Source organism: Nuphar pumila, chromosome 7 (genome assembly GCF_984573655.1).
Source record: "Nuphar pumila chromosome 7, dmNupPumi1.hap1.1, whole genome shotgun sequence".
Classification (NCBI taxonomy): Eukaryota; Viridiplantae; Streptophyta; class Magnoliopsida; order Nymphaeales; family Nymphaeaceae; genus Nuphar; species Nuphar pumila.
Window position 1 is genome coordinate 22,299,883 of NC_143255.1, and position 72,089 is coordinate 22,371,971.

The following is a 72,089-nucleotide window of genomic DNA, read 5'->3' on the forward strand; positions in this document are numbered from 1 at the left end:
ATTGATCAGCAAATTATATTCATGTAATCAAAACCTGACTAGTCGAATTTTGGAACCACTCGAAGACTTTATCAAATTATTCTTGAAAATCACATCATGTATGTAATCAAAAGCCGACTCATAGAATTTTGGTACTACTCAAGGCTTACATAATTATCTATTCATGGGATTGTTGTCATATACTGAGCTTATTAAGAAGATTTTCTGTTTCTCTTGAGTCCGTTTTTTTTTTCTCAAGAGTAATTTACGCCTTCTAGGTCCTGATTGTCCCTTCAACGTATGGCTGGTGTACTTAAAAATTGTTGGTCGTGCAGGCTTAGATGAGCTTACAATTGTAGTTATTTTTATATGCTAAGTGCCCTATCATTCATATCGAGTATGGGCAACAGTACGTAGAAAAGAATGCCAATAAAAAAAAATTATTTAAAATTCGACATGTTTGAACGATATCACTTCTTAATACTTTTTGGTTTTATGAGCTTGTCTCCTTGCAAAACTTCGTATAATGTTTGCTATATATATATATATATATATATATATATATATATATATATATATATATATATATATATATATATATATATATATATATATATATATATATATAGTATTTGGTGCCATTGAAAGTATGAAAATCATAGGTTCAAGCTTTATCAGACTCAATCCGATCACATAGATGTTTTCAACATAGTTTGTTTGCTAAGGATCGAACCTTGCATCATATTACTTCATTCTAAAAATTATGTTTTTTTGAGTCATAAAAATTTGAGTGCATTGTGGGCCATTGATTTTTGAAACTCTTGAAGCACCTGCTTACATATCACAACCACATGCTTCAAAACTCAATTTTAACTAATTAAACAAACCTTGTAAATGACATCCATATGATCTAATCTACAAACAAAATATAAAAAGAATGTAAAGAAGGTTGTTTATACTCAATAATTCCATGCATTTAATAGCACCAAATATTATACTGAATTTGGATCTAATTAGCAATCCGAGCATGTATAAGTGATCAGGTTGGATTATCTGTTGGACACATGCGTTTCAGATTCGAATCCAAAAACTGCACACTGAATTCAAATCCAATTATTAGTCAGACACAACATGCATTACTGAAATCGGCTCATCGGATTCGGATTCAGTCGAACAACTAACCATGACTGGATCCGTTGACATCCCTAAAGACAATGGCCACGTGGGTCGAAGGACATGTTAGTAAACATGTCTACAAAGTTTTATGCATGTATGTAACTTATCCAAAGATGCCTTTGGACTTGGACTTTAGTTAGGATCGTTTCCCTCCCTCTACAACGGTACAGTATGATCTGCAGGACTCGCTTCTTTACTTGTGAATGTACTTTATTTAATCCATTGTTTAGTTGTTGTCACCAACTCACTATGGCATGATGGTGCACAGCTTCATTGATGCTCAGGAAAAATGTTAGAAAAAACAACCAGTGGATCCAAGTACTTATTAACTGAATGGAAAAACATACAAATTAAATAAAGGACATTAAAAAACTGTAATTTACATACATGCGCCTAGTGTAGGCTGAGTTTCCGTTTAGTTGTCCCATTTTTCAGATATTTAAGATAAATGTTCATCTTTTGGGAAAGTGCTTAGACGATTGCCTCTCTTACTTTCACTCTCTAAAATGACATTTCCCTTCATCTAGCTTGAGGTTGAGATCCAGGCCAATGAAGTAAATCGGCACCTGATTGGCCAAAGAGCTTGAGGGAATCCCTCTAATACATCACATTTTTTAAGATTAATTTTGATTAGGGTGTAAAGCTTGGCTCAGGCAAGGTGCTAGTTCCTATAATTTGTTAGGATAAATCTACATGTTTACAAGGCCTTGTGATTCTTGGATTATGTCAAGATCCTGTGTTTGGAAATCAAATTTAAAACACTTTCTCAAGGTCAGTGAAACATGACAAAATACAAATTGTGATTATGATTGACAACAATAATTATTCTGGCCTTGAATCTTGTGAAAGTTGGTTACAAGATTGATCTTGTGACCAACAATCACAACTTCTACTTTCTCGTGATTGTTCATCCCCATCTGTGATTATAGCAACCCCTCTTCTTTTTCTTCTGACATGATTCAAGCTTAAGTAAAATCGTTTCTAGATTTCACAAAACGACAGAGAGGCTTGTCCTTTAATATCTAATAATGATCTAACTTATCATTTTGGCATTATCACTAAGCCCACATGAATTGATAAAGTTTTTTTGATTCCATTCTATTTGTCACGGGCCTATTTTCTTCAATGGGCCAGCGCGGCGCGACAGTCCTTTCTCACCACCGCAAGCCTACTCGTCAGCTCGTTTGCCGGTCGCGGAAGCTTGTAATCAGAGTGCAAGAGAGCAAGAGAGAATAGAGGGAGAGAAATTGCAATCACAAGAAGCAATCACAACGAGAGTGAACAAAAGAAAGCTCAACGCATTTACTTCATTCACAATTTTGCCTGCAGGCTATTACAGTTCAAGTATACGGGCTGCCCCTTCGGGGTATTGATTCACCTGAACCGGGCAGCTTACATCAGACTCAACAAAAGCAAAACAGACTCTAAGCGCAATTGTACACTGTAAGTCGCAAGGGAACATGCTCTCCCCTTCAAATCATGCGCCGTCCTTAGCACCATCTGTTTCGTGGTAAGCCCTGACTTCAGCCGGGTAGCGGCTGTTCATTCAAAATGCAGGCTCCCACGTTGGTTTCGTTGTTTCCTCCCACTGCACCAAGTATTTCTTCGCTTGTCCCAAGTAGTTGACCTTGTGGTGAAGGATCTGACTGAGGTGCTTCTCGGCCCGTTGTGCTGCCGGGGCCCTCGGCATGATGAGAGCGCGTTGTGGCACACTGCGTTCCGGGTCTCCATCATCTGAATGGAACTGCTTGAGGTTGCACACGTGGAACACCGGGTGCACCTTGAAGTCTGGGGGCAACTCCAGCTTGTATGTCAGCTTGCCCACCTTCTTCGTGATGGTGAAGGGTCCCTCATACTTTCTGAGTAGTCCGTGGTGCCACCCGCGGAAGATGCCTGTGCGACCAGGATATAACTTCACCAACACTTGGTCCCCAACTTGGAACCCTGCGGGCCGACGGTGCTTGTCCGTCCACTTCTTCATTCTCTTTGCCGCTTTGTGTAAGAATCCCTTCGCCAACTCATTTTACTTGTGCCAGTCGCGAACAAACTGATATGTGAATGATGGCCTTCCCTTTTCTTGTGTGGCAAGAGTGTGCAGGGTCAGTGGCTGCTGCCCCGTGGCTATCTCAAACGGACTGTGGCCTGAAGACTCGCTCTTCTGCAGATTATAAAAAAACTGTGCCACATTCAGGAGCTTCACCTAATTTTTCTGATTGGCACTAACAAAGTGTCTAAGGTACTGCTCCAGTATCCCGTTGATACGCTCTGTCTGCCCATCTGTCTGCGGATGGAAGCTTGTTGAAAACAACAACTCAGAGCCAAGTAGCCAAAATACTTCACGCCAGAACTTGCCCGTGAAACGAGTATCACGATCACTCACAATGGTCTTTGGTATGCCTCAATGCTTCACCACATGCTTAACGAACAACTCTGCAGTCTTCTCTGCAGGTCACTCCTTGGAAGCTGGGATGAAGGTGGCATACTTTGAGAAACGATCCACCACAACCAAAATAGAACTGAGGCCCTCTACTTTCGGCAAACTAATAATAAAGTCCATGGAGATGCTATCCCAAGGACGTTCTGGAATTGGTAGAGGCTCAAGGAGACCGGCATCCTTCTGGTTTGTCTCTTATCTTGCTGGCAGATGAGGCATGCCCGCACATACCCCTCAACGTCGTCTCTCATCTGCGGCCAATAGTAGTCGCACTCAAGGAGTGCTAAGGTCCGCTCCTGACCAGGATGGCCGACCCATAGTGTATCATGGCACTCCTTGAGTAGCTCTCGGCGAAGGCTTCCCCACCGTGGTACAAAGATGCATCCCCCTTTTGTTACGAGGAGGCCATCCTGTAGCCAAAATCGCTGAGTCTTCCCTGCCTGCGCTAGAGAAACAAGGTGTTGTGCAGTCAGATCCTATTGCGTACCCTCGCGGATGCGGCTCAACAATGCACCCTCCAAATGCACTTCAGAAGACTCCGCGCGCGCAGCTGCCAGTTCAACCCTACGGCTCAGGGCATTCGCCACAACATTGGTCTTTCCAACCTTGTACTCCAAGGCAAAGTCAAACTCAGCCAAAAACATCTGCCACAAAGCTTGTTTAGGTGTCAACTTCTTTTGTGTCTGAAAATAGCTCGTGGCCACATTGCCCGTCTTGAAGACGAACTTGGCACCCAAAAGGTAGTGCCGCCAGGTCCTGAGGCAATACACAATGGCAGTCATCTCACGTTCGTGCACTATGTAACGCCTCTCTGCATCCTTCAGCTTACGACTCTCATATGCGATCGGATGACCATATTGCATAATAACTCCGCCAATGGCAAAGTCTGAGGCATCAGTGTGGACTTCAAAGAGTCTCGAATAATCAGGCAGTCGCAGCACTCGCTCCCTCACTAAGGCTTTTTTCAAGCCATCGAAGGCATCTTGGCACGCTTCTGTCCAGAGCCATACCCGATTCTTCTTTAACAAATCTGTGAGGGGCGCAACAATGAGGGAATGACCTTTGATGAAACGTCGATAATAGTTTGCCAAACCGAGGAATGATCGCAATTCTGACACTTTGCTTGGCGAACCCATTTATGGATGACCCTTATCTTCTGCCCATCCATACACAGCACACCACGCCCCACAACGTGGCCAAGGAAGCTGATCTCCTCCTGCCCGAAGAGACACTTCTCTCGTTTGACACAAAGGTCATTCTCCTTCAGCACCTGAAACACTATTCGCAAGTGCTCGACATGTTCCTCCATGTTGTTGTTGTAGATCACGATATCATCCAGGTAGACTACCATAAACTTGTCTAAGTAAGAGTAGAAGATCTGGTTCATTAAAGTCGTGAACGTGGCTGGAGCATTTGTCAACCCGAATGGCATTACTAGAAATTCGTAAGCACCATAGCGGGTGACGCAAGTTGTTTTCGGCTCATCACCTTCGACAATCCTCACATGCCAGTAACCCGATCGCAGATCTAGCTTAGAAAAGATACGGACACTGTCTAGCTGATCGAACAAGTCCGCTATCAATGGCAATGGGTACTTGTTCTTCACCGTGACCTTGTTCAAGGCACAGTAATCCACACATAACCGTTTAGAGCCATCATGTTTCATCTGGAAAAGGACCGGGGCACCAAATGGGGCTTTTGATGAACGAACAATGCCACAATGTCTTGCTCACAAATCGCAGCCTGTCGGCGTGTCTGTCGACATCGACTCCGGAGTCCCTTCCCCAACACGAGAATGGGCTCTGATACCACTTGTCATGGGCCTATTTCCTTCAATGGGCCAGCGCGACGCGACGATCCTTCCTCACCGCCGCAAGCCTACTCGTCAGCTCGCTTGTCGGTCGCGGAAGCTTGTAATCAGAGTGCAAGAGAGAATAGAGGGAGAGAAATTGCAATCACAAGAAGCAATCACAATGAGGGTGAACAAAAGAAAGCTCAACGCATTTACTTCATTCACAATTTTGCCCGCAGGCTAATACAGTTCAAGTATACGGGCTGCCCCTTCGGGGTATTGATTCACCTGAACCGGGCAACTTACATCAGACTCAACAAAAGCAAAACAGACTCTAAGCGCAACTGTACACTGTAAGTCGCAAGGGAACACTATTGCCTCCTAATATTAAATTTCAGTATTTTTATGCATTCGAAATGTTAAAATTTTCAACCTTCTATTCATCCTTTAGGTACACACGACAAAACATTTTTTTCAGTGAATATTGGCAAACAAATTTTTGTGATAAATTGAAACTTTTTATTTTTCTCACATTCATCTTTGCAAAAGAGCAAAACAAAAATTTAAAATTAAAACCAATCTTAATTATGTTTACAAAAAAAAATGATAAATCAAAAAATGAGTTTCTGGAATTTGTATAATAAAATATCAATAAGCCAATTTCTCATACTTTTTTGAAAGAAAATGCCAATATTTGTCACTATGGCTAGGTATAAAACTTAAAAATGCCTTGTTTATTATCAGTTTCATACGAAAATAAAAAATAGAGCTTAGATACTTGGTTCAACAAGAGTTATTTATAGATTTAGTTCCCAAAGCCCTTGCTAGAAAAGATTGGGATGTTTACAAATCATAAATTATGTTATTAGTTGTTTGTTAAATAAAAAAGGGAATCCACACATTTTTCATAATTAGAGGCTTTTATGATTCAAAAATAAAAGTATAAAAAATCTATAACCATGAGAAATTAAAAGGCAAGACCAACTCAAGAAAAAAATAAATTGAAACCATTATGGTAACACGACACTATGAAAGAATGACATTTCCTTGGAAAAGACATGCAAAAACATAATAAAATTAAATGATATAAATTAAGGACAAAAGAGTAATTTTCTCTAGCCTACCACTCCCAGGGTTTGGCATATTAGGAAGGGGCCTTGGCTACTAGGCGGATGGTCAGGGTCCCATTCCCATGAGCGCCAACCCCTTGCATATAAGAAAGGGCAAGTGTAGTATGCCCCTTGCTCACGCCCAAGCAACGCAACTCCCAGGGGGAAAGGGGTGCACCATGGGTTTACACTGTAGGGAAGGCGACCGTATGCAAGCATAGCCAGCACGACTAAGTCTTTGATCCTGTGGGTGGTTTCCCGGTAACTCGTAGAAAAAATAATAATAAAGAGCAACAACTGATCCTAATCTATGAGAAGAAATTTCTTCCTCCAATCCGCTCAAACACGATCTTAAAAAAACTGGAAATCAAAATTGGAACTCCTGTTGATAGTTAGGCAGTCATACACTTGCTGGATTCATTAACATCCAAAAACATTGCATTTTTTTATACATAAAGCCCCTATTTGTACTAATAGGCATCTCGTTTCCTAATTATGTTAATACTGTCTTAATTAGGAAGAGATCATGCTACTAACTACAAAGGCAAATACTTAATTAAGTAAATTATATATTAAAAATTTTCTGAGTCCATATCCATATATGTACAGAGCTCAACTATAATTTTGATGACGAGAAACCCTAGCCGAAGCTACACCATGTAAAACTCTTATCGTGTGTGTGTGCTTGATCTTGTGTTTGTGTCATTGATACCTTTACAACCCAAAACAGTTAAAGAGTGGGAAAGTTATGCTGGAATATTACTATTCTTGGTGCACTCAATAATTTGGGTAATGAATTTTGAGTTTGAGTGCTTTCTCTTTTGAAGTCATGAGTTCATGTGATTGCATTATGCTCCAACTATGTAATCATGTTATTTATTTTAGTTATTTAAATTTATTAGCTATTATATTTTGTGTATCAAATATCTTTACAACATCTAAGCTAAAAATGCTTAGTTGCAATTTTATTTATAAGGTCTCTATACTATCCAACCCACAATAGTTCAAGTGTGGCAGCTCTACTAGAATTTCTCCTCGAGGGTGCTGTTGAGAATTTACTATGGAGTCAAGTGATATTGAAAATCACCATCCACTCATCTTGATGGATCATTGGCGGATGGAAAATCTCACATTCAAAAGAATTTTGGGTGATGTTAAAAAAAAATTAATCCAAAACCTGAGAATTTGGGTTAGGGCCTGGTATTAGACACACTTGAGGTGGTGTCCACCACCCAATGGCCTCAACTAGAAGAATTGTTCTACCATGTTGACACCCAAAAATTTTTGGGTTCCCGACCAACATAAATGTTGGCCCCGATACCAACAAAGTCACCTCGATGACTCATCATAAATAGGATAGTTTGTTCATATGCCAAAGACTGTGGATATGAACTTGAAGTATTATCATATGCAAGGAGCAAGATACTTTCTTAAGGGATTCATTTGCATCAGTTTGAAAATAATTTTAGGCACAATTCATCTAAAAATGATTTTAAAACAGAGAGCTCTTTTATAAACCCCACAAAGCATTCAAGCACATTTTAAAAGAATTTGACTAAAATTGATTTAAATTGTATATGTCATCCTCGAAATATTTTCATAAAAAATTAGAAGTTTCAACTTTTCCAACGAAACAAAAACTACTTTAATATGCCATAAGTGTGAAAAGTTATGAGAGAAACAAGTTTTAAAAAATAAATTTGAAAAATAGGGTCCACTTTCAAACCATTTTTGACTAACCAAATAGCCAAATTTTATTTTATTTCAACACGAATTTCATACAAGAGGATGCAAACTTTTCAATGCTTTAAACTACTCATTGTTTCAATACCCAAGCAAAGAGTTACAACCAAAACACCGAAGATAGTTGAGCCTTGACAACATATGTTGACAAGGCTAAGGCCTATCGACATTGTTGTGTCAACAGGTCCGTAATATGTTGACATAGAAATGTTGACAGGAATATAACCTATTGACATAGCCTGTATTGGCAGGGTCTATTTTTGGCCATTTTAAGAGCAAGAAAGCAAGGGGACTCCAACATATAAATAGGAGTCCTCACTCCCTTCCCAAACCATCTTAAGAGTTCTATAGTCTCTTTGGTGTGGTTTCTTGAATTTTTAAAAGGCTTAAAAACACAAGTTTTCTACCAAAAAAAATGTTTTTAGACAAGTATTCAGAAAATAGGATCCGAATTAGAGAAAATTATAGGGTATGTTTTTCAAAGTAAAGAGCATTTCCTCTTCCGATGAGTAGGGATCAACCTAACCAGGAACTCTTCGATCGTTATATCTAGAGTGATGGTTTTGCAGAGATTTATACCTTATTCGTAAATCCTAAAAAAAAAAGTGAGTTAAATGGTGAGAACTACCAAAACTCAAAAATCATACATAATGAATAATATATAAAATGTTAGATTATCAAAACGTAAAAAAATATATTAAATAAACAAAAATCAATATCAAAATAAACTGAATCTCACTTCGGGCTTAGGCAACCCTTTCTATGTTTGATGAGCACAAGAGAGTGCATGCGGCACTTCAGCTACGCACGGGCTCCGAAATACTGATTAGATTAATTAGAGTTATGGGTCCTAGACTAGGCTCAATAGAGGTTAAGACTAGGCTCGTCAGCTAGGCCAAGTGTGCTCGGCTAGGTGACTAGGCTAGATTGAAGCCTGTCGTGGTTTCAGCAAAGTAATGATGCTAGGGGATATGAAGGCCAGATGATGAAATATGAGAGAATGCATCCCCATTTATAGATTTTTAGGCGGATTCAGATATGTTTCCTACGTATTTAAGATTCATTAGGATGAACAACTCCTAAATGGGCTGTTTTGAAATGGAAACATCACTTTCATGCACTGCCAAAATACCGTTTTGCCAAAATGTTCTGAGAAACCCTAGCCCCTACCTCGTGATGATCTGACAGAAAGATGATGGCTTGAGCCTTTAGCAGTGTTGGCTTAGTGGGAAAAGGTGTTTGGCTTAAGCCATTCAAGTGCCTACAAAGGCTCTTACACACCTGGTTAGGTGGTTTGGCTTAAGCCATTCAAGTTGAAGGATGCTCAGAGTGCATGTTCCCAGGTCTCCACTGAGCACCACGTGATGCTCAGTGGGGTGTACGGGTGAGCCGTACATCAGCCTGCAGGATGCACGGCAGTGTACGGCTCCCCCTACACTTCCACTGAGCGCCACGCGGCGCTCAGTGGGGACCCAGGAACACGGACTGTAGCTACAGTGCGTGTTCCTGGAGAACATATAACCTGCCCGCCAATTGGAACTACCTCTGTTGGGCAGGAGGGGGTACTTATGGAGTTTTATTCCATGAAAACTGAAACAGGGTCACGGTCAATATAACACTTTTTGGCTTATAATGGGACGTTCAAACCAAAGCAGTGGTTCTTTTTCCTTCAAGAACAAAAGCAAGCCTAACTTGAACCACATCATAGTTTGGTTAGAAGGGAGGGACTAGTAATTAAAAGGCGAGAAAAAAGGATTTCTCTTTTTATTGACTTGTAATTAAAGCAATTGACAAAAGAGCCACCATTTCCATCAGTATTATAAAGACTACCAACAGCTGCATAGCCGGAACCCTTCATCACTCACATACATACCAACAACCGCTAGTCTTGGTTTTACTGTCTTCAAATAAACATAACCATCCATGGTTGGCAGCGGCTATAAAAGAGTACTTAAAAGAAAAGAAACGAAAACTAAACAAGGACACATAGACAAAGATGATATATAAGCGCAGCTAATAAGATGGAGTCATCTCTGTTCTTGATTAGTTGTAGCCAGGGGGCTTGTAGGCAATGAAACTGATGCACTGCACTTGGCGACGTTGTCGAAGCCGATGATCCGGATGAAGCAGTTGGGGTACTCCTTCTTACACTCATCGAGCTCCCTCAAGACTTGGGCCGCGTCGTTGCAGCCAAACATGGGCAGCTTCCACATGGTCCAGTAGCGACCATCATAGTACCCTGGAACCTTGGAGTTGTCACGGTAGACAAAGCCTTGCTGCAAATTTGGCAACCATGAGGATCCATAAAATAGTTAGTCAAGTGCTTTCTATATAGGCCAATTCCTATATATAAGTTTACCTACTCCTAACATGTTTGAACACCTCCATATAGAGGAAGGTTTTGAGCTTTTAGTGGACAGAAATTCTCAACCTAGTATGGCGATCGACCAAACTTCTGGAAAAGTATCCATGAAACTCAAAAGTTTGCCCGGCTTCATTCCCTATACATACCACATCCCAGGCTGGGTCCCTAAATTTTGCCCGGGAGGGCTCTGCTCATCTGGTTGGGGCGACTAGCGAACGTCACTAAGCTGAAGGGACATCACGAGTTTGAAACCCACGGGTGTGTGTTCCTTGATTTGAAGCTGAATCTGAGTGTGATACTTTATGAGTATGGGGACCAAGTTTTTTTTTACACCAATGAGCTTATGACTGAGCGAGGTAGTTTTCCCGATCATCCCAAAAACAGAATAACACTAAGATACGCCCCTCTTGTTTAATGTGGGTCTATGGACACGCTGTGGGATTGTCTGCCAGGGATCTACTTTGTCTAAAATGTCATTTGTTCCTTGTAAACTACATAAGCTTGTGGTAGGGAGTGTGCTACTTTTGAGTTCCACCTAGCCCCCTGACATTTTATGTAATTCCCCTTAAGAGAGCAATTAAGCTCTTACAATCGTAAGAACGTCTGTTCAGAGAGAGAGAGAGAGAGCTGATCGTTAGTGGTATTCATGGCATAACATCTCCGGTGGGCCCCACGGTCCTAATCTAAATGATGTCTTTTGTGGCATTCACGTCCTATGAAATGCATTCAGTATTACGTGATCAATTCCTTGCATCTATTCACTGAGGTAATTTTTCCCATGTTTTTTGGACACATACTTTGGCTTGTTTTTTTTTTTGTGGTAGGAAGCCTTGGGCAAAAGGAGTGTTTGTTTCCACTCTTTCTTGATCATTGCTTCTTCAGTGCCTCTTTATCCTTGTTTTTGGCTGTGTTTGGGATAGTGAAGAGGCGCCCTCAAAGTGGACAGTGCCTCAATTTGCATGATTCAACTATTGATTGCACGATGCAGCTAGGGCTGGGAAACTAGACCCCTGAGCCGCTCATGGATTGGTTTATGTTTAGCTCGCACAGAGCTCATTTGAACTCATGAGATAGGCTTGACAAGGCGGACACAAAAACCGAGTGTTCAGGTGGGTTAGCTAAAACTAAATATGTTTTATAACATATATTTTATATTATGAAATGGAGATAGTTGAAGTGTTTCGCTAAGAGTCCAAATCGTATTGCTTACAGATTTCTTTCTTTTTTAATTAGGGTTACATGAATTTGATGGTCACAGTTATTTAGTAAATGAACCGGTTTGAAATTCTCCCAATTGGTTTAGAGTCCCAATTCAATTATTTTCAATCTTGATTGATTGATATATATTGTTAAAATGATAATCAGTAAAATTAGGACGCAGAAACAGATGAAACCTCAGTGAGAGAATTCTATATTCACGTATTGAATTTTACAATGCTTTATACAAGAGGAAACACACTTTGTGCTTATGGAAAATTCCAAAATTTTAGGGATAGCTAACAACTAACATTTTGACACTTTTCTTTTACAACAAATAAATCTGGCTGCCAGTTACGAATCTGGTTTAGATTGAAATCTTAGCCAATTCAAAATGACAACCATGTTGTCGCTGATTTGGTGAGATCTTGATAAGATCATCCAGTTCATTTGATATGAGCGTTCCTGATTTGCTTTATCTCCAATATGCACCCCCTCAAGTTGGAGCATGGGGATTAATGGCGCCCAACTTGCTCTTAAGCTGAAGGAATTAATCTTGTCCCAAAGACTTGGTAAACATAGATGCACACTGTAGGTTTGTAGGAGCAAACTAAGTTTTGATTGAGCCACTCTATTTTTTTTCCTTATGATGTGACAATCAATCTCTATGTGCTTAGTATGCTCGTGGAACACCGCATTTGCTGCAATATGTAATGTTGCCTGATTATCACATAACATTAACATAGGTTGAGGATGCTTGCTTCCTAAGTCAGTTAACAAATATTTCAACCACATTAACTCATAACCATTGATCTGTATTTTGCCTAAGCTGCCGACCTTGACATGATTGTCTATTTCTTTATTTTTCAAGATATTGGACTCTTTCCCAACATAGTGCAATAACCTGAGGTAGATCTTCGAGTTTCTAAGCATAATGCTAATCTGAATCACAATAAATAAATAATTGTTACTCATTGTTGGATGACAACATGATATCTTGGCCAGGTGTGGACTTGAGATATCGCAGAAGTTGTTGTGCAACATCAAGATGTGATATCCTTGGTCTATGCATAAATTGTCTTAAGATATTGACACAATAGACTATATCAGGCCGTGTTATAGTAAGATATATCAGCCGACCCACTAGTCATCGATAATGGCTCAGATCAGTCAATAGCTCTTCAACCTCTGAATTGAGTTTCATATGTTGCTTCATGGAAAAATCCGACCGCTTGGCCCCTAAATAGCTACGATTTTTAATTATGTCCAATGTGTATTTATGTTGTGATAACAAAATGTCCTTGCTAGATCTTGCGACTTTGATTTCCAAGAAATATTTGAGTACTCCTAGATCCTTGATATGAAATGCATTATTTAGAAGGACCTTTAATTGATTGATTTTATAGTGCCATCATCAGCAATGATAATATCATCAATATATGTGAGAGAAAATTTACATCCATGCTTTGTGAGAAAGAAAATAATGAATAGTCAACTTTAGACGGAGAAAAACCAATCCCTTTAAGAAAACTAAAAAATTTTGCCAACCAATTTCGAGATGACTGTTTGAGGATATAAAGGGATTTGTTGAGATGACAAATTCACTGCTCCTCTGTTGGCCAAAACTTGGAGAAAAGTTCATGTAGATTTCTTCATCAAGGTCTTCGTGCAAAAATGCATTATTGACATCAAATTGATAAAGAACTTAATTCTTGATGGTAAGCACCGAGCAATGACTAGTTTAGCCATGGGAGCAAACATTTTATGGTAGTCAAGGCCCTCTATTTGTGTATATCTTTTTGCAACAAGGTGTGCTTTATAATGATCAATGGTTCTGTCAGATTTATATCTAACTTTGTAAACCCATTTGCAATCGATAGGATGTTTACCTAGTGGGAGGCGTGTAACCATCCAAGTTTTATTGTCTTCGAGAGCTTGAATTTCGACTGCCATTATTTCTCACCAATGAGCACATCCCATAGCTTGGGCAAAAGTCTAAGGATTGGTGTTTTTGTTAATGGCTATAAGGAAGGAATAGTGAGATGGAGAAAAATTTTCATATATGAGGTAATAAGTAAGAGGATACCTTGTACTTTTTTTGTCAACACTCTGAACTTCTGATGTGGGTAAGTAAAATGCAGCGTAGCATTTATAATCTTTGAAATGAGCAGGTTGAGTTGTCTCTCTAGAGGATCATATGATTAGAGCGGAAACAAGTGGTTCTGAATGGGTCAAACCAGAAGGAGTTGGATCGATTGATGGGGTAGGAATTGATTCAAGTGAATTGGGACCAACCTGTAGACTTGACATACTTTGATTTGAAGGATCTGATGTAATGTTGTTCTGAGTGGCAGTATCAGTTTCTTGGGTTGAAAGTGAATCATATAGTGTGGAATCAAGAATGATAATGGGTAGGACAACAACTCCATCATTGGGTAGTGCATATGTAGCAGATTGGAACGAAAATGCATGTTTATGAAAAAACATGTCTCTGCTGGTGAAGGTAACATGAGACTCAAGGTCATATAAATAATATGCAGCTTGGCCATACACATATCCAATGAAAATGCACTTCCTTATTTTACTATTAAATTTGTGAGAGTGTTTTATATTATGAGCATAACATAAACACCTAAAGACCTTGAGGTGTTTATAATTAGGACTTTTAGGAAACAAGAGATCGTGAGGAGTTCATCCATTGAGGGATTTACTAGAGACACAATTTATGAGATATGCGACAGTCATAATACATTCTCCTCAAAATTTTGATAGGAAGGTTTGCTTGAAAACGCAAGTCCCGAGCCATATTGAGAAGATCTCGGTGCTTGCATTTCATCACTTCATTTTTGTTGGGGTGTATATACACAACTATGTTGATGAACCCTTGCTATCAATATAAGCCTGCATTTCATTGGAAAAGAATTCACTCTCATTTATCACTCCTAACCTTTTGGATTTGGATTTTAAATTGGGTTTTGACTATAGCAAAAAATCTTGGATCAAGGAAAAAGTTTCGGACTTATAACGTATTGGGTAAACCCAAGTTGAGTGAGAATACTCATCTACAATTGTTAGAAAGTAATATGCACTAGATAATGATGGAGTTTGATATCCTCCTCATAAATCAATGTAAATGAGTATAAAAATTGACGTAGAGTTAATGCCACTATTTGGAAATAGAATGAACATATTCCGTCAAACTTGCAGGAATTCTTTTTATTAGAATCAACACGATACTGAAAAAGATAATGAGAAATATGTTCAAGATGATAATGCCAAAGATGAGCAAAACTGAAAATAGAGAGAGTGACTCCACTCTTGATTTCAAACACATAAAGGCCATTTTGCAGTTTACCCACTCCAATCGTCTGCTTTGAGTGATGGTCTTGAAAAATACAAGAGTTATTGGTGAAAACAATGTCACATTGTAAATCCTTTGTTAATTTACTAATGGATATCAAATTGTATTTGAAGTTGGAGATACAAGACATGGGTGATTGGAGCAGACAATCAGATGGGTAATCCTACTAGTGGGCAAGTAATGAGTCGTGAAGAATGTAACAAGTCTAAGCTAGAAACTATGTAGTTGGTGGCCCCCGATATCTATTATCCAACAAGAAAAGCAAGAGGAAAGGGCTAAAGTTTTACCTACTAGGTTGACTTGCGATTTTGGTTTACCTTGTGACATAAGGGGTATAAAATGTTTATACTTTTAGGTGTGATCTAAGGTATGACAACCTCTTCACTTGATCTAGTCGCATTCACCTTTGCACTTGTATTACCATTATTGGTTGGATTTAGATAACCATGAAGTTGATAACATCGAGCCTTGATGTCACCCAATTTGATGCAATGATCACATTTGGGTCTTGGACGGTTTGGACATGATCTAGGTTGAAAGTCTCTTGGATTCATTCATTTGTTGTCCTTATACTCAACTATGGCAACCAATATGCCATGTTCGTTGGATGATAGAGGAAGTACTCACATCTCTTTCTTCTCTTCTTGAATGACGAACGCATATGCCTTCGAGACAGTTGAAATCAGGTCCATTAGGAGAATCTAGCTCCGAATAGAGCTATAGCTATCATTAAGCCCCATAAAAATTACATCAATCAATCTCTTTGCAGCATGTCTTGAACCACCTTCATTGCTCCACAAGAGCAAGTCAGATATGAGACATATGAAGCTAACTTATCCTACATTCCTTTGAGTTTTGTAAAGTAAATAATAATGAATGATTGATGCTGCTTGTGGTTAATTATATCAATCTAATTTTGATAGATGCGAAATGCATTAGCTTGAGAGAACCACTTGTGAAGTTCATTCCAAACATCAAATGTAGTTTCCGAATATATGACACTAGAAGATAAATCCTTATGGATTGAATTCAAAATCCATGAAAGTACCATATCATTGCATCTTGGTCATGCCACAAATGAATCAAAGAAATATCCGGCCATAGAACCGATCCATCCACAAAAACGAGTTTGTTTTTTGTGCTTAGAGCCATGCACATCACTCGTTTTCATGTCGAATAATTATCCTCATTTAAAGCCTCAGATACCAACACCGTAAGAAAATATGAAGTAACGGCTGACTCCATTCACGAATCTCCTTCGATGTTGGTTGATTTCATAATTTTCATAGCCATTCTCCTTTGCATAGTTTGCATCAAATACACTGCACAGTTGATGTTATCACGAACAGCAGCTTACGAACGATACTCGATACTAATGCAGTCAAGAACGTCACACGCAACAGTTGAATCGACTGCAGTCAGGAGCAGTGGCTTGATGACGGTGGGCAGATGACCAAAGAGTATAAGAAAAATCTACTGCAAGAAATAGAAATAACAGCAAGGTATCGCAGTAATCTTGGAACTTGAAAAAAAAAAACACAGCAGAGAAACGTGCACAGCAGCAATAAGAATCTAGATCAGATCTTCTCCTCCGATACAATGTTAAAATGGTACTTAGTAAAATTAGGATGTAGAAAGAGATGAAACCTCAGTGAGAGAATTCTATATTCACGTATTGAATTTCATAATGCTTTATACGAGCGGAAACACATTTTGTGCTTATGAAAAATCCCAAAATTTTAGGGATACCTAACAACTACCAATTTTACATTCCTTTTACAACAAATAAATTTGGCTGCCAGTTACGAATCTGGTTTATATTGGAATCTTAGCCAATTCAAAACGGCAACCACGTTGTCGCTGATTTGGTGAGATCTTGATAAGATCGTCCTGTTCATTTGTTCATTTGATATGAGCCTTCCTGATTTGCTTTATCTCCAACATATATATATATATATATATATATATATATATATATATATATATATATATATATATATATATATATATATATATATGTGTGTGTGTGTGTGTGTGTGTGTGTTTTCCTGCTTGTAAAGAAACCAGATCAAGCTTGGCTCATTTGACTGGGTTCCACATGAGCTCCAACTTTGCTCAGCTCACCACAAGAATGTGCTTGAACACCCTCTGTTCTGTTCGTTCAGCTTGTTTACCAGCCTTATTTGCGGCATCCCAGATGATCTTGCTTTCCTACCAAAAAACCAGAAAACTTCCATGAGAGTTCTACACTGTTGGAAAGAACGTTATCAGCACGTTCCAACTAACGGTCGTTTCTTTCTTTATGATGTTTTTTTTAATGATCATCTTTGTTTCTGTACAAACAAATTTCAAGTCTGCTTCAGTTCGACACTAACTTTTAAACAAGTTGCAGCTTTTCTCCACAGGGACATCAGGTCTTTGGAAACAGACAGAGTTATGGGTAGGATGCACCGTCTGAGGCAGATAGTGGTATTTACCTTCCAGTGAAGGCCAATCAACTTCCTTGGCCTTATTCTGTATGCATTGAAATGTATACAGCAGAGATGAGAATAACTGCTGCAAAAGAGGCTGTTAATTCTGTGGCATTTCTTGGCAATATTCTCTAAAGCTAGTAGCATCACAAAAATTTGGAATTTGGCTCAACTTGACTAGCCGAACTTGAGTAATGCCACATATCCTAATATCTAATTGTGGTAAATACTAGCTTCACCTAACCTGTTTCATGTCTCGCAGACACTTCCCATGTACAAAAGTTGGGATTTTGCATGAGAGACAAAGAGAGAGGTTTAATGGTATGTAATATTTGCCAGTCAAAAAACTCGTTATCGAGATTTTCTTGGTAAAGGAAAATCTTAGGATAGATTGTTCGGCTGCTCCTTTCAAAAAACAAGATTCAGAATCACTTTCTAATTTGCTTGAGATTCAGAATCACATGGAGTCTCATGTGATTTTGAATCTCAAGTAAATTAGAAAGTGACCCTCATTTGCAAAGGCAAATGAGATTCACTTTCTCATATCTTAACTTTTTATGTTTGTCTGCGATTCACTTTCTCATCCCTAACCTAATCCCAGCCTGCCTTTAAAAAAAAAAGAACTAGTTGGACTGCACAATGATATGTATTGGACCCACCTGTTAAGGCTTTAAGTACGCTCCTGGACCCTGTCGTAGTTATAGACTCCCAAGATCTGCATTTTTTGCAAATATACGAAGTATTATTAAGGGTCTTCACTTGTATTATGGCTAGTGAGTGCATGATGTTTGGATTTTGGGGAGAAAAAAAAAGGGAACAAGATATTGGTATAACAGGGTTTTGCCATAAAACAATGAATGCTTCGTCGGCCCCATATTCGTATCGTCCGGACATAGGGAACACTTGGTCCAGATCCACATAAAAATTTTGGGTCCAGATATTTTTTGTGGGCCTGTGGGTTCCCAACAGTCCATTAATTCACTCTCTAATGCACTTAGCCCAACACACAAAACCAGACCTGGCCTGACTAAGATGGAACTGAATCCAATGGAAGCCCTGCATTTTCCATATGAGCCAGGAATCTTGTTGTAGCTAAGCAAAAAATGGGGACTTATTTTAAAAAAAGAAGTATCTATTTAGGGACTTAAATTATTGTATTATTTTCATATCAGTCCACATATAACCTTCACCATACTCGACAACAGTAAGGGATGCACACTCATGGGTCCTGATTTGGTAAATACCAGTAACAAATATCGGCCTTTTTTTTAGAATCTCTTGATTTTATTCCCATGTTTAAAAACAATATAATCCCCAAGAAAAACACGATACCTTGAGAAATATTGTCTATTTTGTAAATATTGTGCCTTTATCATGATATATAATATCACATTATTAATGTAATATTTATATTTTATAAAAATTTTGTATTTTAATGTTTTATGTTTTTGGATAATCCTAGGAAAAAAAAAACCATCACCGACCCACGTACCTTGGCTGGCCTCCCGTTGGTAAAACCCTTAAAGTCCCCGCCCACTGGTGAGTACACCCAGCTTTGACCTTGCAGCAACGGATGCCACCCGTGGGTTTCGAACTTTTGACGTCCCATCAACTTGGTGACATTCACAAGTCGCCCCTACCAGATGAGCGGAGCCCTTGTGGGCTCTCAACTCATCTGATTACAACAGCGTTTTCCAGAAGCTTGAAAATCAACGACCCAAAATATTCATAAAATTCAAGCCTAAAAAACCACAGTTATTTTATAAAAAAAAAACACAATACAAGTTTCAATTCTTAGCAAATGGTTCACGCCCAACACATCTGTGGGATCAGATTTGTAAGAAAAGTGCCAGAAATGCCCAATTCGTATGCAGGCAACATAGTATGTATATTCTCATTAGCCTATATATATATACATAGCTTCTGAAAAACTCAGAAACGTGAAAGAGTACATCTTTTTTGTGCTTCTACAACTTTAAAAGAAGCTCACTTTCCCAACATAAAATTTGTTGACGTTGAAAGTGCAGTCTTCATGTTAAAAGTTTATAATTTTTTATAAATTAATATTTTATTACAAAATGTACATATGATGAGTATTTTTGTGTACTTCCTGCTTGCTTATGTTATTGTCTTTTTACCTATACACCCATGTGCTTTACAGGGTTTGATGCTTCACGTATCAAGGTCACACACACACACAATATATATATATATATATATATATGGCCTAAACAATCCAACTGATTCATGATCAGGTGCTTGTGTAGCCAAATCAGCCTTGCACTGGAGATAGTTTGGATCTGGTCAGATCCATTTGCAACTTGCCACAGGTGATCTAGATCGTGTGTCACATCTTTTTCTGACATGGAAAGTGGTGGCAGCAGTGCTGTTCTGATATCCGGAGCAAAGGTTTTATTATGCATCAAAAAAATTATGTCATGGAGCCGATCATTTATTTGGCGGATCCATTTCATTTTCTGATCCAAAGGCCTGGCTACCTTTGCCAGATCAAAAAATTTTGCTACCTACTTTATCTATAACTTGAAAAAGGTAGCTTTAGTGGTGTTAACAGCTTAGATTTGGATCAGATATCTGACTGAATAAAACCCATCTATCAAAATTATAAAAGCAAACAACATCCGATTAATCACCGGATTCGATGCTCGAACAGAAGTAGCTGATTACTTTCATGTAGGGGTGGACTATAAAAGCAAAAAAAATAACCAGAACACTCACTTGTCATTTAAGAAAATGTTGTAGGACGTGGGCACTCCTATAAAAGCAAAAAAATAAATAAATAGTAAATTACATTCAACACAAACCACTCTCCTTTGTCATTTCTAAAATATTAATGGAGAATATTCTCTTTTACCATTTTGGCCTTTTATTTGGAGAGCCATTTGTTTTTACTAAATTTTGTAAGTCAATCATAGCTTGGCTTTGATCAGGAACCATTGATGATTTCCCTTTCTCAATATTCCTTTGAGGAGATTCTTCCTTCTTCTTTTTCATCTTTTTGGGAGATTCTTCTCTTTCATGATGTACTTGTCTCACTTTGAATTGGATTCAGAATTGCTTTCATACACATCCACTTTCTTTCCCTTGGATTTGTCCTTTCCCAAATCCCTCTGCACTTAGGACTTTCTTCGTCATGGTCCCTAATTTTGATGGATCTTGGGATGCAGGACTTCACTTTCCTAGAATTCTGAATCCTTTCTTCTTCTTCGGATAAAAAGTCTTAGTAGATTCTTGAGGACTTGATTTTTTTTCCTTCGTGTTCCTTTCATAGGCTTCCTCATGAGTTTTGGGAAGAGATTTTACTTTTCTAGGGACATGTTCCTCGTTTGAGGATTGTTCCTCTTCATAAACTCTAATAGGTTTCTTCTTTTTCATTCTGGGTTCTTCCTTCTTATGGTGCTTGAGATAAGTAGTTTTCTTGGAAACAAGTTTATCATCTTCCATATAAAATTATAGGCTTTCAGGGTTTTCTTCATTTTTCCTTCATTTTTTCTTTTTTTTTTCATGTCTCTTTTCTTTTCCAAGGTCTTATCTTTCTTTGACATGGGCCTTTCCTTATCATTGGATTCTTCCTCTTCATAATGTTTCATCATTTTCCTGAACTTTTCAAAGAGTTTCATGTCTTTTGGTCTCAATTTCTCATGGACCCTCTCTTCTTTCTCACATATGAACTCCTTTTCCTAAGAGTCTCAACCCTTCTTTCTTTAGGGCTTCCTACTTTCTAGGTTTCCTAGGATTTCCTTTCCCTGGGTACCTCATCTTGTTCACTTTCCTCACTTTCTTCTCTTTTTTCACTTCTCTCTTCTTTTTCTTTCTCGTTATCGGAGTCCTCCCTTTCTTGAGGGATCTTGGGTTTCAAACCTTTAGATTATAGCCCTCTAGGCCCTTGTGACTACCCTTGAAGGATCTAGATATAATTAACCCTCATTCTTATGATCCTTGGACCGAAAATTGACATCACTAGCTTACTCCACCATCATACCCCTCCTAGATCTGCCCATGGCTTAGGACGACAAACAAGATAACACCTTGAAAGCAACTTTTAAAAACCGAGTTTCCTAGAAAAAGGGTTTTTCATGCAGGCTCACTTCAAGGTTCTAATAGGAAATGGCTCCCTTCCGACAATCCACTATATACCCAAGCTAATGCTTCAGGTACATGTAGAACAAAAACCAGCTCCTTGAACCATTGCCAATATAACCAAGCTATTGCTTTTGGTATGAGCGGGGAGATCTTGTGATCCAAATAAATGGGACAAGGGAGTTGGAAAACAAGCATTCAAGAAAACGGAGTGGCTCTAATCTTGAGAAAAAGTAGGATAAAGCAAAGAGATAAGCAAGCACGATGCATACATTATTTACACAGATTTTTAAAAACCTATTGGGGGTTGGAAAGTGTTTCCCTATGATCGAGATGTCATGAAATGCCTCAATAGTGTGTGGATACTGAAAAGAAGAACTTGAGAAAGTCAATTCTCAAGAAATCTTAGTAGAGGAATAGCGAGTCTCAGTGAGCATGCCAAAAAGAATTGTATGACCCAAATCCTTCTTTTGAAAAACCTTTATTTTGAAAAGATTTTAGAAAAATATTTCTTTTAAAACAAACTTCTTTTCAAATGATGTGGGATCCTTGTTGGTACGAGGTCAAAACCGTTCCTCCCCAAGTAGCGAGGGATAATTCGACCAAGGCTGAGAGTTTCCTAGGAAAATTGACATTCAGAAGTCTCATCTAAGTACTGAAAAAAGATGAGCAAATCACACACATGCAGGCTTCACTCCTCTCTCTCTGATCACACAAGAAACTCATGGTTCGGTCTATGAAAGAGACCTACATTCACAGGCTTGTGCAAGCCAGGTTAATTATTTTTCTACCTTGTCATGGTTAGGCTTACATGCTGATTTATGTAGAGTTGCAGATGATAGAAGGAGATCTTGATTCTGATTTTGTGGATCTATTTTCATCTTGACATTATCTGCAGATTCTCGACATTTTGTGACTTTATTTTCAAAAGAAAGTTTGTTACCGTCTTTATCAGATGGACGATTAGTAGCTTGCCTAATATCCCCTCGCAAGCTCAATGGGCGGGGAAGAACATTGAGCTGGATCCACAACCAATTAAATCGATTAGCGGCCAAAGCTTTGGTGAAAATGTTAGCCCATTGAATTTCAGTTGGAATATATCGAACCACCAACTGCTGGGAAGCAATCTTGTCCCGAACAAAGTGGACATCTATCTCTACATGTTTTGACCATTTATGTATCACTGGATTGGCAGCCATATACGTAGCACCCAGATTATCACACCAAAGTACAGGGGTAGTGGGGAGGTGAAGACCAAGTTCTTGCAAGAGAAATTTAACCTATGTAATTTTAACAACACCTTCAGTAAGAGCTTGATACTCCGCTTCAGTGCTAGAACGAGCAACTGTGGTATGCTTCCAAGAACTCTAAGATATTTGATTATTGCCAAGAAACATAGCATAGGTGCCAATAGACTTCCGATCATTCGAGTTTCTAGCCCAGTCCGCATCAGAGTAGGCAAAGAGACCAAGAGTTTGAGAGGGCGAGAAATGAAGGTTGTGAGTAACAATAGCCTAGACATACCGAAGTATATGTTTAACTACATGCCAGTGACTATCTTTGGGTTGATGCATGTACTGATAGACCCGATTGATAGCAAACGAGAGATCAGGATGTGTCAAGGTCAAATACTGAAGTGCTCCCATGATGCTTCTATACATAGTTGGGTTGTTCATATTTTGGCCGTCGAGAGCCCGTAACTGCGTGGAGGTGCTAAGTGGAGTAGAGATAGGCTTACATGCAGCCATGGATACGTAGAGAAGGAGATCGACACTGTATTTTCTTTGAGATAAAAACAATCCAGTGAAAGTGCGTTGTGCTTCAATACCAAGGAAGTAGTAGAGATTTCCAAGATCTTTTATAGAAAACTCATGACCCAAGTGCCAAATAAGTTGCTGAAGACGAGGCAGGCTGTTACCAGTTATCAAAATATCATCAACATAGACCAAAACATAGAACACATGTGAGGTAGCGACGAGAGTAAACAATGATGTATCTGTGTGCGATGCTTTAAATCCAAGATGAAGTAGATAGGAGCTCAAACGGGAGTACCATGCCTGTGGGACTTGTTTAAGGCCATATAATGCTTGCTGCAATTTACACACATGATGTGGTCAGTGAGGATCAGTAAACCCAGGAGGTTGGCTCATATAAATAGTCTCAGTGAGTTGGCTGTAAAGAAAGACATTGTTCACATCAAGCTGCCGAACTGGCTAGTGAAAAGACACAGTAATATTGAGGACAGTGTGGATCTTGGTGGGTTTAACCACAGGGCTAAATGTGTCAAAGAAATCTATTCCTTTCTGTTGAGAGAATCCTTTAGCAATAAGGCAAGTTTTATAGCGTTAAAGAGATCCATCAGCCCGCCGTTTGACTTTGTATATCCATTTTCTCCCAATAATGATCATGTTGGGGACCGGAGGAACTAAAGTCCATGTATTATTGCGGGACAAAGCAGCAAGTTAATCATGCATGGCAAAGCACCATCGAGGATCTTAGAGAGTGTGCTTTAGAGTCATGGGTTCAAGGTCATCTGGACAAGAGGATAAGAAGGCCATGGGTAAGGGATACTTGGTAGAGAAGACACAGAGCCGAATGGTGTCGTCTTGGGTTCGGGTGACCATAGAGTGAGTTCGGGGATGTGGAGGGAGAGAAGGCAAAGGTGAATCTCTAAGATCTACAATAAGATTTATTCCCAAACTAGAGTCATTGACGGGCGTAGATAATCTCATGAACTGGTATGGAATAGAAGGTGTAGAAGAACGCTCAAGGGGCAACTGCAATAAATTCGGTGCAACAGATTGCAGGGTGGATTGAGGAACATAAATAAATGGCGTGCTAGAAATTGGAACAACAGGGACAAGAGAAGAACTCTCATAGGATAAACTTGTATTTTTGTCAAGCAAGAGAAACACATTTTCATGAAACACAACATCTCTTGAAATAAATATCTTCCTTGTCTCAAGTGAAAGACAACAATACCCTTTTCTCTTATCCGCATACCCCAGAAAAATGCAGTGTTGGGATTTGTGGGCAAGTTTATGAGGTCTGTATGCTTGAAGACAAGGATAACACGAGCACCCATATACACGCAAAAAATTATGGAACCTGCTGAAATAACATTTCAAACAGACTTTTACCTTCTAGTGTTCTAGTGGGTAACCTGTTGATCAAATAAGTGGCAGTATTCCCAATGTTTATTTGGTACACCTGCATGAGCCATCATTGTTGAACCTGTCTCGACTATATGCCGATGCATTTGCTCAGCTGTTTTATTCTACTCTAGAGTATAAGGGCAAGATATTCGATGCCCAATTTCTGCAAGATTCAATAAAAATCTTCATGCCAAGATATTTTCCCCCTCCATCACTATAAAATATTTAATCTTGGTATTTAAAATATTTTCAACATGCAACTTAATTTTTTTGAACGCATTCAATACATCTGACTTATGCTTAAGCCAATAAATCCAAGAGAAACATGAATATGCATCAATAAATGTCACATAATATTTAAAACCATTTGTACTCATGATTAGGGCAGACCCCCACACATAAAAAAAAACCAGTTCAAGAGGAGTACCAATGTCATGCAGACTCTTTTCAAAAGAAAGTTTATGACTTTTTCCTTTATGTCAAGCATCACAAACATAAAAGTTTTCAGCAAGGAATGGTAGTTCATTCTTATTCAAAATATTTTGAACTACTTTAAGAGTTAGATGTCCCAGTCGTTAATGTCAGGTCTCTATGGAAAGTCTTTCTCCAATATTGACTTCTTTTCCTTCAAAAATTGGTAAACAGGGCAACTTGTACAACCCATCTTCAGTCGATCCTTGAAAAAACACTTTACCCGTTAATGGATCCTTAACACAACAATGAAAGGGTGAGAACTCAAAGTTAACTTTGTTATCCTTAACAAATCGTTGAACTGATAACAATTTTTTTGTCATTTTTGGAACATGTAAAATATGCTTCAAAGAAAATCGACGATTGTCATGTTTCAACATAGAGGAACCAATATGAGCAATGGGTAAAGAGGAATTGTTACCTATGTGAAGCCCATTATTACCTTGATATGGAGTATGGATTGAAAGATTATTCAAGCCGTTGGTAACATGATGTGATGCACCCGAGTTCGGGTACCAGTTCTCTTCAGTTGAGCTTATTGTGGTAGCAGAGAAAACCTTAGGGCCTGATTCTCGATCTTGAAGTAGGTGAGCAATCTGTCTACACTGCTTGCCGAATGGCCTGTTTTATCACATATTTGACAGACTACTTTGTTACCTTAAAAGAACTAGTTCCAATAATTTTTCTTATTTTTTTCTTGGTATCCTCCATTGAAATTATTTTCTTTGTTGAAATTCTGATAATATGCAGTCTTATAGGGCTGACTTTGAACAATGTTAGCAGTGGGGAGAAGATTTTCTTCAACTTTTTTCTGAAGTAAGTTCCAACTGAGACTCTTGGACCAACAGAAGTCCGTATAATTCATTTAATGTCACGGGTTCCACGTGAGTACTTATGGCAATTCTAAAGGCAAGTTACTCATTCAGAAGCTCACATAGAATATGCATAACTAAGTCTTCTTCTTTTATGGGTTTTGCTGCCACAAATAGTTGGTATGAAATGTATTTTACATGTTGAAAATATTCTGCCATGCTCCTATCTCCTTTCTTTAGTTCCTAGAGTTGAGTCTTTAATTGAAGAATTTTTTATCTAGATTGATCCACATGGGTCTCTTTCAACACCTTTCATACCTCATGAGAGGTTCTTATGCCAATAACTTGGCTATGGACAGACTCTGTCAAGGATGACATGATCCAACTTAGAAGTAGTTGGTCTTGCCATGTCCAAATTGAGAATTCATGATTAATATTATTCTTATTGATATATTTTGCAGGGTAAGGTTTTGATCCATCTGTGAAACCCATAAGATCATTCGAATATAGTATAGGGAGAAATTGGGACTCCCACAACAAATAGTTTTCCGATGTAAGTTTGATTGCAAGAAAATATTGCAGATTTGAAGGAACATGAAAGCCTAAAGTAGAAAAGAGAGCACCTGACTCGGCGATGACTTTGAAGTGTCTGCCATGGCAACGATGCAGTTCTAGAACTAGTGTAGAAGAAAGGACAAAAAATTTGCAGATTTGATCCGAGTATTAACTTTCTGCAACTTAATCACACGATGGATCTGCTCCTGGATGGTGACTTGAAACAAAGACTCTTTAGTGACAATACGATCTACCTCACTCGGATACCATGAAAAAAGATGAGCAGATCACATACATGCAAGCTTCACTCTTCTCTCTCTCTGATCACACAAGAAACTTAACGTGATTCGGTCTATGAAAGCGACCGACACCCACGGGCCTGTGCAAGCCGGGTTAATTATTTTTCTACCTTATCATGGTTAGGCTTACAGGGCAATTTATGTAGAGTTGCAGATGATAGATGGAGATCTCGATCCTGATTTTGTGGATCCATTTCCATCTTGACATTATCTGCAGATTCTTGACATTTTGTGACTTTATTTTGTCACTCTTCTCTCTCTCTCTCTCTGATCACACAAGAAAGTTTGTTACCATCTTTATCAGGTTTGTTAACGTCTTTATGAGGTGGACGGTTAGTAGCTTGCCTAATAAGCACATGTGCAATAAGCCTAGGACGGTGGACCCACCAAAGGCTTAAAAAAACATAAACAATGTGTGCAGGTTAGTGCAAGTAGGTAGGAAAGCAAATTCTCAGGAAAATAATTAGAGAAAAGGTGAGAGAATGCTTACTCGGGTTTTGTGAAACCCTAGCCCTTGCTCGATGAACTGACAAAGTCTCTCTATTCGACCACAAGCTCTGAATCTGGCAATCTCCCCCTATAGAAAAAATTCCTATGCAGGAAGGGCATTCCCTATAGAAAAACTACTTTACTATCTTGAAAGGAGAAAGCTAAGCTAGAGTAGTACTTAGAATTTTTCCACGAGCTATGTAGGAAAATGCCAAGAAAAGCAAGAATCAAACTATCATAAGTAGACACCTACCTTTTTTCTAGTTTGGGAGCTACCCAAGTAGGAATCTTGACATACTGATGGTATATGGACGAGACTGCCTTTAAGTCATGAATCCATGACCATCCTAAGAGCAAGTTGTAGGAGGTCAGGATATCCACCACATGGAACAGAGTCTTGTGGGAAATAGGACTCATTCTCATATCCAAGACCCATCGTATCCACTATTTTGAATCCAATGGTGTCAAAACTTTGACTTGGTGATGTTGAGCTTCTGGGTGATTGTGTAGGGACTAATATTTAGGCTCCCAACCATCGTCTACCAAGCAGTTGGGAATTGAGAACCCCTTTATCTAGACTATGATACGTAGGTCCTTGGTGTGAGAAAACAATGTCTTTGGCAAAACATGCTATCAAAATGTGTTCAACATCCTGGTCATAACTTGAGATACCAATGTTGCTAAGATATCTGGTTGAGTAGCATGAGGGACTCTTTAAATTCATATATCCACGGATGATGTGGCAAGATCTGATTAGATGTTCTTTAGAAGGTTTCTTTCCTATTGGTTAGAGGTTTCTTAGCATAGGAGCTAAGCTTCTGGGATAAGAAGATAGACTTGAGAGCTTTTTGGGATTTCAGAATACAATCTAGGCTCCATGAACACAATTCTTGAGCTTTTAAGATAGAGATAGGAAGTTTCTGGAGGTTTATCCCTACTCTGTGTGAACTTGGACCAAATAGACCAAAAGGCTCGCTAGTGACAAATGCTGATCACACATCGTGCTATGCGATTGACACATGATGCTAACAACATGCACATAGTCTAATGCTAACAACAATTCCAATTTTGGACTATTTTTTAACAATAATTCATGAGTTCTAGCCATACTCTATATATAGTCTGAGTCTGCTAACGACAATTGAAAGTTCCTAACGAAACTCCTGTTGTGTTGTTGGCAGACTTGTTTTGGTCATTAACTTCCTATTTAAATGTCAAATATATAATTGAGAAAAAAGTGCATACCTAACCTTCAAAAGAATTCCAAATTTCAAAGAAAGCTTTTCATAATTGTGCGGGCGCAACTCTAGGAGGAACAAAATTGGGATCATTAATTCCTTCAATCTCTGGTATTCATCATCACCAACATTAGGCTTGAAGTATTTGTATTAACATTTTGGAATATGTTTAAGTCTTGGTCAACCTGTGAAAATAGATAATAAATAATAAATCCCCAAAGAAAGACATCATAAATAAAAAAACTATGTTCACATTTCCTCCTTCCATTCATTTTAGGTCTAAATATCAAGGTTATAACCAAAGTGGCTATCGCAACAGCCCTTAGACCTGAATATTTCCCCATCTCATATAAGTTTTAATAAATGGCAGCTTCAGTAACCAAATATCATTGTCCTATTCTAACAGCCTAAATATATGCTATGACAATGAACATTTAAGCTAATGCAGTAACTCACAAAAACAATGGTTGCTCTACCAATAAATATTTCAAACTTCGAGATACAATAATTCTAGAGCAAACTAATACATCAAGGAAAGCACGTCACACTAGAGATCCATTTGATCCACATCATTGTTGAAGTCCCTAATCAATAGATAGAAAACTAATATTTCCATCTTGTCACAATAGAATGTGAAGCACAAACATGCTCAAATCTGGCTAAGTTCCCCTTTTAAGCCAGACACAAACTTAAAGCAAAACCCCGCTCTTAAACCAAAAAGAAACATTTCATCAGAAATTGACATGCCCAATATCTTCCGAGCTCCACCACTTGAACCAAGGTTTTCCCACGTTAAAAATAGAAAAGAAATCACCTTCTTTTAGTAATGAAAATCTAATTAAATGCTTCTCCAAGGAATACATATTAGAAGAACAAGCCATCTCATGGAATGGTATTGTTGGCCGTTTCAAATCATATAAAGAATCATGTCCCATGTTCTTAAATAACAAGCAAAATATGCCACTGGCAAAATTGACAGTATTGTCTAATATTTGCAATAGTATTTGATGAGGTAAGTGAATGATGAAATTAGAATGCTAAACTGCTAATGTTCCAAAAATACAGCTAAGGGGAGAGCCCACCGTCCAAGCTGTACAACAGTATCAAGCAGACTTGTGTCATGCATTCCATACTAATTGGTTAATTTATTGATATTACCCCCCCCCCCCCTTTCCCTGAAATCTCATGTCAGGTAACCTACTTTTTTTGACAATAGATGAACAAAGTCCTTGGGTTAACCTCTATGACACGGAACATTGGGAAAGACTTTAAACCTATGTCACAATGACACTGGAGGATACAAATATGAGATTCGGATTCACTACTCGGATTCATGAAGAAATTTAAAAATAGGACACGAGAACGTGTGTGTGTGTGCGTATATATAGGGATAATATTTGGTGCCATTGAAGGCACAAAATTATACGCAACTATTGAGCTGAAAATCAAAGGTTTTAGAATTCTTTTGTAAATTAAATCTTATGGTTGTGACACATAAGTGGGTTTGTTAAGGGCTTCAAAAATTAATGGTACACAATGCATTAAAATTTCATGACTAAAAAAAAGTATACATTTTTATTGAAATAACACGATCCAAGATTTGATCCTTAGCAAACAGACCTTCCTCAACACATCAAGTTGATATGATTTTCTGCTCAATAGTTCTATATAATCTGTTACCTTCAGTAGCACCAAATATTAACCCATATATACCAAAAAAGTTTTGCAAAACAATGCAAATTTTTAACCAAATTTTTTTGCACACTGTAAATTTTCCCCCCTTGCTGCTCATACAAAAATTTCACAATTGCAGCCCCCAATCAAGCACTCAGTCACTCAATCACTGACAAAAATTAAATTATAACCACGCAATAAAGCAATTGATGAAGCAAAAAAAGTAATTAACCAATAATGAATAAAGCAACAGAAATTTACAAACACAAAATTCACTAATATTGGGAAAGCCCCATCATGCCATCCTAAAATCAGAACCCTAAACAAATCTATGCCCCCTTTTCTCTCGTTTTTACTCCTTTTTTGTTTCATTTTTTTAAGAATAATAAAAAGGTCAAAATTCACCTTGGATAACATGCAGTTGACTGAGTCCGATGGAGTTAACGGCGTGTCATCAGTGTCTCGTGCCCAAAACAGTGTCTCATCTCGTGTCGGATCGTGTCATTCATGACAGGGGACCAATCTGAACTCTCCCAGACACGTATCTTTAAACTGTTCTAAAATTCCTACTTTACCCTTAAAGTGCCCAAACGGATTCACCTATATTTCAGTTTTACATAAGATTTGGCCAATGTGGGTCAGTCCACGATAAATATGTTTAGTGTAACGCGACCCTTTTTCCATAAGAAAATCAATAGGTATAATAACTTTTTCTTAGTGGATCCTATACTATAGTTTCATTTTCTAACAGAATTCAAAACTTTGTTGTGAGACCTGAGCAAGATATAGGTCTAAACAAGAAACAAAGATATAAAAACAAAATCTAAAACTGGATCTAACTCATATGTGCCTTAGATGGTTAACCAATATATTTGGGTGTCTACAAGTTAGATAGGTTCAGATGGACCCAGGTCCAGACCGAACAATAGCATCACAAAGTCAAATACTGGTCTAGACCCACATGGATCCAGTGACGGTCACACCTGTTGACAACTCTAGTTAGATCCATAATGAATGAAAAAAGATAAGGGTATAAGGATAGTTTCGGCATCTTAAAAGATCTACCTTAAGTTAATTGGGTGAAGGTAAGGGTAGGTTAGACCAGGTTTTTATTTAACCAATGTCAGGGATATCAGAAAGGGTGATACTTGACAGGAATTTCAGGTACAAGGTGGGACTATCAAGAAATTACCTTATTAAATATCAAATAGTGTGTGTACGTTGGGAGAACCGACAGATATAACGATAGCAAGGAACTCGTGATTCGCCATGCGATGGAAATGACAAGCATGCACAAAAACAATAGTAATGGCAGTTCCAGTTGATCGTTTATTATTCTTGGTAACAGGTTTCTTGGTCTCATGGGGGTTTGGGAATTGAGAACCACGGATCAGAAGCCATCGGGTCCAGTTTACTTTGGATATTCAATTGGTTGATTACCAATTTACCGTTTAGTCGGATCCAGGATCGCATCATGATTCAATTAGTTAAAAGGGTTGGATCAGGTTGAAACCATCCCACTCCAAACTGGAGTTTATCTGGAACGGGTAAGCCCATCCTAATCTGATATCGTGTCAAATAAGGGTTTTGAGTTTTCCCCAGTTAAAACTTTTACCTACGAGCGAGTTAAAAGCTGAAATAAAAAGAATGAGCTTAATTAAAATAACTTGGAGCTCATTAATTAAGTTTAAAGAGGATGAACTAGAATAAATTGGTATGAGAGCTTGGATTCCTGTAACCTAAGTCATAAAGAACTAGTTGGGTTCTCGGGTCGGATAGCATCACTTATCCACCTATTTGTCACCCACACAGTCCACAGAGCATGAGATTGATGACAAATTCGTAATAAAGAGCAAAAACGAGGGTAATAACTCAACTTGACAGCGTTTCGAAAAAGTGCCGCACATTTGGCTCGACTGCTGTTCTTCTTCACCCTGCTCAGAGAGAGAGAGAGAGAGAGAGAGAGAGAGAGAGAGAGAGTAAAAACAACAAAGCAAAAGTGGGGTCATCGGTCAACCTGCTTTTGCTTCACTTGTTGCTCTTTCCTTTTCCCACTCTGATCATATCAAGAAGCAAGCAAGAAAAGAAGAAGAAGAGGTCTGAGAGACAGAGAGAGAGAGGAAGAAGAAGGAGAGGGAGATGGGTGAAGGGAAAGCGTCGAGCCTGGTGGTGATCCTCGTCGTCATACTCAGCCTCGTTGCTTTCGGCTTCGCCATCGCAGCCGAGAGAAGACGGAGCGTCGTGAGTACTCCTTTTCCCGCCCCCTCTCTCTCATATGCACAGCGCTGCACGCTTGATTTGCTTTCATTTTATGTGCATCTTTTCCTGCTTTTCCGGGGTTTTGTCAGATAGTGGTCTGTGTTGGTTCCTTCTAAGGTTTCTTTGGTGTCTCTCTACGTTTCTCAGTCTTTTGGTTTTCTCGATCGATATTAAAAGCGAGAGTGGAAATGTGTAGGCCAAGATCAGTTTTTCCGCATCTAGTTTGCTTGAGTCTTGAAAAGTTCTAGCACTAGATCTTACTTGGATCGAACGGCTTGCCTGCGTTTCTTCTCCGTGAGTGTGAGATGGATCGCGTTTTCTGATGAGGGGTCTCAAATGTTGCTGCAGAGCATCAAGTTCCTCTTGATCTGTACGCTATTTTAAGATGTTTGTGTCCACAACTGGATGGTGTGAACCGGAGTTTCAATTTAAAATCGTGGATTATGGGCTTGAAGTGGTTTAGCATTAATTTCCTATTTGGAGAAAACTGCAGTGAAGGCCTTGTGAATGGTTTAGGGAAGCTGGCCTATCCACCACTCTGTTTCATCTATAAGGTGGATGTGGGAATATTCAAGCTTTAACCCTTCATTGTTAGTTTGTCTATATGGGGTACATTAAGCACCAGCATGGATAGGGTTCAAGTAATTTACGCGATTGGCTTTCATAGTTCTTTCTAGTTTCTAGTGGGCTAGAGAAATTTTTGCAGGACTACCTTTTTTTTTGCTATGTTGCTATGATGTTGGGGGATACTGTTTTAAGGTAGCCTGAGGCTCTGTTTTGGAACTGGTAGCTGCGATGGGAGCTTATGCATATGGGAAATATCCTGTAAAACCACCTTGGTCGAGGATGTTTGGCAACTGGTAGCTAGCATGAAATTATACATTTAGGAAAGGAAGTGAGACTGTCTCCACTTTGTATTTGCACCAAATCCTGGATTTGGTAACTACCACCTCCTAAAGGTGGTAGCTGCCAAATCCAGGATTTGGCATCTGCCACTTTTCTAAATGCATAAACTCCCTCCAACTACCAGCTTCCAAAAATAATACAGAAGAACAATTGTAGGCTGTAACAATGAAACACGCTTCGGAAGAGCGATACTCCTAGCTTCCGAAACTTGATGAGAATCTCGATTCTCCCACGCCTCTCCTATGCTTTCCATATGCTTCATCTATTCTTCTTATATGTTCTCTCACTCTACTTTTCATGTGTTTCCTCATGCTTCTCACTCACTTCCATGTGCTTTCTCTAAATTGACAGTCATCATTTTTAGATTTTGTAAAAAAATTAATTCTTACACTAAAAAATCATGAAATTTAAGATTAGTCCTATGTCACACAGACTCTTCTAACAGGGCACCGCACCTGCACCCAGGCAGGTGCGACACTTGGACACAACATCTTTTATGTTAGGTGAAGTCAACCACACTGAGGTCCATTTCTATCCAAAAGTAGATTCAGTTAACCCTAATCAAGTCTATTTTTATTTATATTATTATATAAATGCATAAATGCACACAAATACACATAGGGTTAACTTAAAACTGTTAATATATATATCCTCCTCGCAGCCCCGCACCCAAGTTTTTTTAAAGTGCCGCGTCGCCGCATCCGCACCCACACCTATGTCACATAGGATTAGTCACTTTTATTTTAGTTTTTATTTGTGTTCCATTTCGATTTTGTTGACCATTAGACTCTTAAATGAGTTAGTCGTTATCGGACCGTTGGACACTTAATTGTCTTGGCCGTTATCTAACAGTTAGCCACTAGCCATTGGAATATGATTGTTAAACATTTATTTGTGATTGTTGAACATTTATTAATAACCATTAGACATTTATTTGTGGCCGTTAGACATTTATGCACCTAAGCCTATATGTACTAGGAATCCTTTGTGATCTGTATCCTTTCATTCTCTTGGGTTTTATTGCCACTTTTCCTATCTAAAGCTTCTCAAAGGTGATCATGTTGTGTTAGGGGGGCTCCATAATGTAAGATAGGGTTGTGTTTAATGCGAGAAGGCATGACTTAGTTGTATCCTCGATGCAAAGTTGCAGTCAACCCTATTGCACCGAGGAATTGATCCTAGAGGGGCAACTGTTGCTTTAAAGAGTGCTTATGTGCATGCCTCCAAGCATTTCCCTATTTGATTAAGTATATGTTTCAGCTAATTTTCAACGATGATGAGAGGCATCAGTAATGGAATTCTATTAACATTCGATGCCGTAAAGGGTATTGATAGATAATGATCAAAATAACACTAAGTTACAACACATACCACATGGGATGTCCCATTATAACTGTATTAATGTACAGAATTTATGATATCACCATTCATCATTGTTTTTCTAGCTAGAGTGACCAAAGTGGTCCTGATATCAAATCTATGTTCTCCATAATGTACCCCCTCAAATTGTAGATTGTGTTTAAATATGAGCTTGTCTTTTAGATGTTGATGCTTTCCCTTGATAAGCCTTTTGTGAACATGCCTGCAAACTGAAGTTCTAAAACCAATAAAATTTGCTTCAGCTTCCTGGGGCTTGAATTCTTTCTCTCATGAAGTAACATTTTATCTGAAAATGCTTAGACCTGTCAGAGCTGATGCTAGTTCAGCTTGATTAAACCGTATATTTATATATCTTTGCTTATGATACATGGTGGTCTGTTTAGTTGTAAGAGGAACTGCACAATTATAAATTGTATCATATTATTTAATATGTTAATGCCTGTGCCAACATGGATATGAAATGCTTTATTTTGGGAGGAAAACGATGGTTGTGTAGATTGATCATTTTAGTGATGGTTTTCTTGGGAACATTTGGGGGTGTCATGTAATGTAAGTGTTTGTGTATAATCATAGGATATTTGTGCAAAAAACCATCTCTGAGAATTATGTGATACATCTTTTGGCCTCTACTGTCAGCTCCTTAACCAAGATACCCAAATTTTATTGTATAAATTCCTAGTACGCAACATCTATCTCTTCTGAATACTTAGAAAATTTTACTTCTGCCCTTCAACTTTTAGTGCATGACTTAAATGGTGTTTTTATGGTTGATTATTCACTGTTCTTTTTCACAGCATAAAGTCTGTCCTGTAGCTAAGAAATTTTTAACTCAGAAAATGGCATGTGAAGTTTCTTGACCATGGAAACAAGTGTTTAAACCGACAAAATAATGGCTGCCAAATTCTCATAAGAAACTGAATTTTTTTCATATTTCTCACATATTTATTCACGAGAAAAAAAATTAAAGAGGAAAATAAAAAACAAAAGTACCTTCATGAAAATAGCCATAAAATGTTTCTACTGTAATAACATTCATGATATTTACATTTTAATGAAAATGTCACAATATTTTGAAAAGATCATGATATTTGAAAATGTCACAATACTTTGTTGTTTAAAATGCTGACCTAAAATATTACATTTTTTTCCTGCCGATATTTTTATTAGGCGTTAACACTTTGATGGACAATATTGGTTCATATTGTTTACTTTCATTGGTTTGTGTTTTGAAGCAACCTTTTTCCTTTACAAGAGTTCAATTATGTAGATTTAGGCTATAATAGAAAATTGCATCCTGATAAAATGCTTCCCTGTATTCTTTACAATTAATTAATCAAAGAAAGTTGGAGGCTTTGTTCCTGGCTTGATTTAATGGGAAAAAATGTTCCAGTAAAATATGCATTGCCAACAGTTCGTGCGACTATGCAAACCCCGAAGGAGGAGGACAAAACAGGCTTCTGATGGGGACATTTGTTGGCTTTAGGCTCCCATCATTTTTCCAGTACAATCAGAGACAACAAAGATTGCTAAAGTGCAAGAGTCAAAATCACACGGAAAATTAATCTGTGGTTAAGATTGTATGTTTAATGCATAACTCTCTCTCTCTCTCTCTTGGAAATCCCTGGCATTTTGTTCACTGCATTGTCAGGATTTTGATCTCTTTCACAATCATATGCAGGGTCACATTGTGAAAGATGAATACAACTCTACGTACTGTGTTTACAACTCAGATATTGCAACTGGCTATGGAGTGGGCTCTTTCTTGTTTCTTCTCTCGAGTGAATCAGTGCTTATGGGCATCACAAAGTGCATGTGTTTTGGAAGTCCACTAACTCCGGGAGGAAGTCGTGCTTTTGCTATCATATATTTTATATCTTCTTGGTAAGGCTTTTGCTTTGGTCAAATGTGAAGATGCTAGTATGAAATCAATGATTCATTGACATTTCCTTGATGTAGTGAAATGCTTGAGCCTGTGTAGATTGATCCATGTCCTTTGCAGGTTGACTTTCTTGATTGCAGAGGCTTGTCTAATTGCTGGTGCAACACAAAATGCTTACCATACTAAATACAGACATGTGATTTATGCTGATGGCTGGCCTTGTGAATCTCTGCGCAAGGGAGTGTTTGCTGCTGGTGCTGCATTTGTTGTATTCACGATGATTCTCAATGTTTTTTACTACATGAACTTCAGCAAGGCTGTTCGTCAAACCAATCATGCCAAACCTTCCGTAGGAATGACTGGTGGCTATGCATGAGGAGACCAAGTTATGTGCCAAAGATTTTTGTATGACAAGTTTTCCTTCTCTAGAAGGTTTGCAGAAGTTGGAAGTAGGTGAAAATTTGGGATTTTGAGAAGCCTGAGAACATGAGGTAGGTACTATTATATAGAATTTTGCTATACACTGAATTGTTATCATACTATCCTTCTTATCAAGCATGAAAATGGGAAAAAAAATCAGGTGGTGTGTATTTCCTCTAAAACTTTAAGCAGATGGGTATGTGCAGCGTACTTATTTTAAGAAAAGGAATTTTCTGTCCCCTAATCCGTCTAAACACTGTCTAATTGCATGAATGAGTACTCTGGTGGGACAAATTTTCTGTTGATTTTGCGTTCTTGTGGTTCCAAATTCCAATGCATTTATGTAGTTTATGAATTACCTGACATCTTATTTATAGTTGAACTGAATCTTGGAAGACATCCATGGTTACTTGTCATTGCTTTGCACTTCAAACATATAAACTGGTAATAATTTGGAGAACATGACATTTACTTTTGTACTGCATCTTAGTAGCTTACAAAAGCAATTGTCATCTTCTAGAATACCTCCGATCCTGTTGGGCTCTTGCATGGAATGATATGGCACTATACTTATTGGAGAAAGGTTTTGGAGTTCAGAGTTACAGTACAAATCCGTGATATATGATTTTGCTGAACTGCTTATGCATGCTAGGTCTGACCATATAATGTGGGGAACTAGTTAAAGTAATTTCTTTTGATGGTTTAACCTGCAAGGCTCACATTTCCCACATGGTTACCAAGTTGTGAATCGTGCTAGATGTGTACATCATTTATCTGATCAAGCGAAATATAATTGTACCTGCGCCATCGTGCACCTGGCAATTGCCTGTTCTGATGACCATCCGCAACACTTGGAGCATTTCTGCATGAAATTAGAAAGATGACAAGAAACGAGATATAATGCCATTATTAGAAATAATGGCGTGTGGTCATCTGAAGGCCCAATAAGCAACATTATGATTTTTTGTGATTTTACATGGAAAAAGATTTATTATACCTGCCAGCCTGAAATAAAATAGTTGATTTTTTTGGGTAACCAGTACAGTATAGTTGAAGTTACCTTTTCCCCAGGTCAACTCTACTTTTTGGTTAGTTCCTTGATTGCGTACTGTACGTGAATGACAGAACCACAATATGTTCTACTTGGCCTTCACACAATTTCTGGCTCTCTCTACACGACCTTTGCATTTTCATCCTTTGTTTTATTTGGAATGCTCTATAATTTGGTGTTCAAGGAAATGAGGTAGTTACACGGTACTGCTTGAAGTGTCTTGTGATATGGTATATTCAATCAAACAGTGGACTTGAGGCTTGTTATTGACTAAATTGTCTTCAATCTAGACCAATCTGAATAACAGTACAGCTTTCTATCTTGAACGTTTATAAGGCCGTAGTGGATGCTGGTTTATAGAGTCTGGTCTGCATTCTCCACATTCAAAAGAAAGCTTTAAATGTGCTATTGTTTAGCTTCATCGGGATTTGCTAACCTCATTCTTTATTGCTGTTGGACACTCGTTCAGAATCTTGAGATCATGTCTTCGAATGTGTGCCTACGTTCTTAAAAGAGTAAAAAAGGCAGCAATCAGCACGCCTCAGTGGGGAAGTCGATGATACTTTTGTTAATTGCATGTCCTAGAGAAATAAGAACAATTTACCAGCACACGCTCAAGTTTTGGCATATTTACGGATCCATGATTAATATCTAAAATACATCACTGTAAAACCACCCCGGATGAGTGGTGTGTGTGTGTGTGTGTTGGGGGGGGATAATTTTAAAAAAATAAGAAGATAAGGTTATTCTCACCCACCGTGAGGGCTATGATGAGCCTTCCATCCACCGATCAAGCAACGAGCGACTGAGGGAGAGAAGCGTGAGGAAAAAAGAAGAAAAAATCGATAAGAGTAGCAAATTAGCTTATCGGATTTTTGACAGCCGGTGACAGGTAAGCCTCACTTTCTTCCTTTTGTTTTCCAAGCTGATTTGAGGGCCGACAGCCATTGCTGCCGACGGGTTGTAGAGAACCCTCAAACAACAAGCTGGCAGCCATTGCTGTTGAGAGAGATAGAGAGATGGCCAGCCCCTATGCCACAAAAAGAAAAAAATAGAGGGTCGGCTCAGGGGCCGGCCCCTCTACACCAGAGAAGACGGAACACTTTCAATTTTTTTTTCTTTATAGGGGACAGACCGGGTCAGTCTAGGTGCAACCCAGATCAAACCGGGTCAGTCTGGGTGCAACCCAGACTGAACCAAGTAAGTTTATATATATATATATATATATATATATATATATATATATATATATATATATATATATATATATATATATATATATATATATATATATCCGGGTCTAACTAGTTCAACTTGAGTTGGCTCAGACTGAACAGGTTTGGACCAAACTGGTCCAAACTGAACTAATTCAGACAGATCGAACCAGTCTGGTTCACAGTTCGAGTCTGACTCAATCTCAGTTCTTAGTTTGGATCCAGTCTGATCCAGTCAGTCAGGATCGTTCCAAATATAACTGAATCCATATAGATCTAGGTTTGGATCCTGTTTGACTGATCCAGATCTAAATCAGAACTAGATCTAGTTCAGATTAGTACTAGATCCAGATCAAAACTAGATCGGGATCCAACTAAATGGATCAATTCTAAATCCAGATCAGAACTAGGTCTGGATCTAGTTCGGCAGTTCTGGATTCAGATCAGAGCTGAATCAGGATCAAACTCATTGCTGGATGGACCAGTTCTGGATCCAGATAATAAATGAATCTAGATCTAGTTTGTGATTAAATTTTGAATTTTGAGTATAATTATCAAAATGACCAAAGTACCCTTGTGTGTACCCAAGATCCATTTTGGTAAAATGGGCATAACTTTGCACTCCAAACTCAGAATTGAATAAGGTTTGGTGCATTGAACTCGTAACATAGAGAAGAATCTTTGTGACTTTTGGTTTTGGTCAAATCAATGGCACAAAAATTAAGGTTTGAGGAGTCAAGTCGAGAGGGGTACTTTGTTAATTTTATTAAAATATAAGAGGTTATGTGTATTAATACGAATATGCTTATGTAATAATCAAATTCTACTATTAAAGCATCTTGAGACTTGATTTCAATTAGAGCTTAACATTCATATTTGAGGTAAGGGATATTATAAGTCATTTTAGTTATGAATAAACCTTTTTGTGTTGCATGTTATTGTTGATGTTGTAAATAAACATGATTAGAAAGATAGATATTGAGTGTGAGCATGATATACATAAAATGACTATGCATGAAAGTATTTCAATGAAATAGTTACATACACATGTTAGTCGTGATATGTTATGCGTAACAGAAAGAGATTATTTTTGCGATAGCATATATGTATTATAATTTGCAAATAACATGCATAATGATGTGATTGTAATTAAACTTGAGTCACTTTATTCTATTCATATCATGTGAATATTTATATTGAGATTGACATGCATAACCCCTTAAATCTCGAAAGTGGTGATCTGTAGTAAGGGCTACTTAGTTCGCTGCTAGAGTGAAACCACTATGGAGAGTAGGCCGTCAGTGATTTAAGATGAGATAAGTGTAAATCTTAATATCATTCTGAGATTGAAGAGTGGGATTTGTCATGATCATTTCACGATATCATTCATGAGAGAACCAGTGAAATATGAGCTTGAGAATATAGTTCAATGTAATGAACTTAATATATGACTTAGGGTTATACTCACACAGTGTTAAAGGCTTTAGACGACCATGGATGGTTAAATATCATCATGGTTTGGATGTAGTATGAACCATACCAAGATTAAAATTGAGCATGACCTCCTAGCTAGCTATTGGTGGGGCCCCCTTTTTGTTTCACTGCAGTGCCTAGTGGTCCGAGGATCACTGACAATGTATGGTTCATTATCTGGCCAACATGTAGAATTTGAGTGTTTTACGCGGGTTGCTATGCCCATAGACGACTATAACTGGTATAGCCAACTTAGTATTAGTTTAGTGTGGCAGAGTGTTTGAGAGAGTTAAAGAGAGATAATTAAAACATATAAAATTATGTGGTGTGTCGAAAACTAAACTCAGACTAGGGGCTTAGAGCCCACTACAGTAGTAAGTTAAAGTTTTATTTGTTATAATTATTTCTTACTGAGTTGTAGACTCACCCCCTTTATAATTACAACTGTAGGTTTCAAGTACACTATGTCAGGCAAGACGTGATTGACCACTTCTTTTTTAGCAGAGCATTTGGTAGTTTTAATTTTTTTGTCATTGAACATTTATGTATTTGCTATTTCTTATGTTATGAATGATGATCTGTATAAAAGAAAGTGAGTTATTGGAAAAAGAATGAAAAAAAATGTTAGCCATGTTTTTTCTGTGTGAACTCTTTATGCTTTCCTTCTATGAAGTAATACCAACCGGACTCGGACTCACAAGGTCCCAAATCGAGGTGTTACAAAATGATATCAGAGTTAAATTCACACACAAATGTTTATCATTCATAAAAAGTTTAATGACATAGAATCTGATATAAGTCTCTGCTCAATAATGACACGTTAGTGATTAGGTTGTTTTGTAATTAAGAATGGCTAGCGAGCGTAATAATCATTAAGACTCTAGAGCGCAAGACCCTTCTGAGCCACCGATCATAATAAGAGAAGAGTTAATCATTGTAAAAATGATGGCTATTAGAGTCATGGCGAACATGTCTCAAATAGTGAGAGAGTTGACACCACGACCCCCACAGATTTATATCATAGCCGGGGAGAGAGATGCGTACCTACATGACGACCCTGACACTACTCAAGAGCAACGATTAAAGCTTTATGGGCGACAACTACAACTTTATGGGTGAGGGACTCACTTATTTCACTGTCAGAGAGCTTGATCAGTGCAAGGGCGAACGACGAAGGATTGAAAGGTGGCTCAGGAAGGAGTCGCAAGAAGAACATCCCCTAGCATAAACTTTACGTCTTAGGGAGGGTCTCGAATGACCAGTGCATGTGAACGTCATATGTCCCAAGCTAGCTATGTAGCTGCTATGAGTGCAACCAATCAAGAAGTTTCGTATTCGGTCGAAGAGTTTCTTTCTGAAGAAACCAGGAGAGCAGCAATTCAGGCCGCAGAAGCAGCATGACACACTGCAGAAGTGAATGAAAGTGGTCCAGGACCAACATAGGGATGAATGACATCAAAAAGTTCATAAGAAGGAGGCAAGGATGAAGATCCCATTGTTGATCTTGCCTCACCTACCTAAACTCTTGCTTCGCCCTCATACAATATGGGCACTCGTTCAGTGCCTGAAGATCCCACTGTTGATCTTGCTTCACCTACTTACACTCCTGCTTCTCTCCAATACAACTTGAATGCTTCTCCTATAACTCACCATCAACAGTCGTGAAGGAGTTTAAGGAAAGAACCAAGCTTCAGATGGATTGAAGAGTGATATGACGTCGCATTTAGAAATGCCTAGCTTTATTTAGTCTAGTTCATTTATTTTTTATTTTGCATTGTTTTCTTCTTGCTTGCCTAGTAATATTTATGTACTAGGATGATTAATAAAATAAACTATTTTTGACTAAAAAAGTGTTGTAATTGCTTACAAATGATGGAATTATATGCAAATATAATCTAACTGAACCAAATAATGATAAAATCAATTACATGATAATATTAATGTAGCACATAGGTTGTTTGACTCTGAAGCTACACATAGTTTCGCCACCTTAACTTTTTGGGAAGCGGTTGCCAGTTACACCTTCATGGTTGAATATTTCTTACTTGATAGAAACACCTATAGGTGAGTCTACTGTAGTGAACACTATGTAGAATAATTGTATAGTAAAAGTAGAAAACCATGAGTTGCCTTTGAATTTATTGCAACTCGATTTCAAAGATATAGACGTTGTCTTAGGTATGGACTGTTTGTCGAACCACCATGCTATCATTGTTTGGAGAAAGAAGTATGTTAATTTTCAAAACCCCCAGATTTCAACTTTCATATATTGGGGTGTTAGGAACTACTCAGGCCAACGATCATATCATGCCTAAAGGCCAATAAATACATTTAAGAAGGATACATTGGATTTCTTGCCTACATAAAGACCGAAGAGAGAGATGACCTCACCATATCAGATGTGGACATAGTTCAAAAATATGCTGATATTTTTTTAGAGGAACTACCAGGTCTCCCTCCTGATCGAGAGATTAACTTTCAAATTGATCTTGTTCTATAAATAACACTCATTTTGAAGGCTCCTTATCGGATGAGACTGACAAAACTTAAGGAACTCAAAGAACAATTGCAAGAATTATTGGAGAAAGGTTTTATCCGATCGTCAGTATCTCCTTGAGGTGCTTCAATTATGTTCGTTAAGAAGAAAGATGGATCACTGTGAATGTGTATAGATTATCGACAATTGAATGCAGTGACCATTAAGAATAAATATTCATTACTACAGATTGATGACTTGTTCGATCAACTTCAAGGAGCTGCATGTCTCTTAAAGTTGTATCTGAGATCAGGTTATCATCAACTGAAGATTAAGATGTGGCTAATACAACTTTCAAATCAAGATACGACCATTATGAGTTTTTGGTTATGCCTTTTGGTCTAACTAATGCATAAACAACCTTCATGGATATGATAAACAAAGGTTTCAAACCATATTTTGATAAGTTTATGGTAGTATTTGTCGATGATATCCTTATTTATTCAGCTATGAAGGAGGAACACGAGGAACACATGAGGATTGTTCTACAAACACTCAGAGAACATCAGCTCTATGCCAAATTTTCAAAGTATGCATTTTGGTTGAAGCAGGTGTCATTTGTCATATTGTATATAAAGAGCCTTCAAAATGGGTGTTATTTATAGATTCGTAGTGATCTTGTCCTATAAATAACACCCATTTTTTTATATATTCTGCTCCACCAATTAATGAAATTTTCATTAATTGGGATAGACCCAAGAATCTTATAAAGATTCGTAGTTTCTTGGGATTAGCTGAGTACTAAAGGCAATTCGTGAAAGGATTTTCTATATTGGCAGCTCCAATGACAAAGCTCACCAAGAAAGACATAAAGTTCAAGTGAAATGACAAGTGTGAGCAAAGTTTTAAGGAGATAAAGAAGTGTTTGACCACTGCTCCGTTGTTGGTCTTGCCTTTTGAATCTAGAGCTTTCACTATTTACAATGATGCTTCTCATAAGGGATTGGGTTGCATTCTGATGCAGCATGATAAGGTGATAGCTTATGCATCTCGCCAACTCAAAACACATGAAGTCAATTATTCGACGCATGACTTGGAGCTAGCAACAGTGATATTCACCCTTAAGATGTGGAGATACTACCTATACGACAAACAATTTGAAGTTTTTACTGACCATTAAAGCCTTAAATACTTATTTTCGCAGAGAGACTTGAATTTGAGGCAGAGAAGATGGTTAGAATTTTTAAAAGATTATAACTTCGAGCTGAAATATCACACAGAAAAGGCGAATGTAGTAACTAACGCTCTTAACAGAAAGTCAAGAGCATTAGCCAGACTCGTAGATTGAGATTTATTTTCTTCAATCGCGCATCAGAAAGCAAAAGCTCGATGATTACCAGGTTGTTATTATTTATGCAAACCACATTGAGGTCAGAATTGTGTGAGCAAATTAAGGAAAAAGCAATACTTGGATCCAGAGTTAACCCAAATTAGAAAGAAAATTTTGAAAAGTGAGGAGTCAGACTTCAAAGTTGATGACCAGGGACTCTTTAGATTTTGTTATAGAGTGTGCATTCTTAAGGATGATCAACTTAGAAATCAGTTATTCAACGAGGCACACCACTCTTGATATGCCATCTACCCTGAAAATACCAAAATATATCAAAATCTGAAAGATATGTTTTGGTGGAGCAGAATGAAGAGAGATATTGTTGAGTTTGTAAGCAAGTGTTTGGTATGCTAACAAGTAAAGATTGAGAAACAACGACTCGAAGAATTGCTACAACCACTTCTTATACCTGAATAAAAATGAGTAGATGTCACTATGAACTTTGTCTCAGGACTTCCAAAGATGAATAGTGAAATATATTTAATATGAGTGATAGTAGATAGGCTAAGTAGGTCAGCTTATTTCTTGACCTGTAAGACAACTTACTCTTGTGACCAGTTGGCCCAACTTTTTATCGGAGAGATAGTCAGACTTCATAGAGTACCCGATTCGATTGTTTCAGATAGAGACTCTAAGTTTACGTCACGATTCTGGCAGAATTTTTAAGAGGCAATGGGGACGTAGTTAAAAATGAGCACGCCATTTCACCCTCAGACAAACAGACAATCATAGTGAACCATCCAAACCCTGGAAGATATGTTACGAGCATATACTGAGTATAGTGACCCGTGGAATGACATCCTACCTCTGATGGAGTTTTCCTTCAACATTAGCTTTTAAGCAAGTACAAGCATGACTCCATTTGAGACACTGTACGATCGACAGTGTCGAACACCTTTGTGTTGGGATGAGGTCTGAGAAAGAAGATTGTTAGGGCCTGATTTGGTGCAACGTATAATAGATCAAGTGAGATTTATTCAAGAGCATCTTCTGGCAGCGCAAAGTTGACAAAAAAGTTATGCGAACCAAAGATGTTGCAAGTTAGAATTTGAGCAAGGTGATCATGTATTTTTGAAGATATCTCCCTTTGAGGGAGTGATGCGCTTTGGTCTGAGAGAAAAATTGAGTCCAAGTATATTGGACCATTTGAGATATTCTTGAGGGTTGGTCAGACAGTGTACCAATTGACTTTACCACCTTCCTTATCCCTAATTCATAATGTATTTTATGTCTCTATGTTGTGAAAGTATGTGCATGATCCCTCTCACATATTGGATATAGTCGAGATAGTTTTGAAAATCCAGAATGATCTGAGCATGAGTGAGAAACAAAGAGATATATCTGGTATTAGTTAGATGGGGACATCACAACAAAAATGAGGTACATGAGAACGTGAATCAAACATCCATGCATAATTTCTACAATTATTTTCAGGTAAGATTAAGGACAAATCTTCTTTTAAGAGGGGTAGAATTGTAAAACCACCCCAACAATTTCGTCAGGGGAGATAATTTAAAAAAAAAAAGATAAGGGCGACAATTATCCATTTGAAGGAACTGCCTCCCCTGTAACCATCAGGGAGGATGAGGATAAACATCACCCCCCACGATCGATGAGGGGGTAAGCCTCTCCTTCTTCCTCTTATTTTCTAGGTCAGTCCGAGGGTCGACAACCATTGCTATCAGCCGGTTGCAAAGAAACCCTGGACAACAAGCCAACAACCATGGTTGTCGGCCTTGCTGTCGAGAGAGAGGGTTGGCCCCTCTGTACCTGAGAAGACGGAAGGGGCAGAGCCCCTTCCTCTTTCAATTTTTTGTTTCTTCATACAGGACAGACCGGGTCCATCTGGGTGCAGCATAGACCGAACCAAGTGACTTTAAATATATATATATATATATATATATATATATATATATATATATATATATATATATATATATATATATATATATATATATATATATATATATCCAGGTCTAACCGGTTCAAACCAAACTAGTTCAGCTCGAGTTGGCTTAGACCGATCCGGTCCAAACTGACTTAGAGAGATCGAACCGGTCTGGTACATAGTTCGGGTCTGACTGAGTCTGGTTCTCAATTTTGATTCGATCTGATCTGGATTAGATTGAATCTAGATCTAGTCTGATCCATTCAGTCTAAATCGATCCAAATGGAACCGAATCTAGATAAATCTAGGTCTGGATCCTGTTTGACCGATTTGGATCCATAATAGAATTGGATTTGGTTCGGATCAGTATTGGATCTAGATTAGAACTGGATCTGGATCTATCTGAATGGATTAATTATGAATCCATATCAGAACTACGTCAGTATCCAGTCCGATAGTTCTGGATTCAGATCAGAGCTAGATCAGGATCCAACTCATTATTGGATGTACCAGTTCTAGATCTAGATAAAAAATGAGTCTAGATCCAATCAGACAGTTTAGGATCTAGATAAAAATTAATCTGGATTTAGTTTGTGATTAAATTTTGAATTTTGAGAATAATTATTAAAATGACTAAAGTACCCTTATAGGTATCCAAGATCTGTTTTGGTAAAATAGGCATATCTTTATACTTTGAACTCGAAATTGAGTGAGGTTTGGTGCATTTAACTTGTATCATAGAAGGAAATCTTTGTGTTCTTTGGTTTTAGTCAAATCAATGGCATAAAAATTAAGGTTTAATGGGTCAAGTTAGGAGGGGTATTTTAGTAATTTTATTAAAATATAAGAAGTTATGTGTATTAATATGAATATGCTTGTGTAATGATTAGATCTTACTATTAGAGCATCTTGAGACTGAATTTCGATCAGAACCCAACATTCGTATTCGAAGTAAGGGACATTATAAGTAATTTTAGTTGTGAATAAATTTTTTTTGCGTTGTATGTTATTGTTGATGTTATGAATGAGCATGATTAAAAAGATAAATATTGAGTGTGAGCATGATATGTATAAAATGACTATGCATGAAAGTATTGCAATGAAATGATTACATAAACATGTTAGTTGTGATATATCATGCATAATTGAAAGAGATTATTTCCGTGATAGTATATATGTGTTATAATTTATAAATAACATGCATCATGATAAGATTATGATTAGACTTCAGTCATTTTATTTTATTCATATCATATGAATATTTATATTGAGATTAGCATGCATAACTCCTTATATCCCGGAAGTGGCAACCTATGATAAGGGCTACCTGGTTCGCAGCTAGAGTGCAGCCACCATGGAGAGTGGGCTATCGGTGATTTAACGATGTGGAGACTCTACATCGTTGGGTACTTAGTATGAGATAAGTGTGAACCCTAATGTCATTCTGAGATTAAAGAGTGAGATCTGTTATGATCATTTTACGATATCACTCATAAGAGAATGATTGAAATACAAGCTTGAGAATGTGGTTCAATGTGATGAACTTAATATATGACTTAGGGTTATACTCACACAATGTTTGAGACTCTAGACGACCAAGGATGGTTGAACACCATAATGGTTAGGATGTAGCATGAACCATGCCGAGATTGAGATTGAGCCTAACCTCTCAGCTAGCTATCAGTGGGGTTTTCTTTTTGTTTCACTGCAGTTCCTGGTGGTCCGAGAATCACTGAGAGCGTATGGTTTATTGTTTGGCCAACCCATAGAGGGCTATGACCGGTATAGGCGACCTAGTGTTAGTTTGGTGTGATAGAGTATTTAAAAGAGTTAAAGGGGGATAATTAAAACATACAAACTTGTATGGTGTGTCGAAAATTAAACTCATACTAGGGTTTTAAAGCCTATTACAGTTGTAAATTAAAGTTTTATTTGCTTGTAATTATTCTTTACTGGGTTGTAGACTCACTTCATGTATAATTATAAATATAGATTTCAGGCACACTAGCACAGAAAAGACGTGATTGGCCACTTCTTCTTCAGCAAAGCACTTGGTATTTTAATTTTCTTGTCATTGAACATTTATATATTTGTTATTTCTTATGTTATGAATGATTAACTGTTTAAAAGAAAGTAAGTTATTGAAAAAAGAATGAAAAAAAATCTAGGCATGTTTTCTCTATGTGAACTCTGTATGCTTTTCCTCTGGAAAGTAATACCAACCAGACTCAGACTCACGAGGTCTCAGATCAGAGTGTTACAATCACGGATCATATCAGAAACCTTGACCTTTTGAATCCGCTACCTATAAGTCACCAAGATCTCATCCTAAGCAACTTGAACAAGGGAAAAGAGATCACCCCAAGGATGAAACTAGAAATTTACATCATTATCGTCCCCTATTTTCCACTTTGCTCTAAAAAATCCTTGTACTTTGTAGAACACTCTTCTAACACCAAGATCCCCCTTCCATTTCGAACGAACCAAATTGACTGAAGCCATTGGTATTTGACAAGCACCAATCTAACCCACAAACCTTTCTCTTTAGCCACCAACTTTCATGCCATTTTTGCAAGAAGCGCGAGGTTCATATCCTAGATATAGGGATGTTAACGGGTCTAGTTGATTCGAACCCAGGTAGAACCAAATGCATACCTAATTTGAGATTATGGTACTAGGTCGGGACCCAAGTCTAATCGGACTCACCATAAGAGAAACCATACCTGGATCTTATAAGGATTCTGAGAACCATACTCGATAAAATAATATTTTTTTATCTTTTTTACATTGAAAATTTATGGATCTTAGTCAAAACTTGGGTCGAGCTCGGATATGGTATGAAATTTCACAAACCATACCCGGATCCATATATTAATCGGACACTTGATTCTAATCGAACCTTCTTGTTTATTACTAAACCCTGGCCCTATAAGGTATGGTACAGGTCAATCTGGGTCAAACCCAACCCATTGACACCCCTACATGGATACTCAAACCTCCTTCATTAAATGGTTTATACACTACATCCCACGATAATAGGTGATTTTGGACCGGATTCCCACCTCCATTCCAAAGAAATCTCTGCATCATGTGTGATCAATTTTGTCAATGTAAATGAAGGCACATCATCCAATTATTTAGATATGATGTAATAACCAGTTTAATAAAACACCCTTTGCTTTGTATACAAAGAACTCTTGGGTTTTCCATGCTTGCCGTAATATAAAATGTAAAAAAGATAATAATTCAATGCCTTTACTAAATTGAAAATGAATTTCCGGTTGACAAGTTGAAAATGAGAAGGCTGCCATGAATTGGGTTACCTTGGCAGGAACCTCTTAATAAAAGTAGCTAAGCAAAAGTTTTGTTATTCTATGATACCCCCTCATTGAACACATGGCAAAGGCAGAATGTGTGCTTTGACTTTCTCACATTTTGTGGAATCAATGTATCACTACTTTGCACACTTAATCATTTTCGATAAGATCTATAATATATATAGTCACTAGAATATGAGATTCAACATTTTTTTTGAATTTTCAACCATGTGGATGAGGTTGGCATGGTAAATTTGCTAGGAATCAACCATTGAATTATGTATTTTTCATAAAAAATATGATTTTTGAATGCTTGAATATTTATGAAGATTATGAGCCATTGATCTTAAAGCATTAAAAAATCTTATTTATGTATCAAAATCTGTTGATTCAAGAGCGGGTTCTTATAAAACCAATCCTGCAGATCACATGTATATGGTTAGATTCAAGAGAAAAAAAGCAAAAAATTCATGAAAATCATAGTTTTCACATTAGTTCTCATATTCTAGTGATTATATATATAGGGTTTATCTAATATTAAACTAATTATATTTAACATATGAATTCAACCTTATTAAAAAAATTAAAATATTCTTAATAAAATGATAATTTTTAAAATTACTTTTTGAGGTTAAAAAAGTAACTTTGATAAATTCATAAAGTTACTTTTTTTAAAGAACCATAAAGTTACTTTTTTGAAAAAGGTGTTTGACTTTTTATTTTTCTCGAAGTTCAAAAGAGTTATACTACTAAAAAAATAAACATGCATTTTTAAAAATAACAATCTGAACTAACAAATGATTTTGACAGGGTCATTATTAAATGTAAGCTGGTCGTGTGCAATTCTACAGGCCAAAACTTAGTTTTTTCTGAAATTGTTTTTAGGTGTCGGGTTTTGAGTTTTTCAATTGATCACTTAGGCCTTAAAATTGTGCAAGGTCATTCTCATATGCAAATCTGGAATTACGATTTGGAAGAGGCATTTTTTATCGAAACCTATGAGGGCAATTCTTACTAGGCATGTACTTAATTGTATATCTTTATATCAGCTAGTTCTGTTTCATGTGCGCCAAAGAATGTTGAAAAGAAAAGAAAATAAAAAATTTAGATCCTTTCTTTTGGAAGGCCATGCTCATTCAAAATCATTAGTAAATTGGAAATTAGGTATATCCCTGGTGGACAAAGGTGGGTTGGGCCATCCGAAGGTTATTGTCTCTAAATATTACTTTGTTATGTAAATGGGTGGTGGCGTCTTGCCACTGAAGAGATGCTTTGTCCAATTTCTTAAAAGAAAAATACAGATTAGTGGGGCCACCTTCAGCTTGGTCTTCGAATTCGGCATGGAAGAAATGATCACAAGTGTGGAAAGCGATAGTTAAAGCTTTCGAAACTTTCAACAAAGGATTGGGCAATCGTTTGGCCAAGTTAAATGGGCATTCAACAAAGATGGTTGTTTTTCTATTGCTTCCTGCTATATGGCATATAACGAAGATGGTATGCTGATAAAAATTAGATGTGATTAAAGAGGAGGGAAAAGAAGACAGAATATAACGTGGTGCGGCATTGAGCCTACGTCCACAGAAAAAACATGGTAAATATTATTCCTGTGTTGATACAATATCAGGGGACATCACACGCATATATAGGTATGAGGAGGTAATGATGGCCTATATCCTTGATAAGGATAATCAGCAGGCTCATAACAATAGGCGACAAAGGTGGAGATCAACTGATTGTCTGCATTTGAATGTACCATGATGTCTAGTACCAATATCAGTTTTTTTTTGTATATTTTTGGATTTTTTGCAGATAATATGATCTACATTATTTGTTTAACCAAAAACATGCCTGGCATTGTTTAATTATGTTGCATAAGTAGATTTCTTAGGAGCTTTACAAAATCAATGGCAAAGAATGCACTAAACTGTGTTTTTTTAAAGACAAGCTGGGGTTAAGCAGACGACGAGTCACCGACTAATGAAACATCATCACAAATGATAGTGCTCAATGTTATATAGATTGAGCATCCCCCAAGACACCATTGACATACCAAAGACCCTATTTGCTGGTGTCCCAGCCACAAGAGATCTGGAATTAGGCCAAATTGAATAAACAACAAGATGGACATGGCAGGTTTCTTCTTTCGTCTAAAAATTCTGTTGTTTCTTTCCTCTCAAACTCTCCACCAATCTGATATATGAACCACCATCTCGAGACTTTCTTCTAATTGCATGAGAACCTAATACACGTAGGCCTAGTTATCAATTGCTTGAAGTAGGAGATCTGATTTGTTTCCATTTTAACATCTGGCCACATAAGAAAGAAAATTTCTTGAAAATAGGGCCAGAACCATTGCAAATCCTCAGCAGTTTTAATGTTTTTTTTTTCACATAGACAACATATCTTAGATAAATAAACTCCAATCTTCTGCAAGGGGTCTTGAGTGTTTATCTTCCCAAATAGTAATACCCAATCAAGAAACGACGCTCTACGTGACGGTCCTATCCACCAAATAGTATTATTCAGGTGCCAAGACATATGTTAAAGATAACCCTACTATCACAACGTGATCACGCCATGTGATCACATCGTGATCCCTTGGGTTCGGATGGTGCCCATTCCACGTATGTCACCAGATTCGTTGCTTACTTTTCCACATTTGTCGTGATAGCCTCCTCATTTGTTGCATTGCAACCGAATCACCTTATTCGTTTTTCTCCACCTTTGTCTCGCCTGTTGTTACGAGCTTGGTGATTATCCTTATCAAGGATATAGGCCATCCTTACCTCCTCGTACCTATATATGCTTGTGATGTCCCCTGATACTGTATCAACGCAGGAATAATATTTACCATGTTTTTCCCGTGGACATAGGCTCAATGCTGAACCACATTATATTTTTTCTTCCTTTTCTTCCTCTTTAATCACATATTGTTTTTATCATGGTATCATAGTGGTTTTGGATGACCTCATAACTACCACAACGCACATCTCAGCATTCGCCTATCTCCCTCTAGCGATCTTGTTGATGGTGGAAAGAGAGGACAAGTTGAGTCACATCCGTCCTCCAACGCACATCACGTTGAAGATGGTCATGCAAGAGCAAAATCCCACACTCAAGATCACCACCGTGCCGCTGAATCAATCCAACTACCTGGCATGGTAAAAAACCACCACTCTTTTCCTTAGCGAAAAGTCCAAACTAAGCTTTGTCAATGGTAAGATTGTTCCTCCAAAACCCGAAGATCCGACATACGATGAGTGAGAGTCAAGAAACTACCTCGTCATGTCCTGATTGTTGAAATCCATGGATCTCAATATTGTCGAGGGATTTCTATTCATCGACACCGTCAAAGACATATGAGACTCATCTATGGTGAGTAGAATAACCTTGTAAGAGTTTACCAACTTGAGCAAGATATTGCTCATCTAACCAAAGTCGATAAACCGTTCAACTCATATCTTAGCTCCCTACATGCTATGTGGGACGAAATGAGTCTATATCGCCTGCTCACTAACAACATAGACACCATCAAATGTGCCAAGAAAGACAAGGTGTTTAAGACCCTTGTCGGCCTCGGACATGACTATGACAACATGAGGACCCAGGTCCTCATGTCCAGGGAGTTACCTTGCTTTAATAAAGCCTGCTCCATCATCCAATGTGAGGAGACTCACTGGAAAGTCATGAAAGCCGATTCCGAGCCCTCTATCGAAAACCATGAAAAAACTATTTTTTCTAGCCATTCCAAGGAGAGTTCGACCAACCCCATACTCAAACACAGAGAGAATGAGCACCCACGAGGCTGAGTGAGACCTCGTTGCAGTCACTTTAAAAAACTTGGTCACGTAAAGGATGTGTTGGGACCTTCACGGATGCCCCGAATAGCAAAAGCCACACACCAATGGCAAGAGTCCAAAAGGGGGAACTACCATCGATGACCTCGCACAACTTCTACAACAAATCAACAAATCCAACCAGACAGCAATTCTCGAAGATCAAAAAAAGAAAGCTACAGGTAACATGTTCGCGCTAAGTTCCAAACTCATCAATTCCAGGTGGGTTATTGACACCGGAACCACTGACCACATGACGAGCAAGGCCAATCTATTGACAAATCTCTGATCCCCATTAGCATCTCTAATGGATCTCAAATCTCCGTCCAAAACATTGGTGATGTCTCTCTCCTAAAAGGCTCAGGCCTCTCAGAAGCTCTATATATCCCCTTTTTTTTCTTCTAGCCATATGTCTGTTAGCAAGATATCCGAAAGTCATAATTGTATTGCATTTTTTTCTCTAAGCATGTGGTTTTTCAGGACCTGAACACGAGGAAGGTGATTAGTAGAGGACACGCAACGAATGGGCTCTACTTTCTTAACAAAGAAAGCCAAGCACATATTGCTCGCAAAATGACTGACATGGATAGGAAGTGGTACTCCAAACTCGGACATCCTTCTCACAGCATCTTAAAAAGGATATTCTCCAACATCCCATTATCTCAAAAGTTGTGTGATGCATGTTAATATTCCAAACAAACCATGATTCCTTTTTCTTTGTCTGAAACAAAAAGGGATGAAAACTTTTCCCTTATTCATTCTAATGTATGAGAACCAGCCCCATTGAATCGTATTCCGGTTTTAGATACTTTATAACCTTCACTGATGATCGCTCATATGCCATCTGGGTATATTTGCTCAAACATAAGGATGAAGTCTTTAACACTTATAGGAAATTCGAGAATATGATTAAGACCCAATTCAGGGACAAGACTAAAATCTTTTGTTCGGATAATGGGATAAAGTACGTCAACACCAAGTTTACTGAATACCTCACTAGCTGTGGCATCACCCACCAAACCAGTTGCATCGGCATGCCCCAATAAAATAATGTTGTTGAGCGCAAAAATAGAACTTTTATGAACATAGTCTGGGCCTTCATGTTCCACATGAATGTCCTCAAGAGCTTCTGGGCAAACACTATATCGATTGCCTGCTACGTATCCAACTGTCTACCTAGCCAAGCCATCAACTACATGACTCTCATGAAAATGACTAGGGGAAAGATTCTATCCCTGTCACACTTATAGGTTTTTAAGTGTAAGTGCTTTGTTTACTTACAAGAGCGGCATAGGGACAAGCTAGAAAGAAGGGCGACTAAGTGCATATTTCAAGATACTTTAATTTCCATAAAGAAGGGATATAAGTGCTATGACCCTCAGAGCAATAGACTTTTTTTCTCCCACGATGTCGAGTTCTTTGAAGAAGAGCCCTACTACCAAAACAATGACTTACTTTTATTTGATGATGAACTCTTGGGGGAGCGCCCATCACATGTTAACTCCTCGGCCCTACCTGCCATAGACGTTAGAGATGACTCCCTTATCAAGACCGTTGACAACACCTCGTCCAAACATTTTAATGCCACTGAATCCTCAACCAGTGTGAGCGCAGATGCTCGCCAAGAGTCCCGTTGAGTAAGTTATCATGCCACGAAAATATGACAGAACCACAAAATGTCCCAGCAAATTGAGAGATTTCTATACCTACTTTGCCTCCGACTCCACCGATCACCCAATTGAGAAGCATGTATCGTTCGACGACTTCTCAAATGCCTACCTCTCATATATCTACAACGTGTACTCCAACACTGAATCATCCACATTCAACAAAGCCAATGCCCAAGAAGTGTTGAGAGTGGCCATGGATGAAGAACTTACAACTTTAAAAAAAAATAAGATATGGGAAGTCATCCTCCTTCCTCTAGGCAAAAGACCAGTGGGATGCCGATGAACCTACAAAATCAAGTATCGCAGCAACTGGACGATTGAACAATACAAGGCGAGACTTATCGCAAAATGGTACACCCAGGTGGAAGGGATCGACTATCATGAAACATTTGCCCCAGTTGCTAAAATGAATTCTATCAGGATTCTTTTATCGGTCGCTGCCAATCAAAGATGGCATCTATATCAACTAAATGTCAAGAGCACTTTTCTACATGGAGACCTCTAGGAAGAAGAATACATGGAACTATATTCAGGATACCCCAATATGAGCAATAAGAGCCTCGCCTGTCGACTAAAGAAAGCCCTATATGGTTTTAAACAGTCGTCCCGTGCATGGTTCGCCAAACTTAATAATGTCCTCACACAGTTTGATTTTCATAGAAGTTCATCTGAGTACTCCATGTTTAGCAAAAGGAGCACCATAGGCACAATCATTATCCTCATCTACGTGGACGATATCATCATAACAAGGGACTATTCCAAGTTAATCAACGACGTAAAGGATCACCTACATAAAAAAATTGAAATCAAAGACCTTAAAAAACTCCGCTACTTCCTTGATATAGAGGTCACACAATCTGATAAGAGAATATTCTTATGTCAAAGGAAATATGTCATGGATTTACTCAAAGAAGCCGGCATGCTGGGAACAAAGATCATCAATATGCCAATCAACCAAAACCACAAGGTGACCAAGAATGAGGGAGAACCTGTACATGGCATCGACTATTTTCAAAAACTCATGAAATGCCTAATCTAGCTCATAGTCACGAGATTCGACATTACGTACGTGGTCAACCTCATCAACCAGTTCATGCATGAACCAATGATCCCTCACTTGCTCATCGCCTACAAGGTCCTAAGATACATCAAGTCCTCCCCAGGCAAAGGAATCCTCATGCACAAGTATGGTCATATCAAAATTACAAGATATTCGGATGCTGACTGGGCAAGAGATTTGAATGACAGGAGGTCCACATCAGGGTATTGCACGTTTGTGGGAGGAAATTTGGTTACATGGAGAAGCAAAAAACAAAACATTGTGGCCAAATCTAGTGCGGAAGCTGAGTACAAGGCAATGACCTCTGCATCCTACGAGCTGATATAGATTAAAGTGCGACATCATGCGACATGGGTTTTTCGAACACCGAGCCTATGTAATTAAAGTGCGACAATCAAGCGGTCATCAATATCAGGGCAAATCTAGTTTTCCATGAACGAACAAAGCACATAGAAGTCGACTGTCATTTTGTGAGGAAGAAGATTCACACAGGGATCATATCCACCCCACATGTCAAGAGCGCTCATCAGTTGGCTGACATTCTCACTAAAGTCATCGATAGTGATAAGCTTCAAGACATTGGAATCAAGTTGGGACTGGTCAACATCTAGTCCCAACTTGAGGGAGAGTGTTGAAGATAACCCTGCGATCATGACGTGATCACGCCATGTGATCACATTGTGATCCCTTGGGTTTGGATGGTGCCCATTCCACATACGTCGCCAGATTCGTTGCTTACTTTTTCACATTTGTCGTGATAGCCTCCTCATTTGTTGCATTGCAACCGAATCACCAATATTTTCCCTAAGAATAATCTAACAAAGGTGGGACGAGCCGAGAGTGCAGTCCAACAAGCAAGTGCCCAAGAAAGGACACCACTTCCCCCTGTAAGTTTCTGGAATTAGGGAGGAAGAAACCAAATGCCTCTGCCCACTAAAACCGTGAGCAGGCTTAACTTTATCTTCTGTACCCCACTGTTCTATTGTGGTCCGCCCAGAGAGGCACTCCCATCCTGCAGAGAGCAGAACCAGGAGCTAGCGGCCTATATTCTTGTGACATTTTCATGGTACCACTCTAAAGTAGGCCACTCGTGACTCTTTTTCTGCCAAAGTCTCCCAACGGGCTTCTCTTTAATGTGATTGTCTATTCTGGATTTAGCTCCTGATTGTGTGTTGTTTTTTCCTTTTCATTTCTGGTGCTGGGGACCAATTCATTTACGCCAGCCCTCTGTTTACGGTAATCCCACCAAATCGTTTGTTTTTTTACTTGTTACAAGATAAAAAATAAGGAGCATTAAGCGCTCTACTGTTCCAAAGTTCCAAGCAGAATATCATCCACGCTCTCCCACGGGACTTTAGCAAGAAAAATTAACATCTATTCATACTACTTTTCTTGGGATGGTGGGGATGGTAGAAGCAGCACGCAGCTGACATGGTCCCCCATACTAACACAACCCTTTTTTTGGATGGTACTAGTGTGAGTTTTGGATTCATCAAAAACGTGCTCCCTGGAATTCAACCAAGCTCTGTTTACAGTTTAAAAATGGTGCCGGCAGCAGGGTCGATCTGCCTCTAAGCTTTCATATTCGAATTTTAATCTGAGTCCATTTCTCAAGTATTTAGGCTCTGTTTGGGAGCCTTGCATTGGAACGGAAACTAAAATATGGTTTTGATAAAATGTGTTGTAGCCAAAATATGGTCTTGCCAAAATCTGGTTGAGTTGCCAAAAACATCTTGTAAACGGTCTTGAAATGTGATGGGCCAACTCCTTCCCCAGACTCCAACAGAGTGTTTTGGTAACACTTCTCCGTAATCAATAAGGTGTTGGGGAAAGGTGCAACACACTGCTCCCAAAGAGCAGAGGATTTCCGAGACGCTCGTCCAATTCAAGGCTCCCAAACAGAGCCTTAACTTCCTCGGGTTCCCCTGCAACTAATTTGGTGTAATTTTAATCAAGTACCTTGGTAGGTGCCTGTTGTGCTACTGCTTCCACAAAAGGAGAATTTGGATTCTGCCAACTCACCTATTAATTCCTTACAACTCATCTTCCAATTAAATCATTTTCACCAAAAAGGGAAAAGGAATCAAGTGCGGCGTTGAACACAAAAGAGGAGGTTTGCGAGGACGTTTGTGTTGGGGTGAGGCCCATACCTTAAACCCTCCAATGCAAAATATGAGAGACTTGAGGAGTTAGAAGGAAAAGTATGTGTCCATGAGACTCTTACATAACATTGAACTATTCACTACTTTAACAACCTATAATAACTCAATTATGAAATACAAAATACCAAAACTCCCAACCCAATTAAGATTCAAACTAAGACGAAAATAAATCTGGTCAAAAATCATACTAAACTTCAACACCCCCGTTAATGTTAACTCTAAACTCACAATGCCGAGTTTACCATTCAACTTCTCAAACTGAGTCACCGCCAATGGCTTTGTCAATATATCAACAACCTGGTTAGCTGAAGAAACTCTGTAACCAAATCAACCTCTTATGCAACTACCTTTTCTATGATGAAATGATGCTCAATCTCAATGTGTTTCATCTTGGCATAAAACACAGGGTTATATGCAAGCTAAATAGCACTCTTATGATCACATCAAAGTAAGATGGGATAATTTGTTTTATGTCCAACATCACCAAGAAGACGCATAAGCCATGTCAAATCATGCACCACCATAGTCACTATTCTATATTCAACTTCGGTAGAAGAAAGTGCAACTATAGGTTGCTTATTACCGTACCATGAGACAACAACTAAACAAAGACTAAAACAAAAACCTGAAGTAGATATGTGGGTATCAACATCACCTGCCCAATCTGCATCTGTGAAGCCTGCTAACTTGGGAGAGGAAACATCAGTATATGTAATACCATGATCACGAGTGCTGGAGATATACCTGATAATCCTACCCAAATGAGGTCTCTATGGATTCTACATAAACTAACTCATAATCCCAACTGTATATGATATGTTGGGACGAGTAATAATCAAGTATATTAACTTTTCTATTATCTACATATACATAGTAGGGTCTTCTAGTAGCTTCGCTTAATCTTTACTTAGCTTCAAGTTAGATTCCATGGGTGTTTTCATAACCGTGCATACATTCATACCATACTTAGCAATAAAATCACATGCATATTTCTTTTGGCCAACAAAATAGTTATTCTTGACTTTAGTCACTTCCATGCCACAAAAATATTTTAATTCACCCAAATCCTTCATCTCAAAACAAATAGTCAATGGATCACAAATCAACTGAATCTCATGTGCATTATCACCATCACAATAAGAAGAACCGTAGTAGTACCATCAAGAGTCTTTTTCACAATCAGGCTAGAGTCAACAAAAGAAATAATATAACTACTAAATAATAAGTATTTTTATCATTTTTTCATACCATGCTCTAGGTGTTTGCTTAAGACCATAGAGTCATTTCCTAAGTTTGCACACATACTTAGGATTAAAAAAATCAATAAAACCTGTTAGTTGCTCCATATAAATATCTTTATCATGATCATCATATAAGAAAGCATTCTTAACATTCATCTGTCATAGGAACCAACCACAACTATCAGCCAAAGATATAAGCACTTTAACAGAAGTCAATCAACATAACTAAAAGTCTCATCAAAATCTATACTATTTTTTTTAGAAAATCCTCTAGCAACTAATCTTGCCTTACACCAATCACTAGAGCCATCACTAGTGTTCTTTACCTTATGCACCCATCACCCACTTGCATGAGATGGGTTCAACTCTATTGGACAAAGGTACTAGATCCCAAGTTTCATTCTTCTTAAGTACTTTCATCTCTTCTAACATAGTATATTCCTAAACATCAATGCCATTAGCCTCCTCATATGAATCAGGTTTTGAATTTTCTACAGTAAAGAACATGTAATAATAAACTACAGAAAATTAGAATAATCTCAATCTCTATACATGTCAGCTGGTGCTTTGGCCCTTAATAACCTCTTTAGTAATGAGTGTCTAAGCATCAATTATATCATTATGCATTTGCTCAACTGTTGCTCTTTCCTTAGCTTTTTATTTAGCTCTTGAATCATGCATACCAAACTTTTATCATTCTTAGGAGAAAAACTAGGAGATACCTAAGGACTCATGTTTGATGTGTTGGACTGCTTCATTTGCTTTATTGAAGGTGGTGAAGGAGAATCATTTGAATCTGATATATCATTTGTGCTGCACACATCATTTGTGCTGCACACATCTGCAAAGACCACTTAAATCTCACAAAGAAGACTATTGATCAAAGACTACATATCTTGACACAAAGGCACATTGAGTAATAGGATCAATATATCTTCAACCATTCTTTTCTTCATCATAGCCAACAAATATGTACTTGACAACCATCTTATCTAACTTATGTCTCTTAATATCTGAAACATGAACGAAGCATACACAAAAGTAAAAAACATCCTGTGATCATACAATTTCTCATATGGAGAGATATTACCAATGGGTTTAAGAGGTGTCTTGTTGATTATAGAGATTGCAATGTGCATGCATTCAACCCAATATTCATGTTTCACATTCTTTGTATGTACCATGTTATGAAAAATCTCACACAGGTATCTATTCTTGCATTGAACCACACCATTTTACTTTGGTGTATCAGTACAAGAAAACTGCTTGTGATTCTCATTCTTTTTCAAGAAAGTGTCAAACTTGTAAGATTTATATTCACCACAAGAATCTAATCTTAAGCTACCACGGAACAAAATTCATTATTAACAAATTCTTTGAGTTCATAAAACTTTTTAAACACCTCAGATTTTTCATTAAGAAAATGTGCCCAAGTATATCTACTAAAATCATTAATAAATATCCCCATATACTACAATCTTGTGTGCAAGGGTGTAAGTACCTTTCCAAACACATCGGTGTACACCAATTTAAGTGGCCGAGAAGTCCTCATGCTACTCTTATTAAAAAAAAATTGTGTAACTTTTCATATTGAAAACTAGCATAAACTGTGTCTGATTTGACTTCCAACAATTGCAAATGGTGTACCAAATCATGTTGTTGTATATATCTAAGTCTACCATAACTCAAATGACTAAGTCTACAATGTCATCAGTCAATAATCTTATGCTTTAAAGTATGATACACATAAGAGTTACAAACAAACATAACATATAATTTATCAATATTTTTATCAGATCACCAGGCATTAATATTGTCATATACTTTCATATCATTAGGGCTAAATACAACATAAAAACCACGACCTGTAATATGAGGAGCTAAGATAAGATTTGTTTTCATACTTAGCAGATAGTATATGTCATTCACTGATCGAGAAATACCTGAAGAAGTAGTCAAAACCAAGTTGCCCACATTGTCAACTGGATAGATTGTATCATTTGTAGTAATATAGCATTTGTCCCTTTATATGCACTCAAGTCGGTAAACAACTCTCCTCGGCCAATGAAGTGATTGGAACATCCAGAATCAATTATCTAATCAAAAGTGAAGTCAATGCCTGATGGCTTCGGTAACCTAGAAAGGCATACATCAATAACTGCTGAATTGAGTGTTCATCCTTCTGTTTCGCAAGATTTTCAATATAAATAGTTTTCTCCATTAAGCTTCTCGATTTCAAGATTCATGTTATTTGATAATCTTTCATAACTCTAATATGAAGAAAAAGAGTTTTCACATGATCCAAAACCTTGAATCAATACCGTGACAAGCCTAACACCAATCGTTATTGTTTGATCGAGGGCACCACAATCGTCGACTCAAACCTCCAATAAACCATGAAATCAATTCATGATCGTAACTTCCAAACAATAAAAACTTGAACAAATAGAGTACGTATCTTGAAGCGCCACTACTTCCTCAACTCAATGATTTCATAGTTTTGATACTATGTTGGGGTGAGCCCATACCTTAAAGCCTCCAATGCAAATATGTGAAATATGAGGAACTTGAGAGAAAAGAGGATTTAGAAGGAAAAGAGGAATCGCCTTCAATCAAAAAATTAAATTTTCATTAACTCATAACCACCATAAACACATTCATTACATTCATATTGACACCGTATGTAAAGGCTCCTATTTATAGTCAAAACTTTCTACACTAAGTAAAAGTCAACAAGAGGTGCCATTCTTCAATGACAAGAGACTTACATGTCTCCATAAGACTCCTATGTAACACTGGACTATTCACTACTCTAAAAACTGCTATAATGAATGTAAGTATCATTGAAAAACAAAAATATCAAAACTTCTCAACTCAGTTAGGATTCAAACTAAGCTAAAAACTGCTATAATGAATCAAGTATCATTGAAAAACAAAAATATCAAAACTTCTCAACTCAGTTAGGATTCAAACTAAGACAAAAGTAAACCTCATCAAAGACAGTTATTTTAATTTCTTACGGAGTCGAGTTTGCACTAACTAAAAAGAAGTTTTCACATGATCCAAAACCTTGAATAAATACTGTGACAATCCTAACACCAATCATTACTGTTTGATCAAGGGCACCACAATCGTCGACTCAAACCACCAATAAACCGTAAAACCAATTCACGATCGTAACTTCCAAACAATAAAAACTTGAACAAATAGAGCATGTATATATCATGAAGCACCAATACTTCCTCAACTTAATGATTTCATAGGTTTGATACTATGTTGGGGTGAGCCCATACCTTAAAGCCTCCAATGCAAATATGCAAAATATGAGGAACTTGAGAGAAAAGAGGATTTAGAAGGAAAAGAGGAATCACCTTCAATCAAAAAATCAAATTTTAATTAACTCATAAAACACACTCGTTACATTCATATTGACACCATATGTATAGGCTCCTATTTATAGTCAAAACTTTCTACACTAAGTAAAAGTCAACAAGAGGTGGCATTCTTCAATGAGAAGAGACTTATATGTCTCCGTAAGACTCCTACATGGACTATTCACTACTCTAAAAACTACTATAATGACTCAACTACCATTAAGAAACAAAAATACCATAACTGCTCAACTCAATTAGGATTCAAACTAAGACGAAAATAAACCTTATCAAAGACAGTTATTTTAATTCTACCCTCCCCCCTCTCACACTGGACTATAGCTTATTTTGCTCCATTAAGCCTACTAATCTTAAACCTCTTTAAAGCTCGTAATAATCTTGAAAACAACCACCAACCACTTCACCTGCATAAAAAAACACTGCTTTGTCAACATCCTTGTTTAAAAGGAAGTGAGGACTATTTTCTACCAAAATATGTAGTTGGATAAATTCACTCAACATGAATCCAAGTGTCAAAAACAGGACCATAGTCAGTTGCAACTTAGGTAGTTTTGGCTAGAACACCAGGTTTGCTATCCATGCCAGACTGGTTATGTAAAGGGAGAAAAAAAACGAAAAGCGCAAGAAAGATCCATAGAAGAAATTGGAGTGCCAATTCTCAAAAGAAATAAAAATTCCCTACACATCTTTTTCGATGATTGGCAATATTTGAACCGTGGTCTATTAAACTTTCTGTTTTTGACGCCAAGGAGATTTATTCAAAGTGTTGGCAGAATTTTTCGAAAGGCAATTGGAAGAATTAGCACAGAATTGAAAGAGCCGTGTGATGAGAAAGTCGCCCTAAAAAATGAAAGCAAGAAACAGAGAAGGCAAACACAACGAGCAAAAAGAAAAACAACAGAAATATTACAGAAAACCCAAGTGCAGAATCTTACGGTCAGCCCTCCGCCACAAGGACAGATTGCCAATTATACAACGACAAAGGCAGTCTGAGAAGTCCTCATTGAATCTGGGTTGAATCCAAACTGAAACTGAATCTGAATATGAACCGAGCTGCACTGAGTTTAGTGTATGTGACCTCATTTCAGGATATTATTTTTCCTCACCCATGGATTTGACAATCTTCTCCAAATTAGTTTTTTACCTAAATAAGATCCAATAACTGGTTATCAGTTTTCTAGTCTATTTCAAAATGCAAGTAGAAGAACCAACGCTACTCTAGGAGAGGAGTGATTAATTTAATATGACAATCATGCTTGACTATACATATGCAACGAAAATCCCTTGACAAGTGTCAACAAAGTATAAGATAGTATTTGCTAAATGGCGTGATTCATTAGTGAAGCCAGAAATCTCTCAATATTTTGAGCAAGTCCATACAAAGGTTTCCATCTCTAGATGTGACAACGCCACCATGATAAACAGGATGCATTTGGATCTTGCGAAATCACTATATATCTGCCATACATCCAATTAGTTTTTTTGGAATTTCCTTTTTGCATTTGGATTTTTTTCCTTCAAAAAAAAAGCCACAAGTCCAATTATGAAATAGATAAGATCCTCTCCATCTTAGGTCAATAACGAGTCAAACTAGCTAACCATTATTTTAGATAAGCTTCAGAAACATGCCGTGTTAAGCCATCTTGTTCAACAAATGAACATGAGTTCACAAACACATTTTCCATCTTAATTTTGAAAAAATAACATTGGCCATTTGCATATTATTTACATACTTTAGTTTCATTTTTTACTTATAATTTTCAAATAAATATACTTATTGTTGTTGATATTTTTCCAATAAAAACTAAATTTTTTTGAAAATATACATACTTTTGCGAGGAATTAACGGCCGTGGAATTGTCTTTTTCCTCCATTTATGGTCTATGACTGTTGTACGCAAAGGTTCTGTGAAGGTTGCACTCGCTTCTAGCAAAGATGGGGCACAACTATCCAAGTCCAACCCTTTCACCCCTGTACAGCAAAGAATCTTTGTCGAGTCCGGATCGGGTGCAATCACATGGCACAAAATTTGTGCATTAAGCACCTGGTTGCCTTCCATCAGGCCTTGGGCCTCACAACTGACATGCCTGTTCATAAGATGAAGGGTGATCAGGTGCTTAATGCACAAATACTTGTGCAATCACATTGCATCTGACCTTTTTCATCTTTGTTACGTGTCGTCAAATTTACTCAGTTTGATAAAATAATATAACTTTAGAACATATGAAAAATAAAAAAATTAAAAAACACGCTTAATTTTTTGTTTATTGACAGAGAGCCTAATTTTTGAAATATTACAAACACACGCTTAACTTTTGAGAATTATATTTTATAACTAGGTGTGTTCGTAATATCTCAAAAGTTAGGCTAGTGTTTGTAAATAGGCCAAAAGTCAGGCGTGTATTTATAAACAGATAAAACGTTAGGCTTTTTCAAAGAAGAAATTCAAGGGATTCTAAAGCCTGTCTTTGTCCAAATTGAAGGGTAGAATTTTATGCAATCTATCTTGATTGTTAGGTTAGGTTCAGTTATTAAGTGGGCTGGATTTAGAAATGTTGGGTTTGCCAAATGACCAGCCCATACGTTTGCAACTCCTTGTGAAAGTGGGATTTTGCAACTCCTTGTGAAAGTGGATTTTCTCAAGTTCTCTGAACTCATCTTATATGTTGTTTTTAATGACAATTTTTACAAAAAATGGCATATCCTTTTTTTTAATAACAAGGAAAACTCGGTGATGCAAGGAAAACCCCAGGCGGGTCTCACGACCTGCTTTACGTGAACTACTTCTAAAAGCTAAGGATAAACCTGTGTGCCAGTGGGGTTTGATCTAGTACCCTCATCTCAGCACCCTCCCAACCAACCGGTGGTCACGAGGGCAACCCGCCAGTGGTTGTGACATAGACACTACAAAAAAAAAACGTTAATTAGCGATGGACATTTGCGACAGAAATAATCCATCATAAATTTGCGATGGATTAGCTAGAGAAAACTAGTCGTCCTTAAAATTGGAATTAGTTGTGAAAATAGTGACGAATTTTTTTTATCTCAAAATCCATCGCTAATTAGCGACGGATTAGCGACAAAAACATTTCATCTCAAACTTTGTCGCAACGTCGCGACGGATGAGCGACAAATTTTTTCTGTCGCTAATTTGTGGTGGCTTTGATACAGAATACTTTTGTCGTTAATTCGTTGCTACTTTTTTATATAAAACGACCCATCTATGGTGCAAATTTCTCTCTCTCTCTCTCTCTCTCTCTCTCTCTCTCTCTCTCTCTCTCTCTCTCTCTTTGATTACCCCAAAATTGGCTTCCCCATCTGAACGTCGGCCTCCTCTTTCCTTCCCCCTTTGAACGCCGACTTCCCCTCAAATGCTCCCTTCGGCCTTTCAAAGAAGCCGCTAAACCTCTTGGGAAAACGGTGATGCAACGACCGAAGCCCCCGACGACAACCCATGGTCGACTCCCCGGCGACGACCCATGGTCGGTATAGTCGGCGACGAAACCGAGCTGCCAGCGGCGTCAACGATCAAAACCCCTCATCACCACGGCTAAATTCTATCGGCAGGTAAAGGGTTTCACTGTATAGATTTTTTTATCGGGTTTATCCACTCCACCGTCGGCCTCGACGGTCAGTCGATGGTAACGGCGACTGTCATCTGCCATCACCGACTTCCAGGTGGTAGAAAAAAGGAAAAAAAAACCCTGCCAATGGTGTAAAAACAGAGTTGATGCCCTCCCTATCGCAGAGAATGTCTCCGGGGAAAGGGGACGACAGTGGTATCTGTCTCTGGCTCCTCCTTTTCAACTTGAGAAGTCTACCCTTCCCTTGCAATTCAGAAAATGAACTTTGTCGCAGGGGGAGTGGCTCATGAGGGCGGGGGGCTCCGCTTGTTTGGGTGGAGTTGTCAGTGCACGTCACCTTGTGTTGGGACGTTGCAAGTTCAAAACCCAATGGTGGGGTCTCCCTAACCCCAACTTGACTATCAAAAAACAAACAAAAAAAGAAATGGATGGGATGAGATAACAGGAGATCGAGGTCTGCAAAAGATATTGATAACAATTTCGACTTGTTTGAGTAAGTTTCTTACTCGGAAACAACTTCTAGATTATTGATTGGGTGCAGGCTTATAACAAAACAAATGCAATCTTGTGAGGGCTTTAGGAGCCAATCATTTTATTTACACTGTCAAACCAAACATATTTTATCATCTTTTTTTTAACCTTTCTTTTGTATTTTAAAGCATTCCAACTAGGCAGGAAACCAGTAAGCCAGGATTCACAAGTTTGTGTTTTAGAGAGGAAGTCTTAATTAACTTAACCAAGACAGCGCTAACGCTGTAATTTATAAACAAACAAAAATGATCAAATGCAAAATGCCACCACTGAGAAAACTGATTGGCTGATATCATGATATAGAAAATATCTGAAGTTCACATCATCAACAATTTACATCCCAAATTATCAAACATCTATTCACATGGACAAGCAAAGGATAAAGACCATCACTATCCAAAATGCCATTGCTTTTGTGGTTGGCATGGATAATGAAACAACATAGCTTACTGATGCCTAAGTTGCTCATTTTTATCTCACGTTTTGCTTCAACTTTATCATTCTCGAGTGGTGAAAGCCAAAAATTACACTCATCCCAATCACTCGCAATCAAGAGAACCTGTAAAAAAGAAATGCCAAAGTACTAAACAAAAAACTATGCTGAACCACAAAATCACAATAACTGGAAGAAAGAAAAGAGAATCCAGCAACCACAAAATCACAATCATTCATGTTGTATGATAGAAATCTAAATATTAGAATTATATTGTTTTTCCTATATAAATGTGCATTATAGGTGTGTAACTGAGCTAATTACGCGATACTTAGTGCTAAGCATCGCATGCGGCTAAAAAAATGCCATGAAAAAGGAAAAAAAAATGTAAATGCAAAAGCATGCAAATCGGGTAAATACCCATGGTAAGTAAGTGGTGCAAACACACCATAGGTTATTTACTTTATTAGATGCAACACTTTCTTGCTCACGCACTCACTTAGTTGTGGATATCTAGGACTGTTTTGCTGGAGTTTGGAGATCATGTTGAGCATGATTTGAATGTATGAGAATAAAAGTACTCTTATTTTTGTAGTTTGGAGACCATGCTAGTCATGGTTGTAGTTAGCAGGATATTGGAGTATGTTTACTGCAGGTACATGTTTGACATTATTGTGATATGAATGATTAAATGTATTGCAATGTTTGACATGACTATCTATGCTTGCATGAAGTTATTTTCGATTTGATTATGCATTCCATATAAAATTGTAGCATGCAAATTTGTAGCATGAAAAATTATATCATGAGAACATGCTTAAAATGAATGTATCGTGTTTGTGAATGTGATTTCATCTTTCTAAATATGCTTGTGAGCATGTATAGTAAATCAATGCATGATAAATTATATTGTAGCATACTTAGCATGTACATGCACAGTTCATGCATAGTTATAAAATTGTTTCATGTATGACCTTTAAATATCTATATTTTATGCATATGTCATGTCCATGTATGCCATGCTAAGATCAAGAGTTATGTAACTGATCCAAATAATATTTTTATTTGTTAGGTCGTAGATGATCCCAGCTCTGTGATCGCCAGTCTCAGCCTTCGTCTTCACGTACAACTTCGATAGGTATATCATTTAAATAATTATATGCTTAATTAGTTTAAATGTGCATTGTATAAATTTCTAACTCATTGTTCTATAGATGATGTTTCACATGCACATGACCCACCTACACCAGCTACTCATACACATCACGAGTCAACACCGGTTGGTATGTATAGTTCCATAATGGTTAAAGTTATTTACTCAATATGTAGATAGAATGTGTACATGGATTTTCTTATTTTTGTATAACAGTCCAAGAGAGTCGTACGTATGCTGGGTCTTCTCAGTCTCGCACACAATGACTCATTAAAATAGTGTATATCAATAGTCGACGTAAGTATTTCATTGTCACTTGTCCAATATTTATCTTATAAATAGTGTATATCGATAGTCGATTGTTAATGTGTATCAATTTATATACAATGCGAGGTTCCAGCCACAAGAAGTAATTCAAGAAATTAGAAAGTCACTAGTTCAACATCTTCCAGGATCGGTCGCTCAATGAAAAGAGTACCCGAAGAAGATGTTGGATAGATTATGGTCCTCATTCATAGTATACAATTATTTATCATAGCTAATGTGTTTCATATTTAATTTTTTGTTATAGTCATGTGTACTAACTTTCTAAAATTATTTGTAGGCTTTGAATCGCTTCGTGACTGCAAAGAAGGAGCAGGACGCGAGGCTAGTGTGACAGAAGGTGGCTGCTAGTCGATTTGCCAACATGCTTCACAATATGAAGACTATATCAATAAAAGCAGCTGGTAGGATAGATGATCCACTGCAGTGGAAGGGTCATGGCCCTTCTACTATCAGGACAGATTATTGGGATGCAATGTGCGATAAGTGGGTTATCCATGAATTTCAAAACCGTTCAACAAAGGTTGCACAGAACTGAGCGAAGATGCCTGATGTCCATTTACACATAGGTGGTTCTAGGACTTTTGGGAGCCATCAGAAGAAAATGGTAATTCATCAATATATATATATATATAATCAAATTTATAAGTATTTCTGCATAGTTTTTAATTTTTTTTTTATCATTTAACCTTTTAGGAAGCTGAAAATGGAGGCTTTGTGCATTACAAGGATATGCTTGTTGAAACACATAAACGTAAGAATATGGAAGAGTTCATATCAGAGAAGGTGAGAGCGACAACCGTATGTATTTATTGTATTAATAAACATTGTAATATACAAGTTACCATGAATTGCATTATAATTCTTAATTATTAATTCATATTATAATCATTACTTTGTAGGAGTCATATGAGCAGCAAATGGTAGAGTGATATGGCGGTGACTCCACTCAGCATCCACATTTTGATCATGTAGCATGGGTGACTGCAACTAGTGAACCCAAAAAAGGTCGTGTATTCAGGTTTGGGAGCAATATGAACACCATTACAGTGGTTGCCTCCTCTAGCCAGGCCTCTGAGAGTTTTCTCGTCAGCATTAACTCTCAGCGTTCGATTGACCCTGCTATTTCTTGGGATGATGTCTGCCACCTTCTTCAGGACACAATGCGTAACTTTTTACATGAAGTCATTCGCAACCTTGTCCATAATGAGTTGTGTAACTTTTTTCGTGACAGGAGAACTTCGTCTGCCTTCAACATGAGCTCCAGTGTCCGTCAGATACGTATAACATTTATTTCAATACATATCTAAAGTTTCATGTCATTAGTTTTATGTCGTTAGATTTAAATACGTATATGTCTATAATATTTCATTAATTTCATTCAGCCATGTTACTTTGATTGCCTTAGAATAGGTGCATTGCATATAATTTATTTCATTATATTTTGTTTATCAATACTAACATTTCGGCTCTCTTGTAGGATGCTGGAGATGATCAACGTAGAGGAGCTGATGGAGGCATGAATAGAGGGATAGATTGAGACAATGAAGAGGATGATGCTCTGAATCTTGGTGAGGAGTAGCTTCATATGTTGAATTTGTTTCACGTACTTATTGTTTCAAATAAAACTCTTTGTATATGTTCAATTATAACTAATTAGAACTTGTATCCTGTATTCATTTGGAGCTAATGAGGTTTTCCTTGCTTTGTGCCTTCTATTTCTCTCCTTAGCACTTCTTCTTCCTCTTGTGATGGTAGGAAACAATTCTCAATATTTTGATGTAGGTCAGTAGTTGGTTACAATAATGAGTTTGGTAGTCAAATCTCAGTTGGTAAGTTTCTACTGTATTGCTTGCAACTAATTTTTTCACCTTCCACTGTATATAATAGAAGGGTCCTTAGAGTTAACTACACTTTCCATGATGCAAAAATCAGACAAGAACTGTATAATATGTATTATTAATTTCTTTAAGGAAGTTCAACTTGAAAATTTGCTTTCTTTTCTTATTATAAAGCAACCAGAGCTTTCTGGGTTCACTTTTTAGTAGTTAAGCTTCCAAATGTTCTAGATGGATGTTAAGGCTATGGATACTATTAAAAATATGTTGTCTTGTCTGGTTTCCCTGTGAGAAGAATCAGTAATATACATATTATGCTTCATTCATTGATCAAGGCACATTATTCTTCTTCTTTTTCTTTTTAATCAAGGATTTAGTTTCCCATGAATTTTTATTACATGTTCTAGCTGAATTCTTACTATTTATTTTTTTCATTGTGATTATATGTATATGCATATGTAGACCCCACACACGAACCCACAATTATGGTTTAAAAAAATAAGGTTATTCAGTAGATCTTCATCCTTGATTTATTTGCTTCCTCAAAGAGAAGTTGTTTGTAGTTTTCGGCTGTCAATTCTTCATGACCTTGTGTCCTTAGCCTGGAGAATGAAATCATGAGCTAGTTTCTATTCATTGTTTTTCTCTCAAGAACATCTACTGGTTATAATTGCACAATAATTTTGGTTCTCTGCTGAAGTTCAAAAGCCTTGAAACAAATTTGATGTAATGAAATCATGAGCTTGTCTGCTCATTGCTTATAGTATAAAATAAATTGTTCTTGAATCAGTCAT

The 72,089-nt window shown here is 37.7% G+C and overlaps 1 protein-coding gene across 1 annotated transcript; it reads left to right on the forward strand.

Annotated features, from left to right (window-relative positions):
* Positions 1-32,537: 32,537 nt before the first annotated feature.
* On the forward strand, positions 32,538-37,444 carry LOC149831499 (uncharacterized). The gene is made up of 3 exons (XM_090012104.1): positions 32,538-32,659; positions 36,642-36,844; positions 36,963-37,444. Exons 1-3 carry the CDS (start codon positions 32,558-32,560, stop codon positions 37,216-37,218), a joined length of 561 nt encoding a protein of 186 aa, XP_089868230.1. The 5' UTR covers positions 32,538-32,557; the 3' UTR covers positions 37,219-37,444.
* Positions 37,445-72,089: the final 34,645 nt, after the last annotated feature.

Excerpts from the sequence above, each read along its gene's own strand:
- LOC149831499 (XM_090012104.1), top strand. The coding sequence starts at position 32,558 with ATGGGTGAAGGGAAAGCGTCGAGCCTGGTGGTGATCCTCGTCGTCATA. Across the intron at positions 32,660-36,641 it reads CCGAGAGAAGACGGAGCGTC|GGTCACATTGTGAAAGATGA; the intron begins GTGAGTACTCCT and ends AATCATATGCAG. Across the intron at positions 36,845-36,962 it reads ATATATTTTATATCTTCTTG|GTTGACTTTCTTGATTGCAG; the intron begins GTAAGGCTTTTG and ends TGTCCTTTGCAG.